Raw genomic sequence first — 72,089 nt, forward strand, 5'->3', positions numbered from 1 at the left:
CCTAGTGATGCTTTCTTAGGGCAAGATAATCATGATGGTGTGATCACTCCCCTAGAGCCAGACATCCTAGAATGTGAAGTCATCCACTCTCAGTTTCTTCCAAAGTGGTGTAGAATGACTAAATCATGATTTTATCCCATTGGTAACCAAAGCACTCATAATAGAAGGCAGATGTTGTCATTTTCTAGCTAACAGTACAAAAAAGGAGAAGATACTTTCTTTAAGAGCTTGTGTTCCTAGTATTTTATTCAGTTTCCCCATAGAAGATATTTTATGTAAGAGCAAAAGATAATTCCTGTCACTGAAAAAATAAGCTTAAGAAAATGAATAATCAAGATAAGAATGAATAATCAAGGTTAAGAATTCAGTAGATGTATCTTTTAATTTCATTTTTAAAATTTCATTTATTTTGATCCCACTGTATAGCATGTAGGATCCCAGATCCTCCACCAGGAATTGAACACATGCCCCCTGCATTGAGAACGTGGAGTCTTAGTCATTGAAATGTCAAGGAAGTCCCAGGAATCAGGAATTCCTGATTTGTTTAGCAACCAGACACAATTTAAGAGAAAATCAGTGAACTGGGAGATAGCTATCCAGAATGAAACACCAAAACACAAAGATATAAAAAATAAAACCCACAGGGTGAGAAACATGAAGGTTATAGTCAGAAAATCTTCACATATTTGTGTATTTTTGGACAGTACTGTTGAAATCTGGCTTGAAGAATTTTGAGCATTACTTAGCTAGCGTGTGAGATGAACCGAGAGAGGTGCAGCATACAAACCCAGCCAGCGCACACAACCCTTGCAGCACAGAGGGCAGGCCTAGGTAGCTGAGTGTGGCGCCGCATACAAACCTAGCTAGAGCGTGGCACAGAGGGCGGGCCCAGGTAGCCGGCAGACAAACACAGCCGGTGCAAAGGGCGGGACTGTGGTGCTGATAGAGGGGAGGCATACAAACTTGGGCAATGCATACAACCCTCCCAGCGCAGCCAAAAGAAGAACAAATAACCCCCGCGACAAAGAGTGCAGTCAGTGAGACGTAAGAAGTGCACATAAACCCCATGACACAGAGGGCGGGCACGGGGAGCCGAAACTAGCTCCTCGACGCAGAGACCAGCCGGGAGCTGAAACAAGTGCGCACAAGCCTTGCAAAGCAGGGTGCGGGCCCGGGCCCTGAGACAAGTGCACGAGCCCACAACTCAGAGGGTGGACTTCGGGAACTGAGAATCAAGTGCACACAGCCCTGCAACACAGCGGGTGAGCTTAGGAGGCTGAGGGTTGCCCACGCAAGTTGCTGTGACGCAGAAGGATCCACACAAGCACCTATCTAGCAAGTTTCTGCCAGCAGCACAGGGTGGGACAGGGGAACAGATGCACCAGCAATGATCCCAGGGACAAGTAGAGGACTGGCTGCACTGCAGTTACGCTGAGTCACTTGGAAACTGCTGCGGAAATAGACACACCTAACACCGCAAAAGCCAGAACGACTGCCCAAAAGCATACTGAACCCAAAACCTACTACTGGACACTGCACTGCCCTTCAGAGAGAGGAGATCCAACTCCATCAACCAGAACACAGGCACAAACTCCGCCAACCAGGAAAAAGTCTCAGGACACTAACCCAACCCTATCCACTGAGGCAGACTTGACAGCCAAGAACTGACCTTGAAAACCCTTAAAAAAATTTTTTTTCTCTTATAAATCACACTGTTTATTCCCCCAACATATATCCACCTTCGCACTAGCATTTAGCAGTGCTGTGGAGTTTTCCTCGTTTTTTTTTTATGTAAAAAAAAAAAAAATTAGGATTCTTTCTTCTTATAATCACACTGCTTATTCTGCAACACATTTCCACCATCACATTAGCTTTTTGCAGTGCTGTGGTGTTTTCCTTTTAAGTTTTTTTTTCTTTTTTTCTAATAAATCACATGTTTTATTCCTGCTACATATTTCCACATCCATATTAGCCTTTTGTGGTACTGTGGAGTTTCCCTCTTTGTGTTTCTTGTCAAAAAAAGCAAGAAAAAATTCATTTTAGGTTTTTTTGTGTTTTTTTTTTCTCCTCACTTTTTGTTTTTCTTTTTTCTTGATGAGTGTTTTGGATTTTGTTTTAGATAAATTCAACTGCTTTTCCTACTGTTCTTTACCAGCTGTAGCCATTCCTGAGTATATATAAATCTTTTCCATACATTCATCTTTACTTTTCTCTTTTTTAAATCTTTTTAATCCTCTTCACCACTCTTTCCTCTTTTTTTCCTTCCCTTCTCCTCTTTCTTTTCTCTCTCTCTCTTTTTTTATTCTCCCTTTTCTCCTTCACTCTTTCTTCTTTCACCAAGTAAGTTAAATTGCTGAGCTCTCTATGCTATATTCCCCTGTTGGCCTTCTGCTCATGCTCAGATTTCTAGATTGAGCATTAGCTAACTCTGCTTTCAACTCGTTGATATCACCTCTGGTTTCCCTTGCTCACCAGGTCAATCTCCTGTACTGTCTTCTTTAGAATGCTTTGGTTATAACTGTATGTGTGGAAGTGTGTGTCAGTCCCAGTACTTCCCAGTGTTTCTCTAATTACCTACTTGATCTCCTCCCACCAGAACACAGGCACAAGACATCCACAACAAGAAATCAACACAAACCACCCAACCAACATTTCCCTCCAAGGGCAAACATCAAAGGGAAGAAGTAATACAACCCTAAAGCCTGGGAAAAAGAGACCTCAAGTGGAGTAAGTTAGGGAAAAAAAAAAAAAGACAATGAAAAGACAGAGAAATACAACACAAATAAAAGAGCAAGGTAGAAACACAAGACCAAATAAATGAAGATGAAATAAGTAATCTCCCTGAAAGAAAATTCAGAAAATGATAATAAAGATGCTCCAAAGACTTGAAAATAGAATGGAGAAAATGCAGGAAGCATTTAACACAGTTAATACAATTACCAAGGACAAAGAAGAAATGAAGAAAAAGCAAGCAGAGATGAATAACAGACAATTATTGAAATTAAAAATACTCTAGAAGAAACCAATAGCAGAATAACAGGCAGAATAAAGGATAAGTGAGCTGGAGGATAGAATGGTGGAAGTAACTGCTGAAGAGCAGAATAAAGGGAAAGGAATGGAAAGAATTGAGGAAAGCCTCAGAGAGCTTTGGGACAATATTAAACACACAAATACTCAAGTTATATGGGTCCTAGAGGAAGAAGAAAAAAAGAAAGGCACTGAGAAAATTTTTGAAGAAATTACAGTTGAAAACTTCCCCAATGTGGGAAAGGAAATAGGCAATGAAGTCCAAGAAGTGCAGAGTCCCCTACAGGTTAAACCCAAGGAGAACACATTGAGACACATATTAATCAAGCTAACAGACATTAAGCACAAAGAAAGAATATTAAAAGCAACAAGGGAAAAGCAACAAGTAACATACATGGGAAAACCCATACAATTAAAAGCAGATCTTTCAGCAGAAACTCTACAGGCCAGAAGGGAATGGCAGGATATATTTAAAGTACTGAAAGAGAAAAACCTACAACCATGATTACTATACTTGGCAAAGATCTCATTCAAAATTTATGGAGAAATCAAAAGCTTTACAGACATGCAGAAATTAAGAGAATTCAGCACCACCAAACAAGCCTTGCAACAAATACTAAAGGGCCATACATAGCAAGTAAACACAAGAGAAAGGAAAGACCTACAAAAACAAACCCAAAACAATCAAGAAAATGCCAGTAGGAACATATGTTTCAATAGTTACCTTAAATCTAAATGAAGTAAATGCACCAACAAAAGATACAGACTGACTGAATGAATACAAAAACAAGACCCATATATATGCTGCCTACAGGAGACCCACTTCAGACCTAGAGACACATACAGAATGAAAGTAAAAGGATGAAAAAAGATAGTCCATGCGAATGGAAACCAAAAGAAAGCTGGAGTGGCAATCCTTATTTCAGACAAAATAGACTTTAAAATAAAGAATATCATAAGAGACAAAGAAGGACACTACAAAATGATCAAGGGATCAATCTAAGAAGAAGACATAACAATTGTAAATGTCTATGTACCCAACATAGCAGCACCTCAATACATAAGGCAAACACTAACAGACATAAGAGGAGAAATTGACAGCAACACTATAATAGTAGGGGACTTTAACACCCCACTGTCATCAATGGACAGATCATCAAAACAGAGAATCAGTAAGGAAACACAAACCTTAAATGAAACATTGGGCCAAATGGACCTAATTGATATCTTCAGGACTTTCCATCCAAATGCGGAAGAATACACTTTCTTCTCAAGTGTACATGGAACATTCTCTAGGATAGACCACATTTTGGGCCACAAATCAAGCCTCAATAAATTTAAGAAAATTGAAATTGTATCAAGTATCTTCTCTGACCATAACATTATGAGACTAGATATCAACTAAAGGAAAAACAAAACAAAACAAAACACAAACTCATGAAGATTTAAACAATACATGACTAAATAACAAAGAGGTTACTGAAGAAATTTTTAAAAAATCAAAATATTCCTAGAAGCAAATGATAATGAAAACACGATGACCCAAAACCTATGAGACTCAGCAAAAGCAGTTCTAAGAGGAAGGTTTATAGTGATATAATCATACCTCAAGAAGCAAGAAAAGCATTGAATTGAGACAGCCTATCTCTACATCTGAAGCAGCTGGGAAAAGAAGAACAAAACCCCCCAAAATCAGCAGAAGGAAGGAGATCATAAATATCAGAGCAGAAATAAATGAAAAAAAAAAAAAGAAGGAAACAATAGCAAAGACTAATAAAACTAAAAGCTGATTCTTTGAGAAGATTAATAAAATTGACAAACCATTAGCCAGACTCATCAAGAAAAAAAGGGAGAAAAATCAAATCAATAAAATTAGACATAAAAAGTAGAGGTTACAACAAGCAACACAGAAATACAAAGAATCATAGAATATTATGAGCAACTATATGCTAATAAAATGGACAACCTGGAGGAAATGGACAGATACTTAGAAAAGATCAGCCTCCCAAGGCTGAACCAGAAAGAAATAGAAATTATGAACAACCTAATTAGAAACACTGAAATTGAAACAGTGATCAAAAATTTCCCAAAAAACAAAAGCCCAGGGCCAGATGGCTTCACGGGGGAATTCTATCAAACATTCAGCGAAGAGCTAATGCCTATTTTTCTGAAATGCCTCCAAAAAATTGAAAAGGAAGGGACACTTCCAAACTCATTCTATGAGGGCACAATCGCCCTGATACAAAACAAACAACAATAACAACAAATAGGAAAAGACAACACACACACAAAAAATTACAGGCCAATATCACTGATGAACATAGATGCAAAAATCCTCAACAAAATTCTAGCAAACACAAATCCAACAACACATTAAAAAGTTCATACACCATGATCAAGTCAGGTTTATTCCAGGGGCGCAAAAATTCTTCATTATATGCAAGTCAATCAATGTGATACACCACATCAACACATTGAAAGATAAAAACCAATTGATCATCTCAATAGCTGCAGAAAAAGCCTTCAACAGAATCCAGCATCCATTTAGGATAAAAAAAAATGCTTCAAAAAATGGGCATAGAAGGAGCCTACCTCAACATAGTAAAGGCCATGTATGAAAAGCCCACAGCAAACATTATTCTCAATGGTGAAAAACTAAAAGCTTTCCCTCTGAGATCAGGAACAAGATAAGGATGTGCACTCTCATCTCTATTATTCAACATAGTTTTGGAAGTCCTAGCTACATCAATTAGAGAAGAAAAAGAAATAAAAGGAATCTAGATCAGAAAAGAAGAAGTAAAACTCTCACAGCTTGCAAATACTAAACATAGAAAACCCAAAAGAAACTATCAGAAAATTACTTGAGCTAATCAGTGAATTCAACAAAGTTGTGGGATACAAGGTCAATACACAGAGACCACTTGCACTCCTATATACTAACAATGAAAAATCAGAGAGAGAAATTAAAGAATAAATACCATTCATTATTGCAACAAAAAGAATAAAATATCTAGGAATAAACCCACCTAAGGAAACAAAAGATCTGCATACAAAAAACTATAAGACACTAATGAAAGAAGTCAAAGACAATATAAACAGATGGAGAGTTATTCCATGTTCCTGGGTGGGAAGAATCAATATTGTGAAGATGATGATACTACCAAATGCAATCTACAGATTCATTGTGATCCCTAACGAATTATCAATGACATTTTTCACAGAACTAGAACATAAAATTTCACAATTCATATGGAAACACAAAAGACCCTGAATAGCCAAAGCAGTCTTAAGAAAAAAGAATGGAGCTGGAGGAATCAACCTTTCTGAATTCAGACAAAGCTACAGTCATCAAGACACTATGGTACTGGCACAAAAACAGAAATATAGACCAATGGAACAAGATAGAAAGCCCAGAAATAAACCCATGCACCTATGGCTAACTTATTTTTGACAAAGGAGGCAAGAATATGCAATGGGGCAAAGACAGCCTCTTCAATAAGTGGTGCTGGGAAAACTGGACAACTACATGCAAAAGAATGAAATCAGATCACTACCTAATGCCATACACAAAGATAAACTCAAAATAGATTAAAGATCTGAATATAAGACCAAAAACTATTAAACTCTTAGAGGAGAACATAGGCAGAACACTCAATGACATAAATCACAGCAAGATCTTCTATGACCCACCTCCTAGAGTAATGGAAATAAAAACAAAAATAAACAAGTGGGACCTAATTAAACGTAAAAGCTTTTGCACGACAAAGGAAACTACAAGCAAGGTGAAAAGACAACCCTCAGAATGGGAAACAACTGATAAAGAATTAATTTCCAAAATACACAAGCAGCTTATACAACTCAATACAAGAAAAGCAAACAACCCAGTCAAAAAGTGGGAAAGGGACCTGAAAAGACATTTCTCCAAAGACATACAGATGGCTAACAAACACATGAAAAGATACTCAACATCACTCATTGTCAGAGAAATGCAAATCAAAATTATAATGAGATACCATTTCACACCAGTCAGAATGGCCATCATCAAAAAGTCTGCAAACAATAAATGCTGGAGAGGGTATGGAGAAAATGCAACACTCTTGCATTGCTGGTAGAATGTAAACTGATACAGTTTACTATGGAAGACAGTATGGAGACTCCTTAAAAAGCTAGGAATAAAACCACCATATGACCCAGGATTCCCACTCCTAGGCATGTACCCTGAGGAAATCCAAACTGAAAAACACACATGTACCCCAATATTCACTGCAGCTAGAACGTAGAAGCAACTTGGATGTCCATCATCTAAGTTATCCATCTAATATTTGATAGATGAATGGATAAAGAAGCTGTAGTACATATACACAGTGGAATAGTACTCAGCCATAAAAAGGAGCACATTTGAATCTGTTCTAATAAGGTGGATTAAACTAGAGCCCATTATACAGAGTGAAGTAAGTCAGAAAGAGAAATATAACTATCATATACTAATGCATATATTTGGAATCTAGAAAGATGGTTCTGATGAATTTGTTTTCAGGGCAGTGGTGGAGAAAAAGGCATAGAGAACAGACCTATGGACAAGGTGGAAGGAGAGGAGGGAGAAGGGGAGATGTATGGAAAGAGTAACATAGAAATTTACAACACCATGTGTAAAACAGATAGCCAATGGGAATTTGCTGTAAGACTCAGGAAACTTAAACAGGGCCTCTGCGACAGGCTAAAGGGTAGAGTGAGAAGGGAGATGGTAGGGAGGTCTTGGAGGGAGCGGGCATGGGTATACCTATGGCTGATTCTTCTTGATGTATGACAGAAAACCACAAATTCTGTAAAGCAATTATCCTTCAATTAAAAAATAGAAAAAAATTAAATAAAAAAAGAAATAATGGTAGCTAAACTGCACAGAATATCTTCAGCGTGTTTCAAAAGAAAAGCTGACTTTTCATAATAGAAATTAAAAAAGATATCTTTCAGATATAAGAAAAATTATTGTATATACATAGTTGTAGTCATAAAATGACTGAAAATTAATTGAAATAGTAAATATATGTGAGTTTAAATGAATGTTGACTGTATGGAGGCCATATTTTGTGGGGTTAAATATATGTATAATAAATAAAATATAAGAATAGCAGCATATAGACTGAGAATTTTAGTTGAACTATTTTTTGAATCTTTTCTTTTTGGTGAGGCAGTTTAGAGTTTCATATTCAGTAAATCTAGAAGAAAAACTCTACTTTTAAGCATATATGAAGTGTATCAATAATATGTAAAAGAATGCTCATAGTATCATTACTTTAAGTAGCTAAAAAAAAAAAAGCCAACTAAATGCGGATAAATATATTGAAATTCAAAAAATATGCCAGAAATGTGTCCATGGCCAATTACTGCTTTATGTTTTCATCTTAGCAAATAATATGGGACCAAGAACCTGGGTGTTCATTGGAAGGAGTTATGCTGAAGCTGAAACTCCAATACTTTGGCCACCTCATGTGAGGAGCTGACTCATTGGAAAAGACCCTGATGCTGGGAAAGATTGAGGGCAGGAGGAGAAGGGGACGACAGAAGATGAGATGGTTGGATGGCATCACCGACTCAATGGACATGAGTTTGGGTAAACTCCGGGAGTTGGTGATGGACAGGGAGCCCTGGCATGCTGTGGTTCATGGGGTCACAAAGAGTCGGACATGACTGAGCAACTGAACTGAATTGAAGAACCCACAGTTCTTGTCAGAGCCAGGAATGGAATTCAGGCTTATCTTCTTTTTAGGCTGGAAAGAGCCCAGGAGTGTCTTACCTCCAACATGGTTGCACTTTTGATTAAAAACTGTGCAAAGATTCCCAAATCTATCTTATGACATAACTATTAATGTCAACTTGGGACTACAGAGTGTGGATTTCCTTATATTAGTGAAGGATATTTAAGTTTTAAGTAAGAGAAAAGTAATTCAAGCAAAATTATGGATTACACAAGTGAAAGTTCCAAGGATAAGACCTATTTTATATGGCTATATTTAGATGGACATGCCAAAGCCTTTGACTGTGTGGATCACAATAAACTGGGGAAGATTCTTCAAGAGATGGGAATACCAGACCACCTGACCTGCCTCTTGAGAAATCTATATGCAGGTCAGGAAGAAACAGTTAGAACTGGACATGGAACAACAGACTGGTTCCAAATAGGAAAAGGAGTACATCAGGGCTGTATATTGTCACCCTGCTAATTTAACTTATATGCAGAGTACATCATGAGAAACACTGGGCTGGAAGAAGCACAAGCTGGAATCAAGATTGCCGGGAGAAATATCAATAAGCTCAGATATGCAGATGACACCACCCTTATGGTAGAAAGTGAAGAAGAACTAAAGAGCCTCTTGATGAAAGTGAAAGAGGAGAATGAAATAGTTGGCTTAAAGCTCAACATTCAGAAAACGAAGATCATGGCATCCGGTCCCATCACTTCATGGGAAATAGATGGGGAAACAGTGGAAATAGTGTCAAACTTTATTTTTGGGGGCTCCAAAATCACTGCAGATGATGATTGCAGCTATGAAATTAAAAGACGCTTTTGGAAGGAAAGTTATGACCAATCTAGATAGCGTATTGAAAAGCAGAGACATTACTTTGCCAACAAAGGTCCATCTAGTCAAGGCTATGGTTTTTCCAGTGGTCGTGTATGGATGTGAGAGTTGGGCTGTGAAGAAAGCTGAGTGCCAAGGAACTGATGCTTTTGAACTGTGTTGTTGGAGAAGACTCTTGCAATTTCCTTTGACTGCAAGGAGATCCAACCAGTCCATCCTAAAGGAGATTAGTCCTGGGTGTTCACTGGAAGGACTGATGCTGAAGCTGAAACTCCAATACTTTGGACACCTCATGTGAAGAGCTGACTCATTTGAAAAAACCCTGATGCTGGGATGGATTGGGGGCAGCAGGAAAAGGGGGTGACAGAGGATGAGGTGGCTGGATGGCATCACCGACTCAATGGACATGAGTCTGAGTGAACTCTGGGAATTGGTGATGGACAGGGAGGCCTGATGTGCTGCAATACATGGGGTCGCAAAAAGTCAGACACGACTGAGTGACTGAACTGAACTGAACTGATTTAGATGAACAAGAAAACTCTCCAAGCCCAAAGATAAATCTTGAAAATCAGCACACTTGTTCTTAACCTTATTAGTAACATTAGAATAAATCTGTCAACTTACCTGACAGAATATGACTCCTATATTCATCTCAAGTAGATAGAGTCTCTATCAGTGGTGTTATTTTTTAGTACATTTAACAGCATTCCCTTGTGTGGTAGGTTAAATACTGGCCCCTCAACAGTCTATATCCTAATCCCTAGAACCTGTGCATAATGTTATGTGCAAGGCAAGGGGAGATTAATGTTGCAGATGGGATTAAGGGTGCTAGTCAACTGACTGAAATCTGGGGAATGTCCTCGATTATCCATTGGAATCCCAAAGATCCTTTTCATTGGAAGAGAGACAGGAGAGTCAGAATGAATGAAGAAGATAGGAAGATGTAACCAGAGATCAGAAGACCATGACTGTTGGCTTCAAAGAAGAAAGGCATCCTTGAGCTAAGGGATGCAGCCAACCTCTAGGACTTGGAACAGTCTAGGAATGGATTCTCCCCTAAAGCCTCTGGATGGAATCCATACTTTCCAACACCTTTCTTTCAGCCCACATTGATGTTAGCCCAGTGGGATCTTTCCTGGCTTCTCAAGAACTATATGGCATCAAATTTGTTTTGTTTCAGTTACAAACTTTGTGGTAATTTATCACCAGCAACAAGAAATAAATATTACATTTTATTAAAAACGCACTGAATTTTTCACCATTGTAACTTGTGATGTCTATCCAATCTAAACCATATTCACACATTATCCAAACACTTGTTTTCTGTTCATTGCATAAATATCTTCTGAAAAGGACAACTCAAATTCCAGAATAGTTATCTAGTCATCTCCTGCAGCTAGTTGGCAGATCAATTTCAGCCAGACTGGGCATATTTATCAGGTACAGAACTTTGTTTTATACATTGAACCAATTGCTTGACTGTTTCATCAATTAAACTTATTGCTCTGAAATTTATCTGGCAGATTTGATTAAACTCTATAATTTCAAGCAACCCATTCCACAATCTCCAGTCTCAACAGTTGTGGCCCCTCAGTTTTCATTCCAATCCCAAAGAAGGGCAGTGCCAAAGAATATTCAAACTACTGCATGATTGCACTCATTTCACAAGCTAGCAAGGTAATGCTCAAAATCCTTCAAACTAGTCTTCAACGGTACACGAACCGAGAACCTCCAGATGTACAAGCTGGGTGTAAAAAGGGCAGAGGAACCAGAAATCAAATTGCCAACATTCGTTGGATCATAGAGAAAGCAAGTCAATTCCAGAAGAATATCACTGACACTATCCATCTCTTCTGAAAACTAAAAGAGTAATGTACTTGCTCACTCAATATCACAGAAATAATCAACCCCAAACTTTTCAACTACAAACACTGAAAAACTCAGATGTCTACCTCCACTTACACTCCTTTCTTTTCTTGCCACTCTGTTAAAACTCTTCTTTCAATTACACTAACTTGAATTTGTGTGAAAGAAATACTGGACACCTGTTAGCAACATGGCCACATAAAATATCTGTTACATGGGGAAGAAGAGGGCAAGAAAAACCATTATGAGGCTTTGGTGTTATTTCAAGAACATACTGGAAATCATCAGGAATTTTAACTAGGCGAACCAGAGGGTAGAAAGACAGAGAGGGAAAGAATAATATCAATGGTGGTGGTTTCTATTCTCTTCATGAATATTTGCATTTATATAATAGTTACACAGTTTCTCCCCTAAAATCAAAACATAAGTGTACTAACAATTAGTCTGCACTCTCTGGGCATTTCTTCTGAAACGACTTATCTCTTCTCTATGTTTTTTATATTTGACAATGAATTCTAGTTTTGATTTTTAAAAATTTAATTGCTTTAGGATCTTATTGAAAAGACTTGTGAGCATTCTTCTAGGTTTCTTTTGGTTTTGCCTCAAGTGAGAAAATCCACTTGTAGCCTCTGTATCATGAGTTATACAAAAAGCTTTAACATATAACAAGTTAAAACAAGTTTTCAACCTGTTTTGCTTTTTTTTTTTAATATGTGTGGAAATTCTGAAAACTGGTACCAGGATTCAATGACTTAGGGCAAAAAGAATATTGCACATCAGTGCAAGTCACTCTTACTCACATTTGCATGAAAATCAAATGGAATTCAGCCTTTCAATTGTTAGCAGTGTTGGAGGGTTATTGTATATGTTTTGTGCTTAGTTGCTCAACAAACTCCTGAAGACCACACGGACTGTAGCCTGCCAACCTCCTCCGTCCATGGGGATTCTCCAGGCAAGAAAACTGGAGTGGGTGACCATGCCCTCCTCTAGGGGATCTTCCCAACCCAGGGGTCAAACTCAGGTCTCCCACATTGCAGGCGGATTCGTCTGAGCCACCATTGTATATGTCAGCACAACTATTTGCAAGAAGCAATAACATATGTGTTAGTACAGATTTTGTTGCCCATAGCAAGTCTGAAGGATTTCTAGATTAAAACTGTACAGTGAAGTATGAGGTATGTATTAGGGAACCTGATGTTACAAAACCATTGACCAAAATTGCCAGCCCTGGTGAGGCACAGTAATGACCACTTGCATGAGTTGTCTCACAACAGGAGGTCCAGATACGGAACAGGAAATTAACACAGATGTTTTGCCATAATATGTTTGAAGGATTTTTAGATTAAAACTCTTCATTAAAGCATCACATATTGGCCACATTGTACACGATATGGAAGAACATGAAGCAAACTATTAATTATACCTTAGGGATTAGGATTTTTTCCTCTTTAGGAATTTCAGTTGATTTGCAGAGTATTGTTGCTGATGATAGAATTAGGAGACTTCATTATATATGTTTTTGGAAATTGAGAGTATTCTTGAATTAGATTAGTTATAAGCTCACATATCAGATTACCTTGGGTGACTTTATCCTAAGGCATTTATCTCAAGAATTAGTTTTATTGAATACTATTTGTGAATTTTTTAGAAAAAAATTGCTTTCTACTGTTTTTTTAACCACTTCTATATTCTGATGTTAAACTGGGAAAAAAAATTCTTTTCCTTTGCACATGAACTACTTATTTGACTCTTTTATTTGTATGACACTTAAAGAAAACACGTTAGTTATTATATCTGATGTCTTGCAGTTTTTAATTCCTACCATCTGTAAGATCCATTCTCATTCATACTCTTAAAATGTGTGTTAATATACAATATCTTATAATTCTTCTGTTGTGTGTTTTACCTTCTCATGCATTACACTTTATCATTTGTGGGGTGGGAGTTAAGTGTGATTGTAGGTTGAAGCCCTAAGAGGACAAAGAAGAGGTAGGGATGTATCTTGAGGGGGGTCAGCATTCCTCCATAAGACATCCAACTTAGGAGAAGTCACCACACTTTTTCTGGAGAGGGAGGACCAATCTCCTCAGTGAGGGGAGAAAGGATGATTCATCTGACAAAGGAGGATCAGTAGAATGGAAGGGTTTAGGGTCCTCCAGATTCTTTGAAATCTGACCATACATCCCCAGTAAAACTTCTAGGGTCTCACACATGAACCCTGTGTCAGTTTGGATGCAACCACATAGTAGGAATATAAGAGAAGGATACTCTTATTCAAAGATCTCATTTAAGGCCTAATATGTAGCTATGTGATCTTGATGTATCTTGAGCAAACTGTATAAATTCTATAATCTCAGGTCACACATTTTTCAAAATAGAATAATCTTCAAATTTCTACTAAATGATGTTTTTTAAGAAGCAAGTCTGATTTCAGTGACAAAAAGTCCTTGTAATATAGGCACATATCTAGAGAATATTGATTACCATCAATGTAACATCAAAATATAAATATTCTGGTTAAAATATATTTACTTTAAACTTAAATACTGAAATTCATCTGTACCAACTTTTTTTTTTAATTTACGGATTCTATGCAGTCATCTACCTTCATTCAGCCTAGGTAGAGTTCAATTATTGGTTCTTTTTATGTGTCTTCTGACCTACCTCTTGAGAAACCTATATGCCGGTCAGGAAGCAACAGTTAGAACTGGACATGGAACAACAGACTGGTTCCAAATAGGAAAAGGAGTACGTCAAGGCTGTATATTGTCACCTGCTTATTTAACTTATATGCAGAGTACATCATGAGAAATGCTGGGCTGGAAGAAGCACAAGCTCGAATCAAGACTGCTGGGAGAAATATCAATAACCTCAGATATGCAGATGACACCACCCTTATGGCAAAGTGAAGAGGAACTAAAGAGCCTCTTGATGAAAGTGAAAGATGAGAGTGAAAAAGTTGTCTTAAAGCTCAACATTCAAAAAACTAAGATCGTGGCATCTGGTCCCATCTCTTCATGGGAAATAGAGGGGAAACCGTGGAAACAGTGTCAGACTTTATTTTTGGGGGGCTCCAAAATCACTGCAGATGGTGATTGCAGCCATGAAATTAAAAGATGCTTACTCCTTGGAAGAAAAGTTATGACCAACCTAGATAGCATATTCAAAAGCAGAGATATTACTTTGCCAACAAAAGTCCTATACTTGGACTATAAAGAAAGCTGAGCGCAGAAGTGATACTTTTGAACTGTGGTGTTGGAGAAGACTCTTGAGAGTCCCTTGGACTGCAAGGAGATCCAACCAGTCCATCCTAAAGGAAATCAGCCCTGAATATTCATTGGAAGGACTGATGCTGAAGCTGAAGCTCCAATACTTTGGCCACTTCATGTGAAGATTTGACTCATTGGAAAAGACTCTGATGCTGGGAGGGATTGGGGGCAGGAGGAGAAGGGGACAACGGAGGATGAGATGGCTAGATGGCATGACCGACTCGATGGACATGAGTTTGAGTGAACTCTGGGAGTTGGTGATGGACAGGGAGGCCTGGTGTGCTGTGATTCATGGCGTCACAAAGAGTTGCACATGACTGAGCAACTGAACTGATGTGTCTTCTGTTCCTTAGTCAAATGATATTGCTGATTATGATGATGATGATAAAATTTCATCCCTGCATTCAGTTTTCCACAACAATTTAAATTCTGCAAATGACTCTTTAAACATGGAGGTTTTCATGCTTTTTTTGTGCATTTTAGGGAAAGGCACTGGAAGACAATGTTCCTTCATTAACATCTATACAAAGTAAATTCTCTTCTTTAACACATACAACATGAAAACTTACAGCAGATATTACTATAAAAGAAGAAATACCCATACTTGTTGGCAGGGAGATCACATACTAAAACATTTGAGAGGAAAAGAAATGGTTTTCACAATGTTAGCTGAGGACCAGTGTGATAATAGAAGCCTGTATTTATTGAAATGGAAAGGAAGCCACAATAAAATCAGAAAAGCACCATAAGACTCTTAATTTTCAATCCATTAATTCATCAGTAGTGGTATTTGGGATGGGGGTTTTTCACTCAGAGGAAATGTGAAGCACACAGGATAAGGTCTTTTTTTTTTTTTTTTTAATCTATGAAATCCATAATAGGCATTTGGGGAAATGGATTGATGGGAATAATGACCTAAACCAACTGGGTAAGACACTGGAAAATCAACTTCATTACCCTCATTCTCACCAGTTTATCCATAAACAGAATGTGTTTTTAATCATGGTACTGATGGATTAATTTCTATAGTGTTCATTGCAGATCTACATAACTTTGGTCAAGCTGGAAAACTTATAATTCTGTTTGCATTGTGATCAACCACTTGAGTGTGTAGTTTGAAATCTGCCTCAGCATCTTCTCTTTCTTGAAGACAGCCACTTTTCCCATCCTATTTTTCTTTGTTTGAAGTGGCAGCTTTTCAATGCAGACTGGGCAAGTATTTCAGTTTAGTTTCCTAAAATGAGAGATAGATCTCATAGTGCATGCTTCAGGAAGAGGATTCAGTCCCCGGGTGACTGAAAGTAATAGCAGTTGTCCAATATTGCCCACTTATTCAGCTTCCCATGTCCACCCTTAACTCCACATTTAAAATTTACAAAATGTCCCTGATTCCATCTAGGAAAAGACAGTTTCCATCACTATATTAGATGTCTGCCTTGCATTACATATAACATCAAGATCCTAGTGATTATGATCCTAATATGTTGAATGTAGTTATGACCAAGCTTCATCTAATGGTTTAGGCTTTCACTGTATATACTACATATTGGGTTTTAAAATTTTCCTTACTAACAACTGAAGTTGATGAACACAAATTATGGAGAGGTTACACAGGAGAAATTAGCACAATGATAAGTCCTTATTTGCATGTTAACAAATCAGAATTCATATTTTACTTCAACATCAGTTAAGAAGTAATCCATCCCATTTCAAGGCCACAGAGAATATGAATAGAGTCAATTTGAAATATTAGGAAATAGCAATGTTTTTCATCCAGACAGCAATGGGCTCTTCCAATATTATTTCCTGATGCTTTCCTGCTTGATATTCATCAAAGAATTTATAAGAAACAGGAATTTCACTGTACATCCAAATCAGCTGTACAAAGAATTTAAGGTCAGAATATTGAAAGAATCACAACAGTGACATTAGACTTGGATTTTTTTTAGACATGATAATGTTTATGTCAAACATTGTTTCCATTCTATTAATGACAGAATTTGTTCTGGGAAATTTTGCCAATGTCCTCATAGCACTGGTGAACTGCAATGACTGGACCAAGAGACCAAAGATCTCAGCTGATGGGATTCTCACTGCTCTGGCATTCTGCAGAATTGTTATGCTCTGGGCAATGTTAATAAATTGGTATGTAATTGTGTATAATTTAACTCTATATAATTCAGAAGTAAAAATTATTGTTCATGTTGCCTTGACAGTAAGCAACCATTTTAGTAACTGGCTTGCTACTAGCCTCAGTATATTTTATTTGTTGAAGATAGCCAATTTCTCCAGCCTAATTTTTCTTCACCTGAAGTGGAGAGTTAAAAGTGTAGTTCTCATGATGATGTTGGGGACGTCATTGTTCTTGTTTTTTCAAGTTGCAGTGTTAAGCATGGATGAGGCTATTCAGACAAATGAATATGAAGGAAATACCACTCAGAAGATCAAACTAAGGGACATTTTACACCTTTCAAATGTGACTCTGTTCACACTAACAAACTTTATACCCTTCACTATGTCCTTGACATCTTTTCTGCTGCTAATCTTTTCCCTGTGGAAACATCTCAGGCAGATGCAGCTCAATGGTAAAGGATCCCAAGATCCCAGCACCAAGGTCCACATAAAAGCCATGCAAACTGTCATCTCCTTTCTTTTCCTGTTTGTTATTTACATTCTGGCTCTAATTGTATCAGTTTGGAATTCTAATCAGCTGCAGAAAGAACCAGTCCAAATGCTTTATGATGTTGTTTTAATCATGTATCCTTCAATCCACTCATGTTATCTTGATCTGGGGAAATGGGAAATTAACTCAAGCCTTTCTGTCATTTCTATGGCAGTCAAGATGCTGGCTGAAGGAAAGGAAATAGGTGGAAACATATGTCTTTTAGCATAAAATTAAGGGATGAAGTCTATAATGTCTTATACCTTCTATTGATGTTTTGAGTATGCATATAAGTGAGTAATATCTAAAGGTTTACTTAGAAAAGTCCTTTACCTAGGCTTCTTAGAAAAGTGTGTATGCATGTGTTTATGAAAGATATAAAACAGATAAGATTACCATACTATTAACCAATATATTTCAGATAAGCAATCTAATTTTACAAATATTATGTGAAATGCCTCAGGATTATGTAGCAATGCATATTTCACTTACATATTCTATACTACCACTTTTCTGCTGAAAAAAATATGTATATTTATGAATTTTATAGAACTGAGAACTTATCTCAGGAAATTGTTTACATCCTACTGTTTGAGCCTCCAATCATTTGGAATGTAATGACCTTCAATTCTGAATCAACATGAGGATGTATATTTGAGATAGATTTTTATCCATCATGATCACTTACTTCATGGTTATTGGAGAATAATTAGCAATATTCTTAGGTAAATATGCTCACACTAAAATTCAAGAATAGCAATCATATTCAGATACATTTTACATATGTGTACAATCAGTTCTATGAAAGAATATTAGATTTATGAACTTCCCTAGTGTCTCAGACAGTAAAGAATTTGCCTGCAACATGGGAGACCCAGGTTCAGTTCCTGGTTGGAAAGGTCCCCCAGAGAAGGGAATGGCAACCTACTCTAGTATTCTTGCTTGGAGAATTCCATGGACAGGAGCCTGATGGGCTATGGTCCATAGAGTTGCAAAGAGTTGGAAATGACAAGCAACTAGCACTTTCACAAAAACTTAGAAAAAAATCAAGTTCTGTTATATGGATGAAGAATAAAATAATCATGACTTATTTTCAGTGTTGCTATATTTCCACATGAAGTTATAAAAATAACTTTTTAGACTTTTTAGCTAAGAAGATATGTGTTGAAGTCGACATCTGATGTCAAATTATTCATTTTTCCCCTAAACCATCTTGAGGCTTCCTCTGAAATGCTAAGCATCTCCTCCATTTTGCTGCCTAAAATTTCCTTTTAATCTTGAGGCGAGAAGACTCGGATCGTCCCTATTTTAAAAACACATTCTATATAAGAATAGTAAAAAATTATGCTACATGAGTCAGTGGCTTTTCTGCATGTATTAAAGTGGTATCTATGATGTCTATATAATAATTATAGAAAATGTCTTCAAAACCTGTTTTATGACAATCTTGGGGAAAATGATGAAATAGAAAGGGTGTTGATGTAGTATTGATAGCAATTTTTACTACAGGAAAGAAACATATAACCTTGTTTGACAAGTGTATTTACATGTCTATATTAATTCTTAGTTATGAAATTGTAACATCATTATTTACCTTAAGGTAAATAATTTCCACATCTGACTTATTCATTGGTTTTAATTATCTCTCTGTCCCAGGACAATGTAAACCCTACAATGGGTGAATCATGTATATCCTGCTTCCTGCCCCATTCCTGGATATAAAAGTCAGTCTATAGAAGAGTTCCTCCAAATGATATTCTAGTCATTAAATGGATGAATAAACTATGAGGGCTGGAAACCAATGAAAATGAAACTCATCACATACACTTCACAAACTTTCCTAATTTTGTTTCCTCACCATTCAATTGCTTCTACACAAGTCTAAACAGTCTCAATTCCAATCTCTGCATTAGACTGGGTAGACAAACTGCCCCCAAATAAGCTCCCAAGCATCACGTGACTCCAACACAATGCACATTTAATATTGCTCTTTTAAGAGTAGTGATATGTCAGAGCAGCCTTCTCTAGGCAGTTATCCATGAATCAGGCTAATCAGAAGTTTATCATCCTTAGCATGCTGCTTCCAAGAATGCTTGGAGTTATCTCCCCTTCAAGAAAGCTGCAAGAAAAAGGCATAGGGAAGACTGTGCATGGGTATATTTAGCAGAGGTGGGCCTAAAATTGTGCTCATAATTTTCACTTACATAACATTTCTCAGATTTTGATCACATTGCCACAACCATCTGTAACAAAAGCTGGGAATGTGGTCACCTCTAGCCTAGAAATAAGAGAAGAACATGGAATTGAGGACATGGAAGTGGGAGGGCACTTAGTCAGATTCCAAGGAAAACAGCAAGTTCTTGTAAAAGGAAGCAAGTGTCTCTATTCAGAGCATAGTGTAGCCTGTTCACGTCATTTTGATAATACTAATATGTCCTTACATCAGGCTTAAGTTCTTTTTATTTCCTTCTATTTCTTCTTAAATTTCAAAAGAGTCATGTTTACACTACATGTTCATTTCCTCATAAAATCATAATTGATTCTGCACTGTAGCACTTTACTCTCCTCATGTATATTGCCACTTTATTTTGCTTATAATTTCTGACTTAGCTTCTACACTATCTTGTACTAATATAATTAGTACTACATACTATATATATGTACTAATATATTTGTCCTTGTACCTGTGTGCCCTATTTGAAATATAAATAATTTTCTTATTCCTATAAATCATATTGATTCTACAAAATTCTTGCGAGCTAGAAGGATCTTATTGATGAGTGAGAAATATAAACTTAATTACATATTTTTTCTAGAAATTCCTATTCAAAATTTAATATATTTGCATTCAAATGTATGACTTGGGGAAAGTGAAAGTACAAATTAGTGGAAACAAGTCTCTCTCATATTTGCATGTTGACATACCTGACCTTATTCTTTTAGTCATTAGCAGAAATGAGAAACTGCAGCTGGTGTCAAGGATAAGCAGACACTGTTAGCATTTATTCTGAAAATTACGTAGCAACTGACTGTAAGTCATAAGAAAGGTATTCATGAAGCTTTGTTACCCGCTGACAGAACTGTTTGGTGTAGCACTGGAATTACAATATAAAAAGAATAAACTACTGTTTTGCAACGATCTGTGCATGTAAATCACATAGCAGAATTTTGGCTTTACTTCCTGGAATTATGGCGAAAATACTAAAGAAAATATAAGTGAATGTCAGTCTGCAACTGTTTAAAGTTTTCAGTGACATTGCTGCTGCTGCTGCTGCTAAGTCGCTTCAGTGACATTAGAAATATACAAATGTCAGTTGGAACAAGGGTCTTCTTTCTAGTGGTGTCAACAGGAGAACTTATCTTAGGAGTACTGGGAAATGGGTTCATTGGACTGGTCAACTGCATCGCGTGGGTCAAGAATGGAAAGGTCTCATCAGCTGATTTCATCCTTACCTGCTTGGCTGTGGCCAGAACCATTCTGGAGGTTCTGTGGGTAACACTTTTGGATTCATTTATAGTAGGATTAGCTCCACATCTGTATGCCACTGGCAAACTAGTAAAAGTAGTTTTTCTTCTTTGCTGCTGCTGCTGCTAAGTCGCTTCAGTCATGTCTGACTCTGTGCGACCCCATAGACAGCAGCCCACCAGGCTCCCCCGTCCCTGGGATTCTCCAGGCAAGAACACTGGAGTGGGTTGCCATTTCCTCCTCCAGTGCATGAAAGTGAAAAGTCAAAGTGAAGTCGCTCAGTCGTGTCCGACTCTTTGTGACCCCATGGACTGCAGCCTACCAGGCTCCTCCATCCATGGGATTTTCCAGGCAAGAGTACTGGAGTGGGGTTGGGCACTAACAAATCACTTAACTATCTGGTTTGCCACCTGCCTAAGCATATTCTACTTCCTTAAGATAGCCAGTTTCTCTCACTTCTTTTTCATGTGGCTGAAATGGAGAATGAACCGAGTGCTTCTGGTGCTTTTCCTGGCCTTTTTCTTTTTATTATCTTTTGACCTCTTAATGCAGGATGCTCTTGGTGAGTTGTGGATGAACACCTTTAGAGAACCTGAAAGGAACATGACTTTGCATTTAGATGCAAGTAAAATTTTCTATCTTAAAAGCCTTATTCTTCTCAGATTGACATATGTTATCCCTTTTCTTCTCTCCTTGGCTTCTTTCCTGCTTTTCTTTCTTTCCCTGGTGAGACACATCAAGAATTTCCAAGTCAACTTGAACCACTCGAGAGACTTCAGCACAGAGGCCGATAAAAGGGCCACGAAAATGGTGACAACATTTCTCCACCTCGTCATCGTTTACTTCATTTCCATTCTAATTGGAGAATGGATCTTCTTTAAGCTACACTGGTATGAGGTCATGATGTTTGTCATGGTGATTCCAACTCTCTTTTCATCCGGCCACTCGTTTGTTATAATTTTGGGAAACAGCAAGCTAAGGCAGATTGCTTTCAGACTATTGTGGGGTCTTACGTTCTCTAAAAACTAATCAAAACCTTTAGCTTAATAGACATTAAAAAAACTTTCTGTATTCTACATGGAAATACCTTAATAGAAGACTTTGTATGTTCATTTTTAATTCCTAGTTTTTCTTTTATTAATCCTTTTAAGTGTTATTAAACTGCACTGGTTTGCCTTACAACATGCTGTTACCTAATTATATTTTCTCAAAGTCATCTGATATAATGTTCAATTAAGGAAATTGCTTCTGCTGTAACATTTGCTCTTAACAAAGGATTATTTGGAACCTGAAGAAGAAAGCTTATAAAACTGTACAATGAAATCTAATAAGCATATATGTTCAACACAATTACATATGAATAAATGTATATGAAATCACAGTCATAGAAAGAGAAAAGAGTAATGCAATTTTAAACTAAACGTAAATTTAAAATTAGAATAGTAAAATATTTTTTTAAAATTTAGAGTGTAATAAGTGCAATAAATGTTTATATAAATATAAAAGTATAAATATTACTCTGATGTTACTAATTTTGGAAAGGATCTGAAACAGTTGAAAATTTCATACACCATTCATAGAATTACACATATGTAAAACAACTTTATGCAATAGTGTGACTTTAAGTAGTTAGGGTGAACACGCTAAACCTAAGACAGTTCAGTTCAGTTCAGTTGCTCAGTCGTGTCCGACTCTTTGTGACCCCATGAACCGCAGCATGCCAGGCCTCCCTGTCCATTACCAACTCCCAGAGTCCACCCAAACCCATGCCCATAGAGTCAGTGATGCCATCCAACCATCTTATCCTCTGTCATCCCCTTCTCCTCCTGTCCTCAATTTTTCCCAGCATCAGGGTCTTTTCAAATGAGTCAGCTCTTCTCATCAGGTGGACAAAGTATTGGAGTTTCAGCTTCAACGTCAGTCCCTCCAATGAATACCCAGGACTGATCTCCCTAAGGATGGACTGGTTGGATCTCCTTTCAGTCCAAGGGACTCTCAAGAGTCTTCTCCAACACCACAGTTCAAAAGCATCAATTCTTCAGTGCTCAGCCTTCTTTATAGTCCAACTCATATCCATACATGACCACTGGAAAAACCATAGCCTTGACTAGATGGACCTTTGTTGGCAATGTCTCTGCTTTTTAATATGCTGTCTAAACCTAAGACAGTAATTTCACTCTTATTTTTATACACAAAGAAATCTTTGATATATATGCACCAATATATATATGCAAAAATGTGCATATTACTCTTTTTCTTAGCTGAAATTGAGAAGTTTAATAACAGTCCATCAGTACAAAATGAATAAGTATATTGTGGCATACGGATACAAATATACTGTGGCAACTGATACAACAATGAAAAGGAACAAATTAGATCCATAACATTTTTTAGTTCTTTGTTAAAGAAGAAAAGACATACATGTAGAGAAGCAAATTTGCAAAGCATAGTACATATTTTGTGTAATGTTTGTATATATTTGTGTTTATGTATTGATGCTTTTACTACTGTAATAAAATACTCCAGATTCATTCATAAGTCAGAACACAAATAAGCAGATGGGAGAATTTTGCTTGCTAATGGTGCTATTAAATATGAAAGAAGTATACAGACTGTATTATCAAGCAGAGTATATAGACATATCCATATAAAATGCAATAAAAGTAAAGTATTGTTTTGTTTGCCATAAATTTAGAGTAAGCAGAGAAAAAATAACAAGTAAATCATTTTAAGTATGTTAGTTTTAATGTTCTTGATGAAGTCATGAGTGAAAGTATTCTTTCAAATTAGCCCTGGTGCTGAGAATGATGTAAGTATCCTAAGACCATAGAGAAGATTGCAGTGTTCTCTGACAATTAGAAAACTAGACAAATACATATCTATCAGTTAGAATTCTCCAATTTAGTTGTGTCATAATTATATTTAATGATTTATATTTGAAATATTTAATAAAAAGTTTAAAAATGTCTAAATAATTTTCTAAAGATCACTGTAGATAATTTAACCTTAGTGAAAATAGTAAAGTTTAACTCAAGTTGAATACATTAGAAATTGAGTAGTCTTTAGTTTGTGTATTACCTGAGCTAATTATTGATAGGTAATCTTAAAATTACAGGGTTAAGTCCCCAAACCTTCTTTCTAACATTAGAGGTAGTGAATAAAGACTACTGAAAAATAAAAGCCATGGAATAGAATGGTGTCTCTGTGATAATGTATTACATTTTGCTTATTTGAATGGCATTTGGGATGAAGTTCTGTTCCTTGACTTTCCTGAGTGAGAGCCTGTAGTAACAACCGAGCAGTAGACAAGCTGCCATCCAACTTGGTGAAGAATGACTAGATCATGATTTTACTTACACTGTGACTAAATTTTGGAAACAGAAGGGAATGCTTCCTATTTTTCCTTAACACTACTAAAATTAAAAGGCTTTCTTTAAGATGTTGGTATCCTTTTTTTTTTTTTTCCAGTTTCCCCACCAAAGACAATGGATAGAAGAGTAAGAGACTGTTCTTATCAATTGAAACAACAGGACTGGTAAAATGAATATTCAAAATTAAAAGCTCAACAGACATATTTAATAACCAATTAGACATTGTTGAAAAACAAATTAGTGAATTAGATGATTACTACCCAGAATGAGGCATAAAGAGACAGAGATGCACAATACAGGTTAGAGGGGAGGAGATATGAAGGTTATAGACTGAAATTCTGACACATTTCTGTATTTCTGAGAAGTGGGAGAGAAAATATTGGAGTGGAACCAATGTTGTCCAGATTTTTTCAAAATGTTCAAGGCATTAATTTAAAAAAAATTATTGAATTTCAGACAGTATGATGGAGACAATTTAACTTAACACCATTAGAAACCAGGAGGAAATCTCTCAAGTAACCAGAGAGAAAGAGTAGATTATATTAAAAGAAACAGCTGTTCAAATGATTTTTAAATGAGAAATGTATCTGGGAGCCAGTTACAGTTTGGCTGATTGTCAGTTTGCATGCGTGCTCAGTTATTCAGTAGTGTCTGGGTCTCTGTGACTCCAAGGGCTGTAGCCTGCTAAGCTCCTGTGTCCATCAGATTATCCCAGCAAGAATACTGGTTGCCATTTTCTTCTCCAGATGGTCTTCCTGACCAGGGATCAAACTCATGTCTCCTGTGGCTCCTGCATTGACAGGCAAATTCTTTACCACTGAATCACCTGGGAAGACCCTGATTGTAAGTTTAGGTTAAATCTTTCTGGAAAGAAAGATTAGGTTAAATCTTTCTGGAAAAGCTTGATTCAATGATTCACTTATTCTCCTTTTGGGACCAGGGTACTTGCCTGGGCATGTTTTCATGGTGATTAAAGATGAGCAAGCCCGGGGCAGCCCCAGTGTGGAAACCATTTAAAACCTATATGATGTGCCTGTAGTGGAGGATGTGCATGTGTGTGCATGCATGCTCAGTTGTGTCCCACTCCTAGTGACCCCATGAACTGTAGCCCACGAGGCTCCTCTGTCCATGGGAATGTCCATGCAAAAATACTGGAGTGCCTAGCCATTTCCTTCTCTGGGGGATCTTCCCAACCCAAGGATTGAATCTGCGTTTCCTGCAAAGGCAGGCAGATTTACTACTGTGCCACTGTGCCACCTGGGAAACCCATGGTAAGGATACAACAAAATTATTTCCCAAAGGTATAGGTACAGTGAGGATTAAAGAATTTCATGAAAATGAGGCAATCTATTTCAGTATATCCTCTTGATTTTTTCACACTTCTCTCATATACAAAACATGCTCATTTCTATCTGAGCATGTCCAAAGTTTCGTTCAGTTACAGCATTATTCTTGAATTCCAGGATCTTATTATCTATATCTTATTTAGCTATGTCTTCTCTTCATCTGGTAATCAGGAAACTAAAAAGATAAGTTATCTACTTGACAAAGATCTGTAAACTGATTCTGTCATGCTTGGTGGTGACCCACAGGTCTCTTAACAATCTTCACTCCTTTCATTCGCCTTTCTTTTTGCCCCTCTGATTGGATGATCTCTACTGCTTTGTCTTTGAGTTCAGAGAGACTATTTTCCTCTTGACTAGTCTGTTGAACTTTTCTATTAAACTTTTTTCAGTTCAGTTACTATATTTTTCAGCTCTATGATTTCTGTTTGGTACTTTTATTGTTATTTTTCTATTGGACTGCAGTCCACCAGGCTCCTCTGTCCATGAGATTTTCCAAGTAAGGATACTGGAGTGGGTTGCCATTTCCTTCTCCAGGGGATCTTCCCAACCCAGGGATCGAACCCAGGTCTCCTGCACTGCAGGCAGATCCTTTACCAACTGAGCTACAAGGGAAGGCCAACTATTCACTATTCACTATTTTCCTCCTGACTAGTCTGTTGAATTTTTCTATTAAACTTTTTTTAGTTCAGTTATTATATTTTTCAGTGCTATGATTTCTGTTTGGTACTTTTATTGTTATTTTTCTATTTTTTAATAATACATTTATCTCCATACCCTTTTTCTCTCTTCCCTCCCTCCTCACACCATGAGACTTGTGGGATCTTAATTCCCTGACCAGGGATTGAACCTAGGCCCTCAGCAGTGGAAGCGTGGAGTCCTAACCATTAGGCTGCAGGGGAATTCCCTGTTTGGTACCTTTGAATATTTTCTGTCTCTTTGCTGAAATTCCTATTTTGTTCATACACTGCTCTCCAGACCTCAGTGAGCATCTTTATGACCTTTATTTTGAACTCCTATCTAGTAAATAAATCACTTATCTCCCTTTCATTAAGATTGGTTTCTAGTGATTTATCTTGTTCTTTTGTTTGAAATCTACTCCCCTATTTCTTCGTTTTTCTTGACTGTGTTGGTCTTTACACATTAGATGAAACAGCCCTGTCCTAGTGTTGACTGACTTGCCTCATGTAGGAGATGAACCTTATCAGTCAGCCTGATCTGAGAACCTGGTTGCCGCTTAAGGTTTTGTGATCATCCAAGCTGCTGCACCCTTATGGCAGAAAGTGAAGAGGAACTAAAAAGTCTCTTGATGAAAGTGAAAGAGGAGAGTGAAAAAGTTGGCTTAAAGCTCAACATTCAGAAAACTAAGATCATGGCATCTGGTCCCATCACTTCATGGGAAATAGATGGGGAAACCGTGGAAACAATGTCAGACTTTATTTTGGGGGGCTCCAAAATCACTGCAGATGGTGATTGCGGCCATGAAATTAAAAGACGCTTACTCCTTGGAAGGAAAGTTATGACCAACCTAGATAGCATATTGAAAAGCAGAGACATTACTTTGCCAACAAAGGTCCGTCTAGTCAAGGCTATGGTTTTTCCAGTAGTCATGTATGGATGTGAGAGTTGGACTGTGATGAAAGCTGAGCGCCAAAGAATTGATGCTTTTGAACTGTGGTGTTGGAGAAGACTCTTGAGAGTCCCTTGGACTGCAAGGAAATCCAACCAGTCCATTCTGAAGGAGATCAGCCCTGGGATTTCTTTGGAAGGAATGATGCTAAAGCTGAAACTCCAGTACTTTGGCCACCTCATGTGAAGAGTTGACTCATTGGAAAAGACTCTGATGCTGGGAGGAATTGGGGGCAGGAGGAGAAGGGTACGACAGAGGATTAGATGGCTGGATGGCATCACTGACTCGATGGACGTGAGTCTGAGTGAACTCCGGGAGTTCGTGATGGACAGGGAGGCCTGGAGTGCTGCGATTCATGGGGTCGCAAAGAGTTGGACACGACTGAGTGACTGAACTGAACTGAACTGAAAGCTGCTATCTTTGTTCTCCATGGCTCCTAGTACACGAAGGTGTGTCAAGACCTATCAATGTCCCAAAGGCTTGGGAAATGCCCACTTACCTGGTCAGGCTCCCAGGTAAGTACTAATTGTCTTCCCCTTCAGCTCCCGATGCAGGCTAATTGGAAACCCAGCCTTTAGATGCAGCTGAGAAAGTGAGAACATTCAACAGTCTAGCCCATATCAGGGAGAAATTGTGAGCTGGGTGTTTTTGCTCACTCACTCTGTGCTGAGCCAGAAGGAACTGTCCCTGGGAGTGCCTGTGGCCCAAGTATAACTGCCTGCTTGTTTTGTGTGGTTCTGTCTTGTGTAGTCTTGAATGCTGAGCACTCTTAGCTCTCAGAGCTATATCATTTGAGAGCCAATCCCTTGGGTAGCAGCTGCAGTGGTTCTAGTGCTAAATGTGTGGACATGCCTCTTCCAGGGAGAAGCTGGAGATTTGGTTTTATTATTGAAGTGATATGGCTCTTGTTCTTCAGACTCTCCGGAGGATCCCAGTCAGGTTCCTACCCCCACCCCCATACAGACTGATTTTAATCTGAAATCACAGGCAGCAGCTGGAAAAGTATGCATTCTAATTCCTTCCAGGAAAAACTGTAAGGTGGACATATTTGCCTACTCCCTCTGCACTGAACTTGGGGGAATAGATTTCTGTGGAAAGTGCTTGAGTGCAGTTTGAAAATTGTTTTTTTTTTTTTTTTTTAATTTAATGTTATCCTGTATAAATCATGAATGCTGAGCCCTGTTGGTTATCAGAACTAGGTGATTTGAAGGACTAGTTTCTTGGGTATCAGTTGCAGAAGTTGGGGTGCTAGATGTGTGGACAAACTCCCTCCAGAAAAAAGCTGGCAACTTGGTATTATTGCCTGAGCTGGGGGAGAATGCTGGGAAAGTGCCCACCGGCTCTTTTGGTCTCCAGAATGATTTCAGTCAGTACCTAGTTGTAGGCTGATCAGAAGCCAGACCCTCAGGCAGCAGCTGTCCCCAGTATGCAAACTCCTTCCAAGAAAACAATAGGAGATGGGTATTTTGCCTTTTTCCTCTGTGCCAAGATTGACAGCATAGCTGTAAGAAATGCTTGCACACCCATTTAAATCCTCATGCTTTGTTTGCTTCAGTCCTATGAAACTCCTGAATGCTGAGCCCCATTGGATAGCTGAGCTAGTTGATTTCAGGTCTTATCCCTTAGATCCTATCCCTCAGCCATAAAAGTTGGGGCACAAAATGTGTAGACAAGTTCCTTCCAGGGAGAAGCTGGTGATTTGATTTTATTAATGAAGCAAGTCAGAAGGAGAATGCAGGGTAAGTGCCCACTGGCTCTTCTTAAAAATTATTTATTTATTTATATTTTATTGAAATGAAGTTGATTTACAATGTTGTATTAGTTTCAGGTGGACAGCATAGTGATTCCATTATATATATATATATATATATCACTGAAGATATATATATATATATGTATATATATATACATACTGAAGATATATCACTGAATATATATATTCTTTTTTCATTTCTTTCCTCTTATAGCTTATTACAAAATATTGAATATAATTTCCTGTGCCATACTGTAGGTCCTTGTTGGTTATCTTTTTTTTGTACAGCATTAAAATTTATTCTAAATATATTTTATCCAACATATTATCATTTCAACATATACTAAATATTTTTATTTTTTAATCATTTTATTTTGCATTGAAATATAGCTGATTAACAATGTTATGATAGTTTCAGTTGGGTTATCTATTTTATATTTCGTAGCTTGTATGTATACTCCCAATCTGCTTACTTATCCTTCCCTCCAATCCCTTTTCCCTTTGGTATCCTTAAGTTTGTGTTCTATGTGTGTGGATATATTTCTGTTTTGTAAATAAGTTCATTTGTATCTCTTCTTTGGATTTCACATGTAAGTAATATCATATGATATGTTTATAATATATTGACTGTGCACAAATTAGACCCAGAACCAAACTTGGCCAATGTTCAGAATCAAAAATAAAAGCGCAGATTCAGGAAGAAAAGAGAAACACAGAGTTGGTGAAAATCCAATTCTGCTTCTACTCAGGACATACCCAGCGCCTGGAAGAGACATGCCTGGGCTTGCACAGCTCACAACAGGCTTTTCTGGGGCCACATAGTTTACTTAGTTGACTCTAACGTGCGTGACATGTGCCACATGTGTCCTCTTGGGCATATGGGTATATTCTGACCGTGACAAGAGTCAACGTATAATTTTTAAAAACACAAGTCTTCAAAAAATATAAAAGAACAATGTGTCAAAGATTTCTTTAACTCATCAATGTAGAAAATAACAATGCTAAGATTGATTCCATATCTCTGACTTTCCACGTGGGGTCAGATCTTCTTGAAGAGGATCTGCTTGACTTTCCATTAGGGAGGTCAAGCCGGATTTTTTTTTTTTTTCTTCTGAAAATGTCCATTTTTCTCTCGTTTTTATTTATTGTATTTACTTTTAATATTAACTTTCAGTTCAGTTCGGTTCAGTCTCTCAGTCGTGTCCAACTCTTTGCTACACCATGGATCGCAGCACCGCCAGGCCTCCCTGTCCATCACCAACTCCCGGAGTTTACTCAAACTCATGTCCATGGATTTGGTGATGCCATCCAGCCATCTCATCCTCTGTCGTCCCCTTCTCCTCCTGCCCCCATTCCCTCCCAGCATCAGGGTCTTTTCCAAAGAGTCAACTCTTCGCATGAGGTGGCCAAAGTATTGGAATTTCAGCTTCAGCATCAGTCCTTCCAAAATTAACTTTATGGAGGTAAAATTTACAAATAGTAAAATATGCTGTCTTTAAGTATATAGTTTGATGAGCTTTAACTACTGTATGCATCTTTGAAACAATCGCCATGATAAAATACAGAATAATTGTTTCACCCCTTCAAAGTTATTTCATGCCCTTTTTAGATCAGGTTCCAGAAAACTGCTTTTGTGCTTTCTGTCTTAGTTTTGCTTGTTTTAGAAATCATATCATACATACAGATTTCAGTTTTGTTTTTTTTTTTGTCTAGCTCTTTTTTTCAATCATATTTTTTGAGACTAATTTGTATTGTTGTGTATATGAGTAGTTTATTTCTTTTATTGTGGAGTGCTATTTCACTCTATGAATATTCCACAATTTGTTCTTTCATCACCTTGTTGATATAAATATGTTTAGGTTGTTTTTAGTAATGGATTTAATAAGTAAAGCTGGTGTTAACATTCTTGTATCAGTCTTTTGTGGACATATTTTTATTTATTTTCAATGACTATATGTATAAGAGTGGAATAGCTGGATAGTGGGCAGTGTGCTTGTGTGCAGTCAGGCCACTGAAGATGGCCATTCTCTTGTTCTCTGTACATCCCCTGCCTGATCAGTGCCTGCTTCACCTACATCCTATGCACATGACTGACCTTTTTATGTACTTGCCCCAGGCCCCAGCTAGTAATAGCTTATCAAAGGGGTCATGAGGGGGCATGCCCATCTGCTCATTTTCCTGGTAACTAATAAACCAATCTGACATCAATTGGTAATCTCCTCTTGTCCTCAGTTGTGAAACCTGTGGCTATGTCCTGCCCACCTTCTGCTACAGAGGGATGTCACTCCAGGACCTTGCTTCAGACATATAAGCTCCTTCATCCATTAAACCATCGATGTCTCTGTTGCTGACTCCAGGCTCTGTTTTTGGTTCTAAAACTGGGCAAGTGTAGGCCTTGTAGCCCTGTGGGGTGCAGCCCAACAGTATTTGTAGCCTTTTTAGGAACAGTCAAATAATTCTCCAAGGTGGCTGTACTCTTTAGTGCTCAGCAGGAATATATGAGCGTTCCAGTTGTTTCACATCATTGCCCAAATCTGGCCCAGTCAGTTTCTTTATTTTTAGCACGCTAGTGGGTTTGAAGTGATATTTCATTGCAGTTTAAATTTGCATTTCCCTTGTATGTAATGATACTAAGAACTTTTTTATTGGTTTATTGTATCTTCTTTTGTTGAGGGTCTTTTGAAATTTTTTGCTTACTTTCCTTAAATTGAGATTGTCTTTTAGTATTGAGTTAAAGGAATGTTTAATATATATATAATAAATAATATATAATATATATGAGTGTGTACTTTGTAATATATATGTGTATTTTGTTCTCTCATTCTATGACAAATATTTTTGTTGTCTTTTTAGTGTCTTTATAGTCTCACTATAGTTTCTTTATAGTGATCATTGCTTTTATTAACTTTTTGTGTGTGCACATGTGTGTGTGTTTATATGTGTCCTAGCTAAGGAATCTTTCCTTATTCCAAGGTCACAAAAATATCCAATTTTAATAGTCTAATAACTAAACAGGAAAAATAAAACTGAATACTTATGCAGAGAGAAGCCTAGACTTTATAGCAGGAATTAAATGTACTTTTTAAGTTTCTGAGGAATATTTATATCATTCTTGAGTATTTTAAATTAAATAATTGATACTTAAATATAAATAGACTCAGGAGAGAAACTTTATCAAAAGCCTAATCATGAGATATATGATAACTATTAATAATGGGATGAAAAGCCTGAATGAGAGAAAAGATTTTTTTAAGGGCAGATGGCCTCTCTGAGACTTATTTTCTATTTTGGAAATTATAGGACAATAATAACTTGTATCCATGAAATACAGATGTGTATGTCTGTGTGTACACTTATGAGCTTGTAAACAATAAACTATACGTAAATGTTATTTATCAACAACTAGCCTGTAAAGGGAGAAGGCGATGGCACCCCACTCCAGTACTCTTGCCTGGAAAACCCCATGGATGGAGGAGCCCAGTCCATGGGATCGCGAAGAGTCAGACACGACTGCCCGACTTCACTTTCACTTTTCACTTTCATGCACTGGAGAAGGAAATGGCAACCCACTCCAGTGTTCTTGCCTGGAGAATCCCAGGGACGGGGGAGCCTGGTGGGCTTCCGTCTATGGGGTCGCACAGAGTCAGACACGAATGAAGTGACTTAGCAGCAGCAGCAGCCTTTAAAGAGTATTTAACTTATAAGGATTCCCAAGAAAACTTTGATATTTTGATAGAAAAAGATTGAATTCTTTCTACATAATTCTGACATTAAAGAAATTCATAATGGTGAAGATCTTAGTTATGACCAAGCTCCATCTAACAAAACAGTCACTGTATATTCTATGTATTGGGTTTTAAAATTTTACTATATGACAAGTAAAGCTGATGAACACAAATTATGGAGATGTGAAACAAGAAACAAATCGCAAAGCAGTGAAAGAGGATATGGTTTTATTTGCATGTTAGCAAATGAGACTTCAACTTTCACTTCAACACGAATATGAATATTTCAGGCTACAGCAAGGTCATAAAGTGTGTAAATAGAAGTTAATTTGAGCTACCAGGGAATAACAGTGATTTTTATCATGTCAACATTGAGCTCTTCCATTAGCATACCTCATGCTTTCCTGCCTGACACTGGTCACAGAATTTAAAAGAAATAAGGATTTTACCTCATATCAAGAAAAATTAGCTCATGTAGAGTCTGTGGTCAGAATATTAAAGAAATCTTGACCGGTGATATTGAACTTACCTATTTTTCTACAGATGACAACTTTACTACATTTTTTCCATTCTGGTAATAGAATTTATTCTAAGAAATTTTGCCAGTGGTTTCATGTCACTGGTGAACTGCATTGACTGGTCAAGAGACAAAAAATCTCTTCAGCAGATGGGATTCTCACTGCTCTGGCAGTCTCCAGAATTGGTTTGCTCTGAGTAACATTAATAAATTGGTGTGAAAATGTGTTTAATCCCAGCTTTAGACAATTTAAGAGCAAGAATTATTATTATTGCCTGGATAATAAGCAACTGTTTTGGTACCTGGCTTGCTGCTATCCTCAGCATATTTTATTTGCTCAAGATAGCCAATTTTCCAATATTATTTTTCTTTACCTAAAATGGAGAATTAAAAATGTTCTTCTTGTTCACTTTGTCCTGTTTGGTTTTATTAATTCATGGTGTAAATGTAAACAAGACTATCCAGACAAATGACTATGAAGGAAACATCACTCAGAAGACCAAGCTGAGGGACATTTTACACCTTTGAAATATGACTCTGTTCATGCTAGTAAACTTCACACCCTTTGCTATGTCCCTGACTTCTTTTCTGCTGTTTATCTTTTCCCCATGGAAACATTTCAGGAAGATGCAGCTCAGTGGTAAAGGACCCCAAGATCCCAGCACCAAGGTCCATATAAAAGCCATGCAAACTGTCATCTGTTTTCTATTTGCCATTTGCTTCCGGGTTCTAATTTTCTGTTTGAAGTTCTAATAGGCAGTGGAACAACTTGGTTATCATGGCATGCCAGGCTTTTGGAATCATATGTCCTTCACTTATCCTGACATGGGGAAAGCAGACACTAGGACAGTCCTTCCTGTCATTTCTGCAGCAGCTGAGTTGATGGCTAAAAGAAAGGAAATAAGTGGGCATGATGTGTCTTCTAGCTGAAAACAAACTATGATCTTTATAAACTTTATATGTGTGTGACTATAATTAATAATGACTTGGTACAAATAAGGAAGACTAAATTTACTACAGGTAGGTAAAACACTTAAGAAATTCAAGTTGTATGAGAAGGATGAAGAAAAATAACATGAAGGAGAAAATCTATAGCCAAGATCTGTGATTAATGATGTTACACATTTCTGTATTAGTATTCTTTAGGTAAATATATACATAGTAAAAAGTGAAGAGTCTTTTGACTTCACTAAGCCTTCACTAAGGCTTCATAGAGAAATTTCTATGACTTGAAGACTTTTTTTCTTTTCTTTTATTTAATTTGCTTTTCCAGCCTTACTTTCATTCAGATTCATTTATTCAAAGATATTAAAATAAAAAACAAAGTGTGAAATATGAATATATACACATTTATGTAAGATTTAGTTACTAAGCAGAATATTTATTATTTTTGTTTAACAAGCACTGTATATACCTTATAATCTGTTAATACTCTCATGTGTATTAAGATATTGATAATGCTTATCTTTAATAAAGTAAATCAGATGCTAACCTCCAGTTTGGGAATAATTTTACTAAATAACTTGATTAAACTGGTACACTGGATTTTCATGGAGAATAAAGAATAGATATCCTGAATTTATCCTAAATAATCATAAAATCATGAAGTACTTTTAATAAAGATTAAAAAGTGATGCTAATATGTTCACCAGCACTATTATGAGTATAATCCATTGACAATAGAATGGATCAATAAAAGTGGTAAATTCATCCAGTTGAATACTATTCAATAACAAAAATAAACTATAATTACATACCACCTTGTGAATAATTATTTCATATAAAATGTATTTTCAAATAAATGTAACTTGACTTTTCCCATGCACTTCCTTAAAAAGAAAACGAAATAAATAATTCCAATTTCCTAAAATCTAGTTGCTGGCACAACTAAACTATAGGCATGCCTTATGTATTTCATTTCACTCTATTGTGTTTCTTTTTTTTTTTTACAAACTGAAAGTTGTGGCAACCCTGCACCAAGCAAGAATATTGGTGTCATTTTCCCAACAGTACTTGCTCACTTCGTGTCTCTGGGTCACACTTGGATAATTCTAACAACATTTCAAACTTTTTCATTATTATAGTATTTATGAAGTGGATTAGTGATCAGTGATCTTTGATGTTACTAGATAAAGGCTCACATGATGGTGAGTATTTTTTGCAATAAAATATTTTTAATTTATGGTATGCACATTTTTGAGGTATAATACTATTGCACACCTAACAGATTGTAGTATAAACATAACAATTCTATGTACTGAAAAACCAAAATAATTGTGTGACTTCCTTGTGATATTTGCTTTATTGTGGTGGTCTGGAGCTGAACCTGCAATATCTCCAAGATGTGCCTGTATAATATCTAGAAATCATATGTAGGTAGTTAAACAGCAAAGAAAGCTATAGAAATTACTTCCACACAGGATTATGATTTCTGTTTGGGAGTAAAACAGGTGGTGTGATCAGGAAGAGGCATAAGATGAGTTTCATTTTTTTTTAATCCTGGATGGTGTCAAACATCAGTGTCTAATGTAGGAGAATTTGTTTAACTACATATCCTCTGCTTCTTTATCATATCCCATTTTAAAGAGTTATTATTATCTAGTTTATTCTAGAAAAGCATACTACCATATGTTTTACCTTTGCATATAAGATTGAAGGTGGGAGAAGGGGACGACAGAGGATGAGATGGTTGGATGGCATCACCGACATGATGGACATGAGTTTCAGTAGGCTCCAGGAGTTAGTGATGGACAGGGAAGCCTGGTGTGCTGAGTCCATGGGGTTGTAAAGAGTCAGACATGACTGAGCAACTGAACTGGACTGAATATTAAAAATCCCACCATCCATTGTTACTGTTGGGAATGGTACGGGGAGGGAGGAGGGAGGAGGGTTCAGGATGGGGAACACGTGTATACCTGAGGCAGATTCATGTTGATATATGGCAAAACCAATACAGTATTGTAAAGTTAAAAAATAAAATAAAATAATAAAAAAAACCCAAAAAACAAAACAAAACAACAAAAAAGTTATCTTAAAAAAAATTTTTTTTTAAAAAGTAGAATCTTATATACTTACTCATATAGTTACCATATATAATGCTATTTAATCTTTGTATTGATTCTTATTTCCATTACGTATTATTTTCATTCTGCCTGGAAGAGGTCCTTATAGTGTGGTTCTGCTGCTTGTGTGCTCTTTTTGTTTTTTGTCTGAAGAAGTCTATATTTCTCCTTCAGTTTTGAAAAATATTTGTCTGGGTATTCTAGGTTGAGAGATTTTTTTCCTATTTAAGTATTTTAAATATGTTGCTATAGCAAATTCTTGGTTATACTATTTCTGGTGGGAAATCTATCCTTATTTGTTCCTCTGAACATAACATCTTTTTATCTGGCTACTGTTAATATTTTCCCTTTAAAACTACTTTTGATAAATTTGATTATGATGTGTCTTAGTGTATTTTTGTTTTGTTTCTTGTGCTTGGGATGTATTGAGATTCTTGGGTCTATTGGTTTATAGTTCTTATCATATTTATAAAAATTTTGGTCATTATGTCTTCTCCCCAGCCCCACATTTTAGGCCACTCTAGCTACACATCCATAAGGCACCTTGAACTTCTCCAAAGATCAATGATGCCTCTTTTTTTTTTTTCCAAAATTCTATTACTTCTTGTGTTTCATTTTGGATAGTTTCTACTGCTATGTTTTCATGTTCACTGATCTTTTTCCTATAGTGTCAAATCTATTAATCCCATTAGTGCCTTTTGCATCTCAGATGTAGTTTTAATCTCTAGAAACTCAATTTGAGTTTTTTTTTTAATACCCTCTTTGTATCTTAAGTTTTTGGACACCTGGAATATAGTTATAATAACTGTTTCAATGTAATGTCCTCCTCTGCTAACTCTAATATCTGTAACAGTATCAAGTTGCCGTTTGTTTGATTTTTCTTATTTTGGGTCATATTTTACTGTTTTTTTGCGGACCTGATAATTGATAACTTGATATCAAGAATTATGAATTTGACCCTGTTTAGTGAAATGCTTGACATTTTTATATTCCTATAAGTTATTCATAAGCTTTGTTCTGAGATGCAGTTAAATTACTGGGAATTAATCCTTTGGGGTTATGCTTTTAAGATTTGTTAGACACGGCCAAGAGCAGTGTTAAAAGGAGCTAATTGTTTTCCATCATCGAGGAAACACTTTTCTAGTCATTCAATCCGATGCCCTGTGAAATGTGTTTTTTTCCAGAGTCTTATTCCATTTTGCCTGCTGTAACAAAAATACTCAAACACTGGGTGGTTTATAAACAACTGAAATCTATTTCTCATAGTCCTAGAGGCTGGAAGTCCAAGCTCAAGGAGCTGGCAATTTTGCTGTCTGATGAGATCCCATTTCTTGGTTCACAGATGTTCATCTCCTGCGTCCTTATGTGGAAGAAGGGGCAAAGGATCCCTCTGAAGTGGCTTTTCTTAATTGATGTACATTTGATTTTTCTTATTTTGGGTCATATTTTACTGCTTTTTGCAGACCTGCAAAAAGATATAGAGATATATATTTTTATATATAGAGAGAGATACAAAATTTTTATAGATTATACCCTATGGCACCCCACTCCAGTACTCTTGCCTGGAAAATCCCATGGACGGAGGAGCTTGGTAGGCTGCAGTCCATGGGGTGGCTAAGAGTCGGACACGGCTGAGCGACTTCACTTTCACTTTTCACTTTCATGCATTGGAGAAGGAAATGGCAACCCATTCCAGTGTTCTTGCCTGGAGAATCCCAGGGACGGGGGAGCCTGGTGGGCTGCCGTCTATGGGGTCGCACAGAGTTGGACACGACTGAAGTGACTTAGCAGCAGCAGCAGCAACATTATAAAATATTGGCTATATTCCCTGTGCTGTACAATATATCCTTGAAGCTTATTTTTTACATGGTAGCTTGTACCTCTTTATCTCCTACTCTGATCCCACCTCCCCCTTCGCCTTCCCCACTGGTAACCACTGGTTTGTTCTCTATTTCTGTGAGTCTGTTTCTTTTATGTTATATTCACTAGTTTGTGGTGTTTTTTAGATTTCACCTATGAGTGATATCATACAGTATTTGTCTTTATCAGACTTCTTCCACTAAGCATAAAACCGTCCATGTCCATTCACATTGTTTCAGGTGACAAAATTTCATTCTTTATTATGACTGAGCAGCTTTTCAATTTATAAGGATCCTACTTCCACTTATGAAGACTCCACAGTCATAAACTAATCACCCAATGGCCCCACCTCAAATACCACCACATTGGGAGTTAGGAGTTAACAGATAAATTTGAAGAGGATACAACTATCAGTCTGTAGCATGTAATCTTACCGATAGGGACAGGTATTCTTCTTACCCTTTGGCTGCAGGGCACTGTTTTCTCATTCACTTGTATGACCTTGCTGATGACTATTGGTGAGTGCTATTACTGAGTGGCGAAGAGACACAAAATGAGGACGATTTATGCTCTGTAGATGATTTTCTTCTCTTTTCACTATTGTACATATCTGGCTTTAACTGAGAGAATGTTGTGGGATATAAATAGTTCTATCACTTCTCAAAAACCCTGTAAATGGTTTTAAATATTAAATAATACAAAGATTAATAATGTTTTAAAGTATTTTGCTATCTAATATGATTTTTAACATCAAGAAAATCTTCATAAGTATCAATGAGGGATTAAAATCTGAGCTATTAAAGAAAAAAGTAAGAAGTTTTAAATCCAAATGAAGCTCTCTGCATTGCATTTAAAAAATTTAATTTATTTAAATTGGAGGCGAATTACTTTACAAATTGTAGTGGTTTTTGACATACATTGACATGAATCTGCCATGAGTGTACACGTGTCCTCCATCCTGAACCCCCCTCCCACCTCCACCTCCCTTCCATCTCATCCCTCACTGTTGTCCCAGTGCACTGGCTTTGAGTGCCCTGTTTCATGCATTGAACTTGGACTGGTCATCTATTTCACATATGGTAATATACATTTTTTAAAGTTATTGGTCATAACTCAAGTTGGTGAACAAGTTGGGTGGAGATTAAATAAAGCAAGCAGTGCAAAATAAACAGAATATGCATTTATTTGCATTTTAACAAATGTTTTTCTTTCACCATCAAGTATGAGAAATTTCAGTTTGTGTTTAGAACACACACTACCTGGCTCAGAGTGCAGCTATCTGTCTGGGAGAAAACAATTCTGACAAAGAGAGCTATGTGCCTATTCATTAATACCTCTTAGGTGCTTTTTGATTTGGTCTTTAGCCTATAATTTTTTTAAAGGAAGAAACTAACTGCATATCTCATAAATAAGGGTATACATATACCATTTAAACATAATAAATCAAGAAATGGTCAATATTGCAATTAGAGATTGAAGATCTCTTTTTGCAGACATGGAAGATTCCTTGGAAAACATCTTTATCACTTTAATAAATTCAGAATTCATAATTGGCATTCTGGGGAATGGGTTCATAACACTGGTGAACTGCACTGACGAGATCAAGATGCAAAAGGTCTCCTTGGCTGATCAAATCCTCACTGCTTTGGCAATTTCCAGAATTGGTCTGATTTTGGTAATGATAGTGAGTTTGTTTACAAAGGAGTCTTATCCATCTTCATCTTTAGACATAAAGGGAAATAAAGTCATACTTTTTAGTATTGCTGGGCTCTTGGCCAATCATTTTAGTGTCTGGCTTGTCACAGGCCTCAGCCTCTTCTATTTCCTCAAGATAGTCAATTTTTCAAATGCTGTTTTTCTTCACCTAAAGTTTAGAATTGGAATGGTAGTTATGGTAATGTTTCTGGGGACATTAGTATTGCTGCCTTTAAGTCTTACTCTGGTGAGTAGCTATATTAATATCAAGATACATCCGTATGAAAGAAATATGACTTTAAATTCTAAAAGGCATGACACTGAAACCTTTTCCAAATTAATTATATTCACCGTAGGATCTTTCTTACCTTTTATTATATCCCTGAGTTGTTTTCTCCTATTAATGTTCTCCCTACTGAAACATGTCAAGAAGATGAGGAGCCATGCAACAGGATTCAGAGATCCCAGCAGCAAAGCCTACGTCAGAGCCATGATCATGGTGATATCTTTTCTCATACTACTTGCCATTCACTTCCTATCTCATCTCATGACAACTTTTCATCACAATGTGATACAGAGTGAACTGGCCTTTATGCTTGCTGAAGCTCTTGGAACTATTTACCCTTCAGTTCACTCATTTGTCCTGATTCTGGGAAATGACAAGCTAAGAAAAGCTTCACTTTTGGTGCTGTGGCAGTTGAGGTGTGGCTGAAAGCTAGGAAACCTTCAGATTCATAGACCATTCTGGAGAGCATACATATATTCTAAGAGGAAAAAGTTGAATATTTTTTTACCATTCTTCAGTGTTCTTCTGTAATGCATGATAGTGAATATTTTTAAATGTTTATCTGCAATAGGCTCTTTTCCATGCTTATTAAATGTTAGTTACATGTATATATACATATATATGTATTTAACATATACAAGTGAAAAGTTAAATGGACTATCTATAAGAACTTTTGTCAGCAACAGATGGTATAAATAGTATTTCAGTTTTTACTTCTTTGGAAATTTTCAATTAAAATGTCAAGAATATACATGATAGACATATATTTACTAAAATGTGAAAGCTATACTTTTCATGCATATTGGTTTTTCAATTACAAGAATTAATTCATAAATATTTGTTAAATTTTCCTCAGAATCATGGAGCAACTTGTATTTCACTTACTTGTTCACTTTAGTACCTTTTCATTCAATGATTCATGAAATGTATATTTATAAATTATCAGGAATTTGCAAATTTTCTTAGGAATTAATTGATTTATATGTCCTACTGCAATCTTTAAATAGATACACAATTTAGACTATGATGCATAAATTTCCAATGTTTTCACTTATAGTTGTCAATGAGCTTGAAATCTTAATTCCTTGTTTTGTTTTTTAAATGTATATTTTACCTGATCATGAACTTCTGGGTTATGGGTGAGTGGAAAACAGGACATTAAGATGTGACTTTTCTAGGACTGATTTAATTGTGTGAAGAAGATAAGACTTAGTGTAATATGTCAAATTTTACTTGCAATCAAATTAGTCAATCCTAAAGGAAATCAACTCTGAATATTCATTGGAAGGATTGATGCTGAAGCTGAAGCTCCAATACTTTGGCCATCTGATGAGAAGAGCTGACCCATTGGAAAAGACTTGTTGCTGGGAAAGACTGAAGGAAGGAAGAGAGTGGGGTGACAGAGGATGAGATGGTTGGATGGCATCACCCAATGGACACAAGTTTGATCAAACTCTGGGAGATGGTGATGGACAGGGAAGTCTGGCATGCTGCAGTTCATCGGGTCACAAAGCATTGGTCACAACTTACCAAATGAACAACAACTTAAAATCAAGTTCAAAAGAGAGATAAAGGATAAACTTTGTCAGGGAGTAATGTTAACTTATGAATGTAATGAGAGGCTATCTATTAGTTTCTGTGTCTATAGTAAAAAGTGTGATCTGTAAGACCAACAAACTTGGTAGTCTTGTTCATTAGTGAGCCTGAGGACCTAAAAGAGATCTTGGTATACAAACTAGTTCAATAAATATTTGACCAGTTAGTAAGTGAATGAATAACTGAATGAATTATATATACTAGAATTGGGAGAACGAGCTTGGCCTTATTCACCAAACCTGAAGACTTGCAGAGATTTCTCAGACTCAGTTTATAAACTTGAACTTCATGAGTTCAAGCATTTCTAGCACCTGCAGCACCAGACTCTTGTGATGCGGACAATATATCACCAGGGGAGCACATCACAGGAAAAAAAAGCTGGTTTTATAATCTAAAAGGAAATAAATCAGAACTGTGAAAAACATCAAGTGGTTGCCATCAATACATCTTTTGATTCCTTTATGAATGGTTACTTACGATATTTGCTGGCTGCTTATTGTGTAATCACAAAGATTTTTAAAATTGCATTAGTAACCAGTTATGGTATTAACTTGTTACAATGTGTTTTCTTTATTTTTGTCTTTAGTTGATTCTCTGTCCTTTTATGGGTAGTAAAAGACATCTGTATGTACTGACAATTTTACTCTTTCCATTTGAATATGTATTCTCTCTTTTACATATTGCTTAGTCTAATGGTAAATAAGACTATCCACTATATTGATAGGCATCCTTATTTTGTTCCTTTTTTATTAGAAGGCAACAGACAACATTGGTGTTCTTTGAGATGATCATAATTTCCCCCACTTCTTATTTATTAAAAGAAATAATGAACATCCCTTAATATTTTTGGAATAAAGCCTGCTTGATCATCATCTAACTAGTAATTTGTTTGTACCCACTAGAATCAAGTAAGCACTTGAATTTGTTTGACAATGTTTTATTTCTTCAAGTGAGATCTATTAGTTATTATCTTTATTAGAGTATTCATATAGTGATTGTTTCTTTTTATTTAAAAACTTTGGCTATTTCTCTTCAATATTTTGTATATGTTGTCACAATAAAGAACTATTATTCGAGGAAATCTTCTATGAAGCCATGTATATACAGCAATTTTGAGGAAGAGTTAATTCTCTGTTGAATTTCTGATATTCTACTTAGATTTTTAAGTACTTTAACATATGTTTAATATACTTTAATGCCATTTTGTACATCGTAACTCATTTTGTGCTTTTTATCTATAGAAACTGCCCCTCTTCCACTTTATTTTTTCAGTATGTAGGAAAAAATGTCTCCTCTTTTTAAATACTTTTCTTGAGCTTTACTTAATTAATCCTAAGATGGTATTCCTTCTGTAATCTAGGTATTTTCACAGACTTTCAATTTTATGGTATCTTCAAGAAGTTACTATTGTTAGTCTTGAATTTATGAGTAATTTTCTTTCATCTTTTATTGCTTTTATTTATTTTAATTAACTTATTTCTGCTCTCTCAAGTTTATTTTATTTCTACTTTTCTAATTATTTGAATTTATTTCTTAATTTATTTTCAGTATTTCTTGGTTTGTAAAATCATCCAGTGTTAGTTAAAGTTTCTTCATCATTTCTGACTCTCTGCAACTCCATGGACTGTAGCCTGCCAGGCTCCTTTGTCCATGGAATTCTCCAGGCAAGAATACTGGAGTGGGTTGCCATTCCCTTTTTCAGGGTATCTTCCTGACTCAGGGACTGAATCTGGGTCTCCTGCATTGTAGGCAGATTCTTTACCGGCTGAGCCACTAAAATCATCCACCATCCTCTAACTATTATTTCAATTGAATCACATCAGTTTCCACATGTTTGTTCACGCTATTTTATTTTCAAAATTGTCAGTGAATTTCAGTTTTATTTTTGACTAGGTGTTTCAGTTCAGTTCAGCTCAGTTGCTCAATCATGTCCAACTCTTTGCAATCCCATGGACTGCAGCACGCCAGGCCTCCCTGTCCATCACCAACTCCCAGAGTTTACTCAAACTCATGTCCATTGAGTCGGTGATGCAGTCCAAGCATCTCGTGTTCTGTCGTCCTCTTCTCCCACCTTCAATCTTTCCCAGCATCAGGGTCTTTTCCAATGAGTTGCTCTTCACATCAGGTGGCCAAAGAATTGGAGTTTCAGCTTCAGCATCAGTCCTTCCAATGAATATTCAGTACTGATCTCCTTTAGGATGGATTTGTTGGATCTCCTTGAAGAGACTCTCAAGAGTCTCTTCCAACACCACAGTTCAAAAGCATCAATTCTTCTTCTTAACAAATCTGAAACTAACTTCAGTGTATATTAGAAAGAAGAAAGTGAAAGTAGCTCAGTTGTGTCCAACTCTTTGCAACCTCATGGACTATAGCCTGCCGGGCTCCTCCATCCATGGGATTTTCCAGGCAAGAATACTAGGGTGGGTTGCCATTCCTTCTACAGGGGATTTTCCTGACCCAGGAATTAAACCCAGGTTTCCTGTATTGCAGGCAGACTCTACTGCCTGAGACACCACAGAAATACTCAGTGAATGTTCAGTTCAGCTCAGTCCAGTCGCTCAGTCATGTCTGGCTCTTTGCGACCCCATGGACTGCAGCACGACAGCCTTCCCTGTCCATCACCAACTCTTGGAGCCTACTCAAACTTATGTCCATCAAGTCAGTGATGCCATCCAACCATCTCATTCTCTGTTGTCCCCTTCTCCTTCCACCTTTAATCTTTCTAAGCATCAAGGTCTTTCCCAATGAGTCAGTTCTTCGCATCAGGTAGCCAAAGTATTGGAGCTTCAGCTTTAGCATCAGTCCTTCCAATGAATATTCAGTACTGATCTCCTTTAGGATGGATTTGTTGGATCTCCTTGAAGTCCAAGGGACTCTCAAGAGTCTCTTCCAACACCACAGTTCAAAAGCATCAATTCTTCGGTCCTCAGCTTTCTTTATAGTCCAACTCTCACATCGATACACCACTACTGGAAAAACCATAGCTTTTACTAGATGGACCTTTGTTGTTGATCAGGTGTTTACATTATGTAAATATTTCAAAAATATAAATGATGTGATTTGTATTAGATTTCTATTTTAAAATATTTTATAGGGTTATAAGAATGTGATTTACAAAAGTACACTGTGTAATTCTGTCTTCTTATTTTGTTTTCTTTAAATCAATTCCACAAAAAATAATGTGCTTTTTGCTTCAAGTTTCAAAATTTGACATATACAAACAGTGTTAAATATATTTATTATATTATTCAAGACATTGGCTCCCTTATTTCTGTCTCTTTCATGTTAAAGCAAAATGTCCTTTAACTTTCTGCTACTGTTCAAGGTGAATGTATCATACTGTTATATGATATATAAATGATATATATAATATAGAAATCATGCATAAACAAATATACTGTTATGATATATTCATTAAATGCTATAATTTCCAATAGCTTTTTAAACAATTTTTCAAATTTATGTTATTTGAAATATAATTTTCCTACAGGGACAAGCTTCAAATATTGGAAGAATTGTAGAATATTTTAAAATATAAAGGAAGGTAAAGTGCATCTGGATACCATAGAATTAGTCTTGACTGGAGGAGAATAGAAAAATGGAGCTATAATTTGCTTTTTGAAAAAATAAAAAAGTTCATATTTGACAGGTATAAATAGTTTGAATTAATAGGAAAATAAGGTATAATTTTAAAAGTTGAAGATGATATGGAGGGTTAAAAATGGCTCCAATCTCTGCCATTCCTACTGTTGAGAAGGGGGTCTCCATCGCCTCTCTTTGAAGGTGGGCAGATTCTGTAACTGCTTTCATCAGTAGAATATGGCATAAGTGGTGCTATTCCCAATGTCTAGATCCAGCTTTATGATACTGATATTCTCCTCTCCCTGTCTTTGAAACATCCATTTGTAGAACCCAGCCACCAAACTGTGAGAAGCCAAGCTATGGGGAGAGGCCATTGTAGGCATCTCAGTGGACAGTTGCTGCTGAGCTCCTTGCTGACAGCCTTAGTCAACTCTCAGCCATTGGACTGACCTTGTCATATGTCCATCCAATTTGGGCCTTCAAATGAGTGGTCCCAGTCATCATCTGATGGCAACTAAATGAAAGGTCAGAATTAAGAACTGTCTTGTCATGGCTAGGGGATCAACAGAACCATGAGAAAAATAAGCTGCGATTTTAATCCACTAATTTTGGGGGTGGTTGATGATTCAGAAATAGATACTGAGAATAGATATAGGAGGGAATAAAAAGAATTCTATCAGTCTAATCCAAAAGCAAGAAAAGAGAACAAATAAAGAAAATTGATAACCAGAAAAAATCTCAAGAGAAGCTCTTGAGAGTCCCTTGGACTGCAAGGAGATCAAGGGGAGGGAGGAGGGAGGAGGGTTCAGGATGGGGAACACATGTATACCTGTGGCGGATTCATTTCGATATTTGGCAAAACTAATACAATTTTGTAAAGTTTAAAAATAAAATAAAATTTTAAAAAAAAGTCAATCCTAAAGTAAATCAGTCCTGAATATTCATTGGAAAGACTGATGCTGAAGCTGAAACTCCAATATTTTAGCCACCTGATGTGAAGAACTGATTCGTCAGAAAAGACTCTGATGCTGGGAAAGATTGAGGGCATGAGGAGAAGGGGACAATAGAGGATGAGATGGTTGATGGCATCACCGACTCGATGGACATGAGTTTGAACAAGCTCTAGGTGTTGATGATGGACAGAGAAGCCTGATGTGCTGCAGTCCATGGGGTCACAAAAAGTTGTACACAACTGAGCAACTAAAGTGAACTGAGCAAAAATCTGATAAAATGGTAAAAAAAAAAAAAAAAAGAGTCCAGTGTTATTAGAGATTGACCTGAATTTAAATAGATTTATTTTATTTCCAGTCAAAAGATCTAATTTCAAAATAAAAAACAAAACACAGCTATATTCTTCTTACAAGAGTATACCTAAAGCAGAAAACCATAATGACTGGAAATAAATGGATAAAAATGTACCATGTATTAATAACCATAGTGACTACTGCTTGTCTCCTATTATCTATTATCCTCCCCTTTTGTAGGGATAGAATCTCACTATTCTTTCTGACATAGTTGCGCTACAAATGCTTATCTGTGTGCTTTTTAGTTATAGAAGAAATAGATGTTCTTTTTATATGGTTAAGTTACTAGCATTAAATATCTTGTTTATTTGTTTATATTGGTCATATCTAGCCAAATTACAACTAATATACTACAGAAAGGGATGTATAAGACAAAGGATATTTATGGAAAACAGCACCAATGGGTAAAGAAGTATTATTTCTGAGTAAGAATGATAGAAAGCATCTATGGAAAAGATGTGATAATCATAAATTTAAACACACCTAACAATGCACTGGGGCTTCCTTGGTGGTTCAGTGGTTAAGATTCGACCTGCCAATGCAGGAGATACAGGTTTAATCCCTGGGTCAGGAACATCCCCTGGAGAAGGAAATGGCAGCCCATTCCAGTGTTCTTGCCTGGGAAATAGCATGAATAGAGCATCTTGGTGGGCTGCAGTCCATTGCTTTGCAAGATTTGGACACCTTAGTGACTAAACAACAACAGCAACAATGAACAGTGCATTAGGTAAAACAAATAGAGCAAAATTAAAAGGAGTTCTCCTTCATCACACGGAGAAGCTGATGAGTACACGAATAGAATTTAACACGCTTTCCATAAGGTACTATAACAAGCAAATTAATGACATGAAAATTTTGAAGGATACAATTACCAAAATTGATCAAATGATTTTATGTGGGATAGGTACTTGACAGAAATCTTTACACAATCATTTCAAATATGTATAAAACATTTACACACACGGACCATGTGTGATACTCTAACAATAAATGTCTCAGCAGATTCTATAGGAGAGATCTTACATAAATTATAATGCAATAAAATGCTAAAGAAAATTTAAAGATAAATTCAGAAATGAAACCCTCTCTTTTAAGTTTCTAAGTAAGAGATAAACATTTAGAACGTGACGAAATAAAAAATGCTCTGTATAATCAAACTCCATATATGCTAAAGCTAAAAATTCACATCCACTATTTCATGTATTAGAAAAAAGGTATTTGCCAAAATAATGAGTCATGGAGTCAACTCAAGAACTGAAAAAATGAGAAATAAAATTGTAAAGAAGTTTGATGTTGTTCAGTTGCTAAGTTGTGTATGACTCTTTGTGACCCCATGGACTGCAGCATGTCAGGCTCCCCTGTCTTTCACTGTCTCCTAGAGTTTGATCAGATTCATGTCCACTAAGTCAGTGATGGCTCTGTTGCCCAATTCTCCTTTTGCCTTCAATCTTTCCCAGCCTCAGGGTCTTTTCTTCCAATGAGTTGGCTCTTCACATCAGGTGACCAAAGTATTGGGGCTTCAGCCTCAACATCAGTCCTTCCAATGAATATTCAGGATTGATTTCCTTTAGGATTGAGTGGTCTGATCTCCTTGCAGTTCAAGGGACTCTCGAGGCTCTTCACTAGCATCACAATTCAAAAGCATAAATTCTTCAGCGCCCAGCCTTCTTTATGGTCCAAATCTCACATCTGTACATGACTGTTGGAAAATCATAGCTTTGATTATACAGACCTTTGTTAGCAAAGTGATGTCTCTGCTTTTTAATGTGCTGTCTAGGTTTGTCATAGCTTTTCTTCCAAGGAGCAAGCACCTTTTAATTTCATGGCTGCAGTCACCATTAGCAGTGATTTTTGGAGCACAAGAAAATAGTCTCATTGTTTCCATTGTTTCCCCTTCTATTTGCCATTAAGTGATTGGACTGGAGGCCATGATCTTTGCTTTTGAATGCTGAATTTTAAGCCAGCTTGTTCACTCTCCTCTTTCACCTTCATCAAGAGGCTCTTTAGTTCCTCTTTGGTTTCTGCCGTAAGGGTGGTGTCATCTGCCTATCTGAGGTTAGTAATATATCTCCTGGAAATCTTGATTCCAGCTTGTGCTTCATCCAGCCCAGCATTTTGGATGATGTACTCTGCATAAAAGTTAAATAAGCAGAGTAACACTATACAGCCTTAACATATTCCTTTCCCAATTCTGAACCTGTCCGTCGTTCCATGTCCTTTTCTGTTTGCTTCTTGACCTGCATACAGGTTTCTCAGGAGGCAGGTGGTCTGATATTCCCATCTCTTTAAAAATTTTCCACAATTTGTTGTGATTCACACAATCAGAGGCTTTAGTGTAGTTGACGAAGCAGAAGTTGTTCTGGAATTCTCTTGCTTTTTATATGATTCAAAAGATGTTGACAATTTGATCTCTGGTTCCTCTGCCTTTTCTTCTTTTTTTTATCCTTTATTATTTTTATTTTATTTTTAAACTTTACAATATTGTATTAGTTTTGCCAAATATTGAAATGAATCCGCCGCAGGTATACCTGTGTTCCTCATCCTGAACCCTCCTCCCTCCTCCCTCCCCATACCCTCCCTCTGGGTTGTCCCAGTGCACCAGCCCCAAGCATCCAGTATCGTGCATCGAACCTGGACTGGCAACTCATTTCATACATGATATTATACATGTTTCAATGCCATTCTCCCAAATCTCCCTACCCTCTCCCTCTCCCACAGAGTCCATAAGACTGATCTATACATCAGTTTCTCTTTTGCTGTCTCGTACACAGGGTTATTGTTACCATCTTTCTAAATTCCATATATATGCATTAGTATACTGTATTGGTGTTTTTCTTTCTGGCTTACTTCACTCTGTAATAATAGGTTCCAGTTCCACCCATCTCATTAGAACTGATTCAAATATATTCTTTTTAATGGCTGAGTAATACTCCATTGTGTATATGTACCACAGCTTTCTTATCCATTCATCTGCTGATGGACATCTAGGTTGCTTTCATGTCCTGGCTATTATAAACAGTGCTGCGATGAACAGTGGGGTACACGTGTCTCTTTCCCTTCTGGTTTCCTCAGTGTGTATGCCCAGCAGTGGGATTGCTGGATCATAAGGCGGTTCTATTTCCAGTTTTTTAAGGAATCTCCACACTGTTCTCCATAGTGGCTGTACTAATTTACATTCCCACCAACAGTATAAGAGAGTTCCCTTTTCTCCACACCCTCTCCAGCATTTATTGCTCGTAGACTTTTGGATCGCAGCCATTCTGACTGGTGTGAAATGGTACTTCATAGTGGTTTTGATTTGCATTTCTCTGATAATGAGTGATGTTGAGCATCTTTTCATGTGTTTGTTAGCCATCTGTATGTCTTCTTTGGAGAAATGTCTATTTAGTTCTTTGGCCCATTTTTTGATTGGGTCATTTATTTTTCTGGAATTGAGCTATAGGAGTTGCTTGTATATTTTTGAGATTAGTTGTTTGTCAGTTGCTTCACTTGCTATTATTTTCTCCCATTAAAGACCTATATATAGAAAACTATAAAACACTGGTGAAAGAAATCAAAGAGGACACTAATAGATGGAGAAATATACCATGTTCATGAATTGGAAGAATCAATATAGTGAAAATGAGTATACTACCCAAAGCAATTTATAGATTCAATGCAATCCCTATCAAGCTACCAACGGTATTCTTCACAGAACTAGAACAAATAATTTCACAATTTGTATGGAAATACAAAAAACCTCGAATAGCCAAAGCTATCTTGAGAAAGAAGAATGGAACTGGAGGAATCAACCTACCTGACTTCAGGCTCTACTACAAAGCCACACTTATCAAGACAGTATGGTACTGGCACAAAGACAGAAATATGGATCAATGGAACAAAATAGAAAGCCCAGAGATAAATCCACGCACATATGGACACCTTATCTTTGACAAAGGAGGCAAGAATATACAATGGATTAAAGACAATCTCTTTAACAAGTGGTGCTGGGAAAACTGGTCAACCACTTGTAAAAGAATGAAACTAGAACACTTTCTAACACCATACACAAAAATAAACTCAAAATGGATTAAAGATCTCAACGTAAGACCAGAAACTATAAAACTCCTAGAGGAGAACATAGGCAAAACACTCTCCGACATACATCACAGCAGGATCCTCTATGACCCACCTCCCAGAATATTGGAAATAAAAGCAGAAATAAACAAATGGGACCTAATTAAACTTAAAAGCTTCTGCACAACAAAGGAAACTATTAGCAAGGTGAAAAGGCAGCCTTCAGAATGGGAGAAAATAATAGCAAATGAAGCAACTGACAAACAACTAATCTCTTCTGCCTTTTCTAAGCCCAGCTTGTACACCTGGAATTTCTCATTCATGTACTGTCGAAGCTGACCTTGGAGGAGTTTGAGCACTACCTTGCTAACATGGGAAATGTGTGCCATCATGTGGTAGTTGAACATTCTTTGGCATTTCCCTTATTTGGGATTGGAATGAAAACTGACCTTTTCCAGTATTTCTTTAATATTTAAATTTTGATTTTTACAGTGATGTTTATAACTAACGGAATGTCACACATGATTTTGAATCCAAACTCCTCATTGCTAGTTTACCTCTTTCACTAAGCACTTCAAGAATTAACAAATAATGATGCTGGTAGTGATGGGGATGCCAAATTGCCATCTCTAAATTCAGAAATCTGTCAGTTCTGTTATTCAATCTGCTATTTCTTTCCAACCTAGCTGGGGATCATAAAGTGTTCATAAGTTCATTCGAGGGTGAAAACAGTGAAAGGAAATCTGGGCCCATATTTGCATCTGAGAACACTGCACTTAATTTTTTGGATACTCTTTTGAATATGGAAAAATATAACCCATGATTCATCAAAGAAAATAGAAGATGTACTTGCTAGAACCAAATTGCTAGCTGAGTCATTTGAAAAATGAGTGTTAATGCTTTCATAAACACGGATGTGGCCCTATCCCACAGTAGAATGGATTTTTCTTTTTTGTGGATCAAATGAAATAGCAACAGAGAACTACAAAAACAATAAATATTGACTATCAATCCCTTAACTCATGAGACACTACTAAAATATCTGGGGTTTTCTCTCTCTAGAGGAAGGCATTTTCATGGTGGTACTAACTGTGGAGTTCATGATGCTTTCACTAGAGAAAGAACAGTGAGCTAATTCAGTAACTAGGTTGCTTGGATTACTGACTGATTCCTGTACATAACTGTTAGGTCTGTCACCTGCCTCAGCTTTCTTTTTTCTCAGTGATATCTCCTTCCTTCCACTAAACTCTCCCTTAGCTAATATAAGGATTTATATGTTTCTTCAGTTCAGTCACTCAGTCATGTTTGACTCTTTGAGACCTCATGGACGGTAGCATGCCAGGCTTCCCTGTCCATCAACAACTCTCAGAGCTTGCTCAAACTCATATCCATTGAGTTGGTAATGCCATCCAACCATTTCATCCTCTGACATCCCATTGTCCTCCTGCCTTCAATCTTTCCTATCATCAGGGTCTTTTTCTAATGAGTTAGTTCTTCACATCAGGTGGCCAGAATATTGGAGCTTCAGCTTCAGCATCAGTCCTTCTGATGAATATTCAGGGTTGATTTCCTTCAGGATTGACTGCTTGGATCTCCTTGCAGTCCAAGGGATTCTCAAGAGTCTTCTCCAACACCACAGTTCAAAGCATCAATTCTTCAGCGCTGAGCTTTCTTTATGGTCCAACTTTTGCATTCATACATGACTACTGGAAAAATCATAGCTTTGACTAGACAGACTTTTGTCAGCAAGGTAATGTCTGCTTTTTAATATGTTGTCTAGGTTGGTCACAGCTTTTCTTCCAAGGAGCAAGCGTCTTTTAATTTCATGGCTGCAGTCAACATCTGCAGTGATTTCGGAGCCCAAGAAAATAAAGTCTCTCACAGTTTTCATTGTTTCCCCATCTATTTGCCATGAGGTGATGCAACCAGTTGCCATGATTTTAGTTTTTTGAATTTTGAGTTTTAAGCCAACTTTTTCACTCTCTTCTTTCACTTCCATCAAGAGATTCTTCAGTTCCTCTTCAGTTTCTGCCATAAGGGTGGTGTCATCTGCATACCTAAGATGATTGATATTTTTCTTGGCAGTCTTGATGCCAGATTGTGCTTCATCCAGCCCAGCATTTCACACAATGTATTCTGCATATACGTTAAATAAGCTGGGTGTTATTGTTGTATTTCTAGGATCTTCTAGCTGTGACTGGTCTCTGTTAAGGCCAAGGATAGTTGAAGTTGTCTTGAAAGGAAAGAAGAACATAAATTTCTTATAAATAGAGATGTACTTTCAGAAGCATGTGTGTGCTCGGTTGTGTCCGATTTTTTGCCACCCCATGGACTTTAGCCTGCCAGGCTCCTCTGTCCATGGTATTTCCCAGGCAAGAACACTGGAGTGAGTTGCCATTTCCTGCTCCAGGGGCTTTTCCTGACCTAGGGTTCTCCAGTGGATTTTCCTAACCCGAGTCTGCTGCACTGGTAGGTAGATTCTTTACCGCTGAAGCATCAGGAAAGCCCACTTTCAGAAGTAGAAAAAGACAAAATATAATAGTTATAAGATTTGCTCCTATCTTCTATATTCACCCATTTGTCTTTATACTGTGTTAAAATCTATCTCTGGATTAGGAATTTTATGTCAGCCTGCAGCCTAGTCTTGGCTGGCAGTTCTTTCAAAGAATCATAGCTCTTTTGAAAATGTAGTGCTTTACCTATTTGATTCCAGTCAGCTTTATGTGCTACCAGAAAAACTCACAGTTTTCTCCTAGTTATCCTTCTCATACTTACTGTTCAGTTCAGTTCAGTCGCTCAGTCATGTCCAACTCTTTGCGACCCCATGAACCACAGCATGCCAGGCCTCCCTGTCCATCATCAACTCCCAGAGTCCATCCAAACCCATGTCCGTTGAGTTGTTGATGCCATCCAACCATCTTATCCTCTGTGGTCCCCTTCTCCTCCTGCCTTCAATCTTTCCCAGCATCAGGGTCTTTTCCAGTGAATCAGCTCTTTGCATCAGGTGTCCAAAGTAAGGAACACCCAAGATGGATCTCCTTTAGGATGGACTCATTGGATCTCCTTGCAGTCCAAGGGACTCTCAAGAGTCTTCTCCAACACCACAGTTCAAAAGCATCAATTCTTCAGCGCTCAGCTTTCTTTATAGTCTAACTCTCACATCCATACATAACCACTGGAAAAACCATAGCCTTGACTAGATTGGACCTTTGTTGGCAAAATAATGTCTCTGCTTTTTAATATGCTGTCTAGGTTGGTCATAACTTTCCTTCCAAGGAGTAAGCGTCTTTTAATTTCATGGCTGCAATCACCATCTGCAGTGATTTTGGAGCCCAGTAAAATAAAGTCAGCCACTGTCTCCACTGTTTCCCCATCTATTTCCCAGTAAGTGATGGGACCAGATGCCATAATCTTAGTTTTATGAATGTTGAGCTTTAAACCAACTTTTTCATTCTCCTCTTTCACTTTCATCAAGAGGCTCTTTAGTTATTCACTTTCTGCCATAAGGGTGGTGTCATCTGCATATCTGAGGTTATTGATATTTCTCCCAGCAATCTTGATTCCAGCTTGTGCTTCCTCCAGCCAAGCATTTCTCTTACTGTACTCGATTGGTTTTTCAACCCTGTGCCTATTCTCTTGAACTTATAGCAGATATATTCAGTTTATGAAGCTTCAGTGGGAAAATCAGATCTCTAGTGTTTCTGCCTTTAATTACTTTGTCAAAATGAAGGGATGCATTGGATATAATCACTATTAATTGGACTTTTACCTGTAAATTTAATTCACTTAGAAGTTTTAATATGGATATGACAGTCGTACCTTTGAGATCATCTTAGCCTGAAGGCAGTTCTTAACCAGTACTATCCAATATTGAGAAGCAATGACCTCTTCCGGCTCTGTAAGATCCCATATTTCCTAGATTCTAATACTATTTGTTTCTGCTTTCAAAGAAGATAATTATGTCTGAGCTCAGTTTTTAAAAATGTGTTGTCAAATGTACCACTACTGCTATTCACTTATAATCCTCTCAGCCTAGAGTTACAAAATCCTCAAATATGTAATCTGTTTTCTAAGTATTTACATGAAGTGGTTTGTGAAATATTTTGCCACTTCTTAGCATGATTTCCAGGAACCAGCCATGGTTTTCTTGCCACTCATTCCAACTAATTAAATATTAAGCCAATATTACCTATTTTAGGTATTTAGTTTTGGCAGACCCCACCTGAAGAGACCAATTCTAAGGTATCTAATGAAGGTATCTTAGGCTATGTTACAATAACAGAACTCTCAAACCTCAGAGACCTCATGAAAATTTTTATTTGTTTTTGTTTTTTGATTCTGCTCTATATCCAGTGCTCAGAGTAGTGACAAAGTTGTCACAGGCTAACAGAAGCTCTTTCTTGACCCAAAAATAACACAGGAACACTGCAGAATCTTGAATTGGTGAGTCAGTGCTCTCATCCAGAAACAAGACTTCATTTCCACAATACTTTATTGGTCAAGAAGTTCACATGACAATATACTACATCAAAGGGATAGGGGAACCCTACAAGAATTACATTTCTTGGAATCCTATAAGAAATGGAAGGTTAAAAGTAGAGCCTTAATTCCTATTTCACTATCTCTATACTACTTTCAAGATATATATCTAAACTATGATGATATAGAACAAATTAAAAGCAAAATTTAGAAGATTATGCCATGAAATACAAGTGATAATAAGCTAATATAATTATTTTAATATCAAAGTAAACTTTAAAAAAACAAAAACAAAAACAAAGAAACCACTAGAGCAGACACTGTCAGTTTATACAGCAAGAGGTTAAATTTAGTGTGCAGATACTACAATTCTACCACTAAATAGCTTGGCATCAAAATATGTAAAGCAAAAATTTACAACATTTCAAACAGAAATTGAAAAATCCGTACCCAGAGTAGAATAATTTAACTTTAAATCTCAATAAATGATGGAACAAGAAGACAAAATTCAAAAAAGATAAATAGGATTTAAACAACATGATTAACAAATCGATTCAATGGTTGTATGAAACAGTTTACCCAAAACTACACATACACATTATTTTAAGGAAAAACATTTACTGAAACTGGCCATCTACATGCTGTGAAACAAATTGTAACAGATGTCATGACTTACCAACCTATGAAGTATAATATTTTATTTTAATTCAATTTTGATAGAAATTAATAATGAAAAGTTTTAAAATTCCATGTAAATGGAAATTTAAACATACATTAAAAAATATTTTATGGGTTTAAGAAAAGTCACAATAACAGTATTGTTCAGTCATTAAGTTGTGCCCGACTCTTTGTGACCCAATGGACTGCAACATGCCAGGCTTCTATGTCCTTCACTGTCTCCCAGAGTTTGCTCAAATTCATGTCCATTGAATTAGTGATGCTATCGAACCATCTCATCCTCTGTTACCTTCTAATCCTCCTGCCTTCAGTCCTTGCTAACCACAGGGTCTTTTCCAATAGTTGGCTCTTCGCATCAGATGGCCAAAGTATTGCAGCTTCCACTTCAGCATCAGTCCTTCCAATGAATGTTCAGGTTAGAATTGACTGGTTGGATTTCCTTGCAGTCCAAGGGACTTTCAAGAGTCTTCTCCAGGACCACAGTTTGAAAACATCAACTCTTTGGTGCTCAGCCTTCATTATGGTCCAGCTCTCACATCCATACATGATTACTGGAAAAAACATAGCTTTGATTAGACAGACCTTTGTTGGCAAAGTGATGTCTGTGCTTTTTAATACACTGGCTAGGTTTGTTATAGCTTTTTTATTTTTATAGTTTGTTATTCAATAACAAAGTTGTCTTCTTTCTCTACTACCTTGTGGTAAGATTTTCCAGGTTGGGAGGAGATTTTGCTTTTAATTATATTTCCCCAGCAGTTGGTAAGCCTTTGTCCCATGCCCTGCAATCCCATTCCCTCCTACAAGTGGCTCCCAGTCAGTGACTGAACAGAGCAGAGATTCAATGGCAGTCCTGCTCCCAGGAGGCTCAGGACCCCTCTGATGTGCACGATTGCCTTGACACTGCCCACTGGCCTTCTTAGAACTTTCTTAGAACTTGTTAGGATTGCTTACTACAACTTTTCTTTTTTCATTCCCTCTCCCTCCCCAAGAGTCAGACTTACATGCTAGTATAACAGCTCCCCAGACACCTTCTACTGTCCAGGCACTTTCCTCAGTAATGCCCTGTTTCTCGGAGCATCCAGATTGAGACAAGACATTTTCTAGATTGGAGTTTAGTGTTTCTGGCTTGTATGAGCTGAATGAAACAAAAAAGTGTTTAAATCCTAAGGAAAAAAAAATCTAAAAATTGATCTCTGTCTTGTGTGTTAGCAAACCAAGATTCAAATTCTAATGTATAACTTTACATGGAAATTATAAGCAGTGTTACAGCAGTGGCGACACATACATAATATTTGCCTTGAAAATCACTAGCTGAGATCTTGAGAGGAATAAAGGTGGTTTCCTGAAGATAACTAAGACTTTGGGAGCATCTTGAAGGCTTTGATTTTTTTCCCAGTGAATATTAAAGTGCAAGGAAAAGGAATTTATTGAACATTAGAGCTTTGAATGCATAAATCTGTAATGCCTCATTTATAAGTCAGTGGAGTACTGAAGGCAGAGATTTCCTATCAGCAGGCATGGAGAGAACATTGAACAATATACTTACGATCATTTATGCTGGAGAGTTCTTACTGGGTATTTTGGGAAATGGATTCATTGTTCTGGTTAACTGTATTGATTGGATCAGGAGTAGGAAGTTCTCCCTGATTGACTTTATTCTCACCTGCTTGGCTATTTCCAGAATATGTGTGCTGTGCATAATGATTTCAAGTACAGGTTTATATGTAATCTCTAAGGAAATACGGTACAATAAGAATCTCCTGATAAATTTGAGGTTCCTCTGGACAGGATCCAATTATTTCTCCATAGTCTGCACCACCTGCATCAGTGTCTTCTATCTCCTCAGAATAGCCAACTTTTCGAATTTCCTTTTCCTCTGGATGAAATGGAGAATTCACAAGGTGCTTCTCATTATTGCACTGGGGGCTGTCTTCTCTTTCTGCTTGTGCCTTCTTCAAAAGGATGCGGTAGTTGAAAGCCGGCTCCAAAACCAGGTAAACAGCGAAAACAATGTGACATTGGACTTTCTAATGATAAAATATGATTTGTTCCTTACCATAATGTTCCTCATCCCCTTTGTAGTGTCCCTGGCCTCCTTTCTCCTTTTAATCCTCTCCTTATGTGGTCATCTCAGGCGTATGAACGGTGTAGACTGTAGCTCGGAGGCCCATGTGAGAGCCCTGAAGGCTATGATTTCATTCCTACTCCTCTTCGTTCTATACTATTTGAGCACTATTATAACTGTGTGGGCCAATCACATTCTAGGTAGTTTCGTGGCAAAGATTTTTGTGAACATGCTGTTATTTTTCTGTCCTTCTGGCCACACTTTGCTTCTGATTTTGTGGAACAGCAAATTGAAACAGGCTTCACTCTGTGTCCTAAGGAAGCTGAAGGGTTACATGAATCTAAGAAAACCTGCTCTTCCAAAAAGAAGCCTGAAGCGATGATGACCTTCTCAAGAATGAAGACAACAAACAGGACTTCATATTTATGTTTTTATTTTCATCCTGACTGTTTAAATTCTATTCTGTGATGGGTGATTGAGCCTTATTGAAAATATCTTAGGAGTTCCCTTGGTAGCTTAGTGGTTAGGATTCTGGCCTTTTACTGCTGTGGCCTGGATTCAGTCCCAAGTTGGATCCTGAAAGCTGCACAGTGTAACTGGAAGCCTGGCCTGCTGCAGTCCATGGGGTCTCAAAGAATTGGACACAACTGAGTGACTGAACAACAAATGACAGGAAAAAAATCTTCCAGGAAAATGCCAAAAGAAAAGGATTTTGCTGTGTTTCCATCAAGATAGTGATGATATAACAAACAGTAAAATTATGCATTTTATGTTAGGCAAAATATTAGTTTAATCTCACTTAATTTGTACTATATTGATTTCACAAAAACATATGTATATATAAAGAATAGCCATAAATATGTATTAATGTAGATATATTTATACCTGAAAAGATATATAGAGATTTAATTCCTAAAGAAAGGTAATTATTTTAAGTTTTCATTTAAAAATAGAAAAGAGCACCAAAATAAGGAGAGTAAATATGTTCAGGAATATGTTGACATTTTAATTAAAAATAAAAGCTGAATATCTGAACACAAAAATAAAGTTGTTTTAAAGCCTCAGGTCATTAGTGACTACTTCTTGGTATAAGCCATGACTTGTTAATATTTCAAATAAAATGCATCAAGAAACAATTAAGTGTTTCAACCATACAAAAGTGGATTAACTAGTAGACTTAGAATTTGGAATATATATCATCTAATTAATGATATAATATGATTAGTGAAATCATCTAAGGCTATAGAAGCTAAAAGGAATGATATATGTCAGAAAATGCAAGGATATCCAGGGGATGGCAATATTCCAAACTGCATTTTGTGAAAATCTCTTAACAAGGAAACAAATTCCTCAATGCTAAAAAAAAATTATGGGTGACCACAGGTGGCTCAGTGGTAACAAATCTGCTGACCAATGCAGGAGACACAGGAGACATGGGTTTGATCCCTGGATTAGAAAGATCACCTGGAGTAGGAAATGGCGATCCACTCTAGTATTCTTGCCTAGAAAATCCCATGGACCGAGGAGCCTGGTGGGCTATGGTCCATGGGGTCGCAGATAGCCAGACATGACCGAGCAGCTGAGCACACATATACACATAGATTAAATATTTAGATTTAGTAAAGAATGAGTGCAATAAAAACAAAAATACAACCAAGGATCAGGGAGCAATTAACACATGGCAAAAGGAAAATGACAAAACATCATCCCAGAGAACCGTTGAATATCAAGCTGACTTTGGCAAACAACTGGGATAAGTTCTCAAGCAGGAGGATATTGCATGTAAACAGGAAAAATGTTTCAATGATTAGTACTAAAGAATCATTTGATAAATTTTCAACACTATTCCAATACATCTTTTAAAAGCAAAAATATAAAAACTCAAATTGGTAAAATAAAAGCTAAAATAGAAAAATATCTAGACTCCAGAGACCCCAAACTATTTCTGTTTTTCTGATGCACTCAGACTTAATTTTCAATATTTTCTTCAATTACTTATTGGTTCCATGATCCTCTCTTCCTCCTCTCTCTCTCATAATGTAGGATATTCTGATGCTTCATTATTTTGATATTGTCACCAATTGCCCAGCATGATTTTAAACCAAGAAGAGCATAACACTTAAAAAGCAGACTTGCTTACCAGGAAAGACTATCTTTCTCACCTTCTTGGTATTTAGCAAGTATGTTTTGGATGGGTAGATTAACAGATTCAAAATGTGTTCCAAATATCACTAAGACATTGGGAATTTTGATGAGATATAAGAGCAGTGCTTGGAAATAAAGGTATTTATTTGTGGCTAGATTACAACTATAAAGGCTCTGGTAGCAAGTCTCAGAGACGTAAAAAACCCCAAGACAATGCAATGACTATTTGGAAATTATAACAACTCATTACTGTGGCTAATGTATTAACAGTGGAGGTGACAAATAGACTCAGGGGATTAGATCTGGTAGGCAGAGTGCATGAAGAACTGTGGACAGAGGTTTGTAACAGTGTACAGGAGATGGTGACCAAAGCCATCCCCCAGAAAAAGAAATACAAGAAAGCAGAGTGGTTGTCTGAGGAGGTCTTACAAATAGTTGAGAAAATAAGATAAGCTAAAGGCAAAGGAAAAAGGGAAAGATTTACTCAACTGAATGCAGAATTTCAGAGAGTACTAACGAGAGATCAGAAAGCCTTCTTAAGTAAACAATGCAAAGAAATAGAGGAAAACAATAAATGGAAAAGACTAGAGATCTCTTCAAGAAAATTGGAGATACCAAGGGAACATTCCACTCAAAGATGGGCACACTAGAGAGCAGAAATGCAAGGACCTTACAGAAACAGAAGAGGTGGCAAGAATATACAGAAAAGGTCTTAATGACCAGGATAACCATGATGGTGTGTTCAACTCACCTAGAGTCAAACATCCTAGAATGTGAAGTCAAGTGGACCTTAGAAAACATTACTATGAACAAAGCTAGTGAAGGTGATGGAATTCCAGCTAAGTTATTTAAAATCTTAAAAGATTCTGTGAAAGTGCTGCACTCAACATGCCAGCAAATTTGAAAAACTCAGCAGTGGTCACAGAATCGGAAAAGGTCAGTTTTCATTCCAATCCCAAAGAAAGGCGGTGCCAAAGAATATTCAAACTACCATACAATTGCACTCATTTCACATGCTAGCAAGATTATGCTCAAAATCCTTCAAACTAAGGTTTCAGCAGTATGTGAACTGAGAATGTCCAGATGCACAAACTGGATTTAGAAAAAGCAGAGGAGCCAGAGATCAAATTGCCAACATCTCCTGGATCACAGAAAAAGCAAGATCATTAAAAAACAATCTGCTGCATCATTAAAAAAACAATCTGATTCATTGACTACACTAAAGCCTTTCACTATGTCAGTCATAACAAACTATGGAAAATTCTTCAAGAGATAGGAATACCAAACTACCACCTTACCTGTCTCCTGAAAAACCTGTATGCAGGCCAAAAAGCAACAGTTAGAACTGGATATGGAACAATGGACCTGTTCAAAATTGGGAAAGGAATACATCAAGATTTTATATTGTTACCCTGCTTATTTAATTTATATGCAGAGTAATCATGAGAAATGCCAGGCTGGATGATGAACAAGCTGAAATCAAGACCACAAGAAATATCAACAGCGTCAGGTATACAGATGATACCACTTTAATGACAGAAAAGGAAGAGGAACTAAAGAGTCTTTTGATGAAGATGAAAGACGAGAGTGAAAAAGCTGGCTTAAAACTCAATATTAAAAAACTAAGATCATGGCATCCAGTCCCATCACTTCATGGCAAATAGATGGGGAAAAAGTGGAAACAGTGATAAATTTTCTTTTCTTGGACTCCAAAATCACTGTGGACAGTGACTGCAGCCACCAAATTAAAAGACGTTTGCTCCTTGGAAGAAAAGCTATGAAAAACCTAGACAACATAATAAAAAGCAGAGACATCATTTTGCTGGCAAAGGTCCATATAGTCAAAGCTATGATTTTTCCAGTAGTCATGTATAGCTGTGAGAGTTGGACCATAAAGAAGGCTGAGTGCCAAAGAATTGATGTTTTTGAACTATGGTGCTGGAGAAGACTCTTGAGAGTCCCTTGGACAGCAAGGAGATGAAACCAGTTATTCCAAAGGAAATCAATCCTGAATATTCATTGGAAGGACTGATGCCGAAGTGGAAGCTGCAATACTTTGGCCACCTGATGGGAAGAGCCAAATCACTGGAAAAGATCCTGATGCTGGGAAAGATTGAGGGCAGAGGAGAAGGGGTCAACAGAGAATGAAATAGTTGGATGGCATCACCAACTCAATGGACATGAAGTTTGATCAAACTCAGGGAGATAGTGAAGGACAGGGAAACCTGGTGGTCTGCAGTGCATGGGGTCCTGGGGGTCAGACACAACTGAACAACAAAACAACAACAACATGACCAAAAGTGTGCTAGAGAAATAATGAGCATAGAATGAACTGGCATGTTAAATTTACTGCTGCTGCTGCTGCTGCGTCACTTCAGTCATGTCCGACTCTGCGCAACCCCATAGACGGAAGCCCACCAGGCTCCTCCGTCCCTGGGATTCTCCAGGAAAGAACACTGGAGTGGGTTGCCATTTCCTTCTCCAATGCATGAAAGTGAAAAGTGAAAGCGAAGTCGCTCAGTCGTGTCCGACTCTTTGCAACCCCGTGGACTGCAGCCTACCAGGCTCCTCGATCCATGGGATTTTCCAGGCAAGAGTACTGGACTGGGTGCCATTGCCTTCTCCAGTTAAATTTACTACACAACCTTCACTAATGCCTAGAGGTGCTGTTGCAACACTCATTAGAACCAGATTATTTCTTGATCAGGTGGTCTCAAATAAATAAATGAATAAGAGTGAAAGCACAGGACTTAGAAAATAGATGGCCCAGAGCATAGGGCACAGTAGAGTTTATTGTGAAAGAAGAAAATACAGAAATTATTGAATACTTTAAAACGCAGAGTAGTCTTTCATTCTTCTCATTTCCCAGATAGAGTGCTAATTTGGGTACTGAGTGCAACTTATTAACACTGCTGTTCTCAGGAATCCCATGTTTTGACAGAAGTTTTTGCTTTTGATCCCTTCCCGGGGCAATTTAATGTAGATATGGAATGCCTGCATTTTTAGAGAGCAGAGTATAGAAAGACTTTGTCTACATATGATGTAAAAGCAACTTGTTTTCAAGCACCAAAACCAGTAAGCAAATTTATTTTTTCTTGCCACTGCCCCTTCAATCCTGTTTTACTGAGTTATTCTTCTCTTTCAAGAATAAGAAGTTATTCTTCTCTGCCTTCTCTTAGGCAGCCCCCACAGCTTCTATCATCACTTATACATCAAGTGCAGCCCAGACTAAAAATAAAGTTTAAATTTGTCACTCAGTATAAAAGTTCTCCCACTCAGCAATTTCAGACCCCATTTAAGCCTGGAAATCTAACATAGGAGAGGATTTTTTTTGCAGATTGCTATTTATCTCGCTATCATCTGTGCTGCTTTTGGTTCCTTTATGGTTCCATCTATAGCTAGCATTATCTACAGTTCTCTTTTGGGCTGTCAAAAGCTATCAGTCATCCTGAATATTTTAATGAAGATTCATTCTGCCAAGACACTTGGAGGTTTGATGACTCCCATTAAATGACTCCCAGAGAGCTCAGTACAATCAGTGTTATACTTTATTAAAATAAAAAGATATTGATGAAAATCAGCAAAGGCCAAAGGTACATAGAGTAGAGTGGAGCCCAGGAGAAAACAGACACAACTTTCAAATTGTCCTCTCCTGGTGGAGAGGAACAGTGCTTGGTTCACCCAGTAATGATGAATGTATGACCACACATGTAAAGTATTGCCAATGAGAAAAACTCACTGGAGCCTTGGTGTCCAGGGGTTTTATTAGGGATTCATGACATAAACATGGAGCACCCGTGTGATTGATTGTAACTACTTGGTCTCCAGCTCAAATTGAAACAGCATAGCTCTGAGCTCCAAGAAAACAAAAAAGAAATCACTATAGATGACGTTGTTAGCACAAACTAGACTATCTGGTGTGACTCAAGACCCCAGGTATACAGAGATACTCTTGCTAGGTAGGATATTCCAAGTGCTTAGAGGTTCTCTTCCAGAAACCAGTCAAGTGTCAAATCTTTCTTTGGAACATGCAGGGTTGAAACACCCTAAGTTTGCAGCATTGACCCTTTACCATCAGTACCTTTGTGGGTTTTATTCGAATCTTTTCACATGGGCTGTCCTATCTGAGGTTCCTGTGCTGATTCCTTAAAGGTACTGAATCATAAGAAATGATTATGATTCTGGTTTCTGATGTTGAAATTTACCTGGACGGTATTTGCCTGGATTACTTTTCTCTTTCATGAGATGATTTTTAGGAGTTTCCTTTCAAGTGATCCGTGTCAAGCTCCCTTTATAAAGATCATGTCTGTCCCGTGAGAAACAGGAAACCTGCCCCAGTGAACTCTGGAAGGGAAGCCATTCTCAAGCAGTCCTCTCTGCTCTAACCATTCTATAGCCACATTTTGACTTATAGACTTTTTCAGGTATAATCCCAGCTGTTTGTTCCCCAGTCTCTAGGAGATATATGTCAATTTCTATACATGCTTCTCCTTTCATTTAGATGGTGAGATAAACTGATTATTCTCTTCAAAGAAATGATCTCTTTTAGCCTCTTCTCTTAAATTTCCATATTAATCATATGGTGACATGCTAAGGGAAACAAAACCACAAAACTGGTATCATCATCTTTAGTACAGACTTTCTAGGACACTTCAGTAAGTCTCCAAAGCCTCTTCCAAACCACTGGGGAAACTCCCCTTCATCCTGTTGCACAGCTTACACCTGGGTGTGCAAAAGTGAAACTAGAGGGAGCCAAGGCCTTGTGCTAGCCTGATGGCATGACTCCAGCATAGAAGTCAGCGAACATTTTTCTGTAGAGAGTCAGAGAGTAAATATTTTAGGTTTTTCAAGTTATATGGAGCTGTGACTACAGAGTTCTGCCATTGTAGCTCAAAAGCAGCCATAACCAATACATAAATGAATGGACATCGCTGTATTTCAACAACTTTATTTACAAAAATAGGCAGCAGCCTGTGGACCATAATTTGCCAACCTAAACTTTAGAGGAACTAAATTTATTAAAAGTCATTAAGTGGAAGCAAATCAATTAAAAAGTTTTATCCTAACAATAAGCCTACAACTCTGCTTCCTGGGAATAGTCTTTGAAAGGATCACAAATGGACATCAAAGAACTAAAATAATACTATTTAAAATTAAGATTTAAATGGATGGATATATCAACCAAAGTAGATCAGAAGAAAGAAACTATCATATCGATTTGAAAAGAATATTTTAATATATAGATTTATTAACTGGGTATAGAGTTGTTAATAAAATAACTAAAAGAGTAGAAAGAGAACCCTACAGGGTGATGAAGAGAGCAGCCACAGGAAGTAGCTCTCATTCCTAGGGTTAAGGAACAAAGGAGAGAAGTTAAAATGATTAAAGCCTAGAAACCTAGAAAAGGGAACCCATGGCACTGAATTTCAGACCTTAAGGAAGATACATTGCTCAACTGGCACTGTGACTCAGCTTATAGAAGTGGTCTGAACATGAGGGAGAGGTTGTGCTGGGATTATACTCAGAAGAGGGGGAGCAGGCTGGTGTACAGAGGGAGGGTTCAGTACAGCACCAGAAACACTGAAAACTGGATTCAGTTGTTCCGAGGGGAACGAAATGCTGACAGGATGAAGAAACACTGCTGGAGTGGTGCTCACAGAAACAACGAGTAGACAGGGAGCGTGTAGGAACCCAGCCAGAAATAAACGGGAGATAACAAATCCCATTTTCCTTCATCAGCCTTACAGTCTCCTTCTACCATCCTTTATTGAAGAGCCTAACATAGAGGCCCTCTTTGATAGGCAAGAATACAGGAGTGGTTGTCATGCCTGTCTCCAGGGATCTTCCTGACCCAGGGATTGAAATTGCTTCTCTTATGTCTCCTGCATTGGTGGGAGGGCTCTTTACCACTAGTACCACCTGGGAAAACCCAGGTGGATCTGTAAGGCTACGGTATATCATGCAGAACCATCATGCCACTATGTCCTCATAGAGACTTTATTTAAGTGTGTGAAAGTTGCTCAGTCGTGTCCAACTCTTTGAGACCCCACGGACTGTATCCCATCAGCCTCCTCTGTCCATGGAATTCTCCAGGCCAGAATACTGGAGTGGACAGCTGTTCCCTTCTCTGGGGGATCTTCCCAACCCAGAGATCGAACCCAGGTCTCCTGCACTGTAGGCAGATTTTTTTACCATCTGAGCCACCGATGTTCATTATTGATGTGATCATCATGAACTGGATGTTATATGAGTCACTAAGCCACAAATCTGGGCATGGATAGTTGCAATCTATAATTAAGTAGGAATTATGTAGAATAGAGACATCTTGAACAGATCTGAAGTTCAGTTCAGTTCAGTTGTTCAGTAGTGTCCAACTCTTTGTGACCCCATGGACTGCAGCACACCAGGCTTCCCTGTCCATCACCAACTCCCAGAGTCTACTCATGTCCATCACATCAGTGATGCCATCCAACCATCTCATCTTCTGTTGTCCCCTTCTCCTCCCATCTTCAATCTTTCCCAGCATCAGGGTCTTTTCCAATGAGATAGCTCTTTGCATCGGGTGGCCAAAGTATTGGAACTTCAGCTTCAGCATAAGTCCTTCCAATGAATATTCAGGACTGATTTCCTTTAGGATGGACTGGTTGGATCTCCTTGCAGTCCAAGGGACTCTCAAGAGCTTTTTCCAATACCACCGTTCAAAAGCATCAATTCTTCAGTGCTCAGCTTTCTTTATAGTCCAACTCTCACATCCATACATGACTATGAAAAACCATAGCTTTGACTAGATGGAACTTGGTTGGCAAAGTAATGTCTCTGCTTTTTAATATGCTGTCTAGGTTGGTCATAGCTTTTCTTCCAAAGAACAAGCATCTTTTAATTTCATGGCTGTAGTCAGGATGGAGACCTTCCTGGGGAGAGAGTCGTGAAGGAGGAGAAGTTTCCACACAGTAGGAAACCCTCTCACAGGCGGGTCTGTGGGAACTTTTGGAATATCAGAAGGCAACATAACCAGGAGAAAAAATAGAAGGAAAACACACACACACACACACACACACACCCCACAGAATACACACCTAACTGCAACTGCAGAAAAAAGAACTTTCCCATGAAAGACTGTAACCTAACAACCTAAAGGGCATCCTGGCTCTCTCACAGAACAAAGGATTGAATGACTACCAAAGGAAAGCCAGCCAGCTGTGTACCAGCCCCTCCCCATCCAGGGGCAGAGAGGCAGGCTTGAGACATCCAGAGCCCAAAGGCAAGGGGCTGCTACAATCTCAGCCCCAGAGATGGCATCTTCTGCCAGGAGGGCTACAGCCTGAGATCAGCTCTCCAAAGGAGACATATGGCATATCTGAGATGGTGCTGTCGTGGCACACCCAGAAAACTGAGTGGTTGGGATTGGGGAGGTGATTGAGACACACAGCCCACCTGGGATAGTGAGCTCACCAAGCACCTGGTTGCCTGAGCTGCTCAGATGTGGGCATACAAAACGTATGCCCAACGCAAAGAGACTGAGCCAGAACTGTCTCCTGTGGAGATACAGGTCAGCAGTGGCCTGCTGCAGGGGCTGTGGGTGCAGCAGACCTGGGTATGGCATAAGCCCTCTTGAAGGAGGTCGCCATTAACCCCACCATAGAACCACCAGAACTTACACAGTACTGGGGAAACAGACTCTTGGAGGGCACAAACAAAACCTTGCGTGCACCAGGACCTAGGAGAAAAGAGCAGTGACCCCACAAAAAACTGACCCAGACATGCCCATGAGTGTCCAGAATCTCCGTCGGAGGCGTGAGTCAGCAGAGGCCTGCTGCAGAGTTGGAGGCACCGAATGCAGCAGTGGGTGCAGGGGACCCTTTGAAGGAGGTCACCATTATCTTCATTACCTCCACCATAGTTTGGCCTCAGGTCAAGCAACAGGGAGGAAACACAGCCTCACCCATTGACAGAAAATTGGATTAAAGATTTACTGAACAGCTCATCAGAACAAGACCCAGTTTCCCCCTCAGTCAGTCTCTCCCATCAGGAAGTTTACATAAGCTTCTTATCCTTATCTATCAGAGGGCAGACAGAATGAAACCACAATCACAGAGAACTAACCAAACTGATCACATGGACCACAGCCTTGTCTAACTCAATGAAACTATGAGACAAGCCATGCAGGGCCACCCAAGGTTGACGGGTCATGGCAGAGAGTTCTGACAAAACATGGTCCCCTGGAGAAGGGAACGTCAAACCACTTCAGTATTCTTGCCTTGTGAACCCCGTGAACAGTATGAAAAGGAAAAAAAGTATGACACTGAAAGATGAACTCCCCAGTTCAGTAGGTGCCTAATATAATACCGGAGAAGAGTGGAGAAATAATTCCAGAAAGAATGAAAGGATGGAGCCAAAGCAAAAACAACACCCAATTGTGGATGTGACGGGTGATGGAAGTAAAGTCCGATGCTGTAAAGAGTGATTATTGTATAGGAACCTGGAATGTTAGGTCCATGAATCAAGGCAAATTGGAAATGGTCAAACAGGAGACAGCAAGAGAGAACATCGACACTTTAGGAATCCGTGAACTAAAGTGGACTGGAATGGGTGAATTTAACTCAGATGACCATTATATCTACTACCGTGGGCAAGAATCCCTTAGAAGAAATGAAGTAGCCTTCAGTCAACAAAAGAGTCTGAAATGCGGTACTTGGGTGCAATCTCAAAAACAGCAGAATCATTTCTGTTCGTTTCCAAGGCAAGCCATTCAATATCACAGTAATCCAAGTCTATGCCCTGACCAGTAATGATGAAGAAGCTGAAGTTAAATGGTTCTATGAACAGGTCTGAAAGTCACAAGTGAATTACATGAGCAGATGATGTAGACCACTTTAATGTCAATTCCAATTGCATTATCTGGTCTCTTTTAATCCACACTTCATAGATCATTGAATTGTCTCAATTCATATAGAAGAACCTAGATTTTCTGAATAGCTTTAGCTTGTTCAGGCCCTACTCATAATTAGCAGCATTATGATTATTCTGCAAACAAACAAGTGAAAGTAGCACACTCAGGTTTTTATTAACTCTGAAATCCAAAAGGCCTGTCAAATATTGTACCCTTTTTAGTGGTTAAGAGGTACAACGCTCAGCAAGTTGTCTTTCATAATGGAGGGGGATTATGATACTGAGATTAGATTCATATGTTGCCTGCCAAGTTTCCTAAAAACTTCAGACACTGTATCTTATCCTGTAATGCAGTGACCTCTACTGTGAATGTTTCATAATTTACCAAAAGAATAGGGTTTTCTGGTTACATCTACATGGTAAAGAATTTTAATGTGAAAGTTGGTGTTGGAGGTTCCTATTTCACAATTCAAATTTGCATATCAAATGTTATAATTCTTTGGGAGAGGAGAACAAATTTTTATTCAAAAGTGTGAAAATCAATCCAGGCCTTAATTTACATGGTAGCAAATGAAAATTTGGCCTTTCAATCATCTCTGTACATAGAATATTACTGTAGCTGACATCTGGACCAAGAGTGGAAATTCTTGGCAGAGCTGTATGGAAATGTCCAATGAGTGTTACAGAAAGTGACTCCACACTTTTATTACATATTGCTGGGCTTCCTAGCTAAAAAGAAGAGCCACAATTAAAAAAAAAAAAAAAAGGAGAAGAACAACTATTGCACAATCAAACACAAAGCCTATATCATTATCTCATAAATCATCTTGAAATTAGTCAACAAACTATGGATCAGAGTTTTCTCTTTGCAGTCATGTTGAATATATTGGAGAAGATTTTCATGGTTGTGACTGGTGGGGAATTTATAATAGGAATTTTAGGGAATGGATTTATTGGACTCACAACTTGCATTGCCTGGATTAGAAATCAGAAGTTGAGCTTGCTTGACTTCATTCTTACTAGTTTGGCCTTTGCCAGAATCAGTCAATTATGGATAACCACTGTCATGTTCTTTTCAATGATGTTCTATCAGGCAGGCTTTGGTACTGTGGGAAGAAAATATATCTTTTTTTGTATCTGGATACTGACCAGTCACTCAAGCACTTGGCTTGCTACTTGCCTTGCTGTCTTTTATTTCCTGAAGATTGCCAGTTTCTCCCATCCTCCTTTCCTTTGGCTAAAATGGAGAATTAACAAGGTTGTTTTCATGCTTCCACTGGTATCTGTGCCCTTCCTAGTCATAAGTTTTCCTTGGCCAAATAATGTTGATGTCTTCTGGTGTCATGTCCAAAAGATGCATGAGAGAAGTATGACTGAGTTATGCAATGTGAATGAATATCAAAATTTAAATTTTATTATTATCTTCACAATGGAGTCCCTCCCACCTTCTTTCTTTCCCTGATTTCCTTTCTCCTGTTGCTCCATTCTTTGTGGAAACACAAGAAGAACATTGCACACACTGTCAGGAATTCCAGAGACCCCCGTGTTGAGGCCCATTTCAGAGCCATGAAAACTGTGTTTTTCTTTCTCATGCTCTTTGTCCTGTACCAATTTGGCCTTTTCATGACATTTGGGGGGCATTTTTTCCTACAGAACAAGCTGGCTGTGATGTTTGGTTATATGTTAGGAATGCTGTATCCTTCAAGTCACTCATATGTTTTAATTTTTGGAAACAGTCAAATGAGGAAATTCTTCTTGGTGATTCTTAGGCATCTGAAGTGTGGCCTGTAAGGAAGGCACTGTTGGCTGCATAGGTAGGCCTGGGACAAAAGTCATCGACAAGTCTTCGTGGAACCTGCCTTGCTTCATGGAATTCTTCCTTTTGCCTATATACTGTGTCCTGAGTATCACGGCAGTTCTCCCGAGGCCTGGATAGACCTCTAATCTAGTATGTATGTATGTGTGTGTGCACTCAGTTGTGTCCAACTCTGCGACCCCATGGACTGTAGACTGCCAGGCTCCTCTGTCTAATCTAGTAGCCAGAGGAAAAAAGTGTAGAGAAGAAGTATTGCCTCTTATAGCTGTTAGAACTTTTGCATATCTGCTTAAAAAGAGAGAGAGAGAGAGAGAGAGAAAAGGATTGTGAATAGTCATACCACTCACAGATCTGCAGAAGAGGGAGGTTGTTAGAAATTAAAAGTCATCAAAATTATATTTAGTTCCTCTAAATAACCACTTAGTCCCTGTGATAATACAGATTTAGTCATTCAATTCATGTTTTGATGATATTTAACAGTAAATTGTGAGAATTTTTGCTGCTGATGTGACTGCAGAAATCAAATAGTCTGGAATTCATTGAAGCCATTCAAATATTTTCATAACAGCTAGTTACTACTGCTGGAAATTTGATTGTACTAATAGCATATTGTGCAATCTAAGGCATATGGCACTATCATATCTGGAATGTACATCAAAATAATCCATCAGGGAGTCGGATGGCTAAGGTATAGTGGCTGTAACAATTTACATTTCTACTATACATTGATAATGCTGTAAGTGTATGATGGGTACATCAGATTTATTGTACCATTTTCTCTATCTTTGTTTAATATTTTTCACAATGAAAATTAAATAAAAATTAGTGAAAGGTTTTTTGTTTAATTCTTGGTTTTTTTTTTTTTTTTTTCAGGCATGAAATTTAGATATGAAGGAGAAGAAATATAGGAAATATTCAATAAAGCAATTAATTTCTTAGAACTGTTTCTTTTATAAATTATTCCTGTGAAGCTACAAGTATGAAAACGTTTTTAGACTGTATAAAATCTATGTATTCACAATCCCCAACCTCTTATAGTTTGCCCTTAAGAGGGAATTCTCCAATGAAAATCAGAACGACTTTGCTAATATAGACAACACTATACACTGCATTATACACAGACTTTTCCACTTTCTTATGCTGTTCTCCCAGAAAATGACATTGTAAGAAAGGGGGTGAACTCTCTGATTACTTTCTGATTAGATGAGATATAAAGCTGAGTCTAGAAGGTAGCACTTGGTAGGAATTTTCACTGTTGAAGATTTTACTCTCCAGGAAGCACCATGTGTCTCTGGAAACTAAAGGCTTCCCAGACGAAGGGAAAAAAGGCTGTATGTATACAGCTGATAAATTTTGAAAAATAAAAAAG

At 37.5% G+C, this 72,089-nt stretch overlaps 2 protein-coding genes and 1 pseudogene across 2 annotated transcripts; all 3 read left to right on the top strand.

Moving 5' to 3' along the window:
- Positions 1-16,691: 16,691 nt before the first annotated feature.
- LOC109558814 (putative taste receptor type 2 member 33) lies at positions 16,692-17,607 on the top strand. Its single transcript, XM_070788774.1, is given in 2 exon segments — positions 16,692-17,516; positions 17,518-17,607. Coding segments are annotated over 2 exon segments (915 nt in total).
- A 3,102-nt stretch (positions 17,608-20,709) lies between these two features.
- Positions 20,710-25,256, top strand: LOC109558571 (taste receptor type 2 member 42-like). The gene is made up of 3 exons (XM_070788776.1): positions 20,710-20,895; positions 21,220-21,430; positions 25,180-25,256. The coding sequence occupies exons 1-3, from the start codon at positions 20,710-20,712 to the stop codon at positions 25,254-25,256; spliced, it is 474 nt and encodes a 157-aa protein (XP_070644877.1).
- A 2,443-nt stretch (positions 25,257-27,699) lies between these two features.
- LOC109558572 (putative taste receptor type 2 member 33) lies at positions 27,700-34,353 on the top strand (annotated as a pseudogene).
- The last annotated feature ends 37,736 nt before the right edge of the window (positions 34,354-72,089 follow it).

Source organism: Bos indicus, chromosome 5 (genome assembly GCF_029378745.1).
Source record: "Bos indicus isolate NIAB-ARS_2022 breed Sahiwal x Tharparkar chromosome 5, NIAB-ARS_B.indTharparkar_mat_pri_1.0, whole genome shotgun sequence".
Lineage (NCBI taxonomy): Eukaryota > Metazoa > Chordata > Mammalia > Artiodactyla > Bovidae > Bos > Bos indicus.

Coding starts and splice junctions, on each gene's coding strand:
- LOC109558571 (XM_070788776.1), top strand. CDS start 20,710: ATGTCAGTTGGAACAAGGGTCTTCTTTCTAGTGGTGTCAACAGGAGAA. Junction 20,896..21,219: donor CCATTCTGGAGGTTCTGTGG/GTAACACTTTTG, acceptor GGGATTTTCCAG/GCAAGAGTACTGGAGTGGGG. Junction 21,431..25,179: donor CTTAATGCAGGATGCTCTTG/GTGAGTTGTGGA, acceptor TTTTGGGACCAG/GGTACTTGCCTGGGCATGTT.